General features: G+C 42.1%; 1 protein-coding gene across 2 annotated transcripts; it reads right to left on the reverse strand.

Moving 5' to 3' along the window:
* Positions 1-22,675: 22,675 nt before the first annotated feature.
* On the reverse strand, positions 22,676-50,050 carry LOC139314152 (chemokine-like protein TAFA-5). 2 transcript variants are annotated; one of them, XM_070939695.1, is made up of 4 exons: positions 49,417-50,050; positions 39,116-39,268; positions 36,351-36,478; positions 22,676-23,931 (listed from the first exon to the last, which is right to left on the reverse strand). In XM_070939695.1, exons 1-4 carry the CDS (start codon positions 49,511-49,513, stop codon positions 23,923-23,925), a joined length of 387 nt encoding a protein of 128 aa, XP_070795796.1. In that variant the 5' UTR covers positions 49,514-50,050; the 3' UTR covers positions 22,676-23,922. The 2 variants fall into 2 exon arrangements, with proteins under 2 accessions (XP_070795796.1, XP_070795795.1); XM_070939694.1 differs by lacking the exon at positions 36,351-36,478.
* Between the last annotated feature and the right edge of the window lie 13,965 nt (positions 50,051-64,015).

The following is a 64,015-nucleotide window of genomic DNA, read 5'->3' on the forward strand; positions in this document are numbered from 1 at the left end:
CTTATAAGAATTTCAGCAACTTAAATTATTTCCAGCTTTTAACCAATTTATCTTTAATATGATAGGATGGAGACTTTTTGAGTTTCTTATAGCTTTTCTGTGAATCAGTGAGGGATTGGTTATGTTCATTGAAAATAGAAAAGGTTCAAATGACTCTTTAGAAAGTTGTCTAATGAATTTCTGTCAGTGGAGGAACTGAGCATTAAATCCAATCAGCCATCCTGTCCTAACTTACTTGTTGATTGAATGTGAGATCTTTTCTGAACATGATTTGTGACCCAGCCACATTGTACTTCACATGCTAAAATAGGCTAAAATGGGATTGGGTAGTTGGTGGTTCAGTGTATTGTGGAGATCCAGTCATTTTTCCTCTCCTGCCTTTTGTGAATCAGGTCATCATGCTTGTCTATACAATTTGTATTTGTGGACATGGCTTTAGAACTGAACCTCTTATAATCAAGAGCTATATGTCCTCTCCTAAACTGCAGATTACTTGCTAAAAATCTACTTTATTTGTAGCCTGTTTGTGAGATGTACAAATATCAAGATGACTACTTCTGAAGACATTGATGAATTAGATGCCCTTTGTTACAGTCTCACAATTACATCTAGATATACTTGTGATTAAGGTAAAGGTAACGGTTCCCCTTGCACTTATGTGCTAGTTGTTCCCGACTCTAGGGGATGGTCCTCATCTTTGTTTCAAAGCCGAAGAGCCAGCACTGTCTGAAGACGTCTCCGTGGTCATGTGGCCGGCATGACTAAACGTCAAAGGTGCATAGAATGCTGTTACCTTCCCACCAAAGGTGGTCCCTATTTTTCTACTTGCATTTTTATGTGCTTTCAAACTTGGCAGAAGCTGGGACAAGTAACGGGAGCTCACCCCATTACGTGGCACTAGGGATTCGAACCGCTGAACTGCCGACCTTTCAATTGACAAGCTCAGCGTCTTAAGCCACTGAGCCACCATGTCCCTATACTTGTGATTAGTATTAGGGAATTTCTTTGCATAAAATAAAATGGGGCAGTTTAATTCCCAAGTTTCCAAATTGCTCTTACCTGCCCTGAGACAATAGAGAATGAAAACATTGTTCTTAAAAACTGCAGTCTTCATGAATGAATTAGTATTACCTGCTGACCTAATTTACAGAACATTAATATGAAGATTGTAAACAGAAAAAAGTTTATAGGTTTTACCCATAGAAGATGTATATCAAAAAACTAAGTAGGTCAGAGCCTGAATGAATGACAATTATAGGTATGTCCACTTGAGTTCCATGGAAGAAGAAGAAGATTAGAAATGAACCTCCTCCCACTCCCCCATTCACAAACAAGCTCTGTGCCACACACCAGCTTTCTGTCCTCACTCTGGAGAAACTTGTTTCTTCTGTAATGATTGTATTTCTGCCACCTTCATTTTTGACATCCGTCTAGTCCTGTCACAAAGAGACAAAATAGCTTTCAAGGGATGTGCTTGTAATTATAGAGGATAATAGGTAAAACAAAAGATACATGTACAGAATGGAGAAGATCTGGTGCAAGGGGATCACAAGCTCAACACATCTCAATAGTGTAGTACAGTTGCAAAGAAGACCAATGACGTCTTGAAAAGCACAGAATCTGGATTATCCTGCTCTACTCTGCCTTCGCCAGGCCTTGCTTGGATTTAGATCTGCACAACCCAGTTTAAAAAACACCAATGAACATGACCAAGTCCAGAGAGGGGCTACTAAGATGGTGAAAGGACTATCAAATTAAGTCCTATGAGGAATGTTTAAAAGACTAGTAGATGCGTTTAGATTTGTAGAAGGTTGAAAGGGACGTGATAGCTCTTTTCAAATATCTAAAGGGCTGACACTTTGTAGAGGTTTTGGACTAATTCTCACTTTTATAGAGAATAAGGCTAGACTTAATGGAATGAAACTTCAAGGGTGGAGATGCAGTTTTGATGTTAGAAAAAACTTCTAGTCACTAAGAGGTGTCAATCAGAAGAGCCGAGGTGGCGCAGTGGTTAGGCTGCAGTACTGCAGCTACTTCAGCTGACTGCTAGTTCAGCAGATCAGCGGATCAAATCTCACCGGCTCAAGGTTGACTCAGCCTTCCATCCTTCCGAGGTGGGTAAAATGAGGACCTAGATTGTTGGGGGCAATATGCTATTTAGTATACTGTCTTTGGTGTAAGCCGCCCAGAGTCCTTGGAGAGTGGGTGGCATAGAAATATGAATAATAAATAATAAATAAGTAAATAAATCAGTGGAATTGACTACCATGTAGAATGTTTTTCCCCCCTTCACTAGAGGATTTCCAACAGAGGCTGGATAGTCATCCATCGGGGATAATGTAGCAAAACCTGCGATGTGCAGATGACTGGGCCAGTGATGACCTCTGAGGTCCTTTTAAACTCTATGGTTCTGTGAATTGGCTGAGTTTCAAGTGCATAAAGAGAAGTAGAAAAATGGATACATAAGAAATCCATGGCATCCGGCCTGGAGAATTAACATTTCATGGAAATGCAAGGCTGACAGTGTGCCTTCCCAATCTCAGGGCTAGAGTTTCTGCAGTCCATGGTCAAGAAAGTCAAGATGGTGGCTGTGACAACACAATTGAAGTACTATCTGATTTTATGTGTGACACACACAGGTGATATAGACACACCAAAATGGCACTTCAATCTCACCCTCACAGCTGCCATCTTGCTGTTCTTGGCTATATCCTACTGACATCTTTGCTCAAGTGGGTCACTATTTTTATTTTCTTCAGGATGTACAAGACAATTGGGAGTATAGGAATCGTGTGATGTGTTTCCTTTGCCAAAGAACCTCTGAAATCTTGCTGCTTGCACTGCCTAGTCAGATGCTACTCTTGGCTCTTGATGATTCTAAACATTTTTATATAAATGCCTATTATATTGGAATGTTTTACATTAGTTGTGCCCCCCCCTTCTCACAGAAGGATATTCAAACCAAATACTGCAGTAGATTTAAGAAGAAAATAATTTTTTTTTCAAGGGATCCATTCTTGGGCATGTTTTCTTTTACAGTGAAGCATGGGTATAGTTTCCATCTGTTGGGCTGACTCCAACAGCTCTATGGATAGCCTGAAAGCAGCTCCTTAATCAAAGGGCAGTGAGCAGCTGTCACTCTGCTGCACCAGCATCTGTCAGATGCAATGATCATCTATCATTAGGTACAGTTGGAATAAAGGGATTGTAATACTATATGATAAAATGGGAAATGTGTTGGTTCTGCTTAGAATTTATGCTGCTGAAAAGAAGGTATTAGTATGAGACGCTGTTCTGTTCTCCTGGCATTACCTCTTAATACCTCCCTAATACTCATTATAGTGTGGAGCACCCACATAGCCAACCAGAAATGTCCTCCAATCAGTCAGCTGTCAATATTCATAGATCAAGATTCATGATTAGAAGAGATGCAACACTGTCCATGTAGCAAGCTGCCTTAGAGGAGGGCTCAGCTCGCTCACGTGCAGTGACCCCTGGCACGGGATGATGAAGCTAAAACCAACAATTTCAGAAATAAAAGCGGCTGATGGGAGGTCACTGTACATGACCAGAATTCAAGCAGCCTCTTTATTGTAAATTTGAACAACCTGAGTTCTCCATCTGTAATGGTTTGCTGAAAGGACTCCTGGAATCAGTTTTGGGAAAGTGCTATGGGTAGCTCCTCTGAGTCCATTGGATCCAAGAGCCTCATGTCATTTACTGCCGTTTTTAAGAATTTTGCAATATGGGCAGGCATCACCCTAATGCAATGGTGAAATCCATTTTTTTTACTACTGGTTCTGTGGGCATGGCTTGGTGGGCGTGGTGTGGCTTGGTGGGCATGGCAGGGGAAGGATACTACAAAACCCCCATTCCCACCCTATTCCAGGGGAAGGATATTGCAAAATCTCCATTCCCTCCCACTCCTGGGGCCAGCCAGAGGTGGTATTTGCTGGTTCTCCAAACTGCTCAAAATTTCCGCTACCAGTTCTCCAGAACCTGTCAGAACCCGCTGGATTTCACCCCTGCCCTAATGGTCTGAGGAGAGATCTATGGGCAAAAATGGGGTAAGGCTGGTTGTGAAACATGAAAATGGTTAAGCAGCATATAAGCACCTGCAAAAGAATCTTTTCTAAAGTCAAAGAGGAAGCACTGAGAGAGGCTGGATGGATCATTTATCAGATGCTCCAGTGCAATGTTTCTCAACCTCAGCAACTGGCTGGGGGATTCTGGGAACTGAGGTCTACCTGTTTTAAAGATGTTGAGGTTGAGAAACACTGCTCTAATGGATCTTGCACTGAGCAGGGAAAGCAGCTCAATTGAGCCTTTTGTTCCTTTCCAACTGTATAATTTGGTGATCTTTGTGTGGATTTCAGATTTTGAATTAGTTGGAAAACTCGTTCACCCTTTTTCTTGAAATCCACATCTGGTTTTCAAGCACCTTTAAAAACAAAAGTGTTGGTTTTAGTTCCATATTATTGTGCTGTTTCTATAGCTGTTTCCATAGAAGAAACTCTAGGGTTTCCTTTTCTAAATTGTCGCACAGTCTGAATGTAGCTGTGACAATTAACCTTATTTAAGCTTTAGTAAATGAAAAGCCCAGAAATAATTGTCTGAATTACATATCATGCAGATTCTTTTTATAATGGATACTGATAGTCCATTTTTTTTTTACAATACATTTACTCAGGTAATATGAACTCACTGATAATTGAGGTGAGGACTGATTTATGTTCTTTGCAGGAACTTTATGCAAACCCTATATCTCCCAAAGGATGCATAAAATGGGGAGGAAGAACTGGCTTGTGGGTCTAAAGTTGGTCTGTAGAATCTCAAGCAAGGCTCCACTCTTCCATCAATTGCAGTTTAAACCAAACGAAACCTGTGCAACAGTACTTCTGCATTTCCCAGAGTTTCACACTGATCCTTGAGGGAGACTTATAAAAGGGGGTGGAGGGAATCCAGTGTAAATTCAATAGGTACATCCTCCATTTAAACTGTGTAAAATAAAAAATTAACCCTCAAACTAAGGTGATCTTCCCCAGTATGCCTTCTGATGTTTTGATTCTCAGCCAGCATACATGTCCAATACAATTCGTAGGCATCAGGTTGGAGAAAATTAGTTTAAGGAGATTTAGGAATACAAGGAATAGTACAATAATACATTCAGGGATATCAATTAAGAGTAGCCATTTACTCATCATAGACCAAGGACAAAAGAATATGCAGGTTTGTGTGTCATTTGTATGTACAGATGCAAATACAGCAATTGCTGTGATTTAAATAGTTGTACATCTCATCCCAATGAAGGAAAGTGTGATCAGGTGGCCTATGTGCTAATATGGATTTCTGTCCATAGTGGGTTTTGAAAAGCATCTTTGAGGCCCCAGGATGGTTAAACCGGATGGTTTTGCAAGGAGAAAATAGCAATAGCACTAAGACTTACATACTGCTTCACGGTGCTTTTTCAGTCCTCTCTAAACAGTTTACAGAGTCAGTATATTGCCCCCAACAATTTGGGTTCTCATTTTACCCACCTTGGAAGGATGGAAGGCTGAATCAACCTTGAGACTCAAAGTGCCAAATTGCAGGCAGCCGGCAATCAACAGAAGTAGCCTGCAGTACTGCACTCTAACCACTGTGCCACCATGCTAACTTCAATACAGTAGCTTCAGATACGGGGCTTCTCTTCATTAATTAGAACATGTAGCCATCCTGAGCTGAGTTATGAATAGTGTTTGCTTGGGAGAACATTGCATGAATTTTCAGGGTGGAACAATTATCGTTTTTCAATAAAAAATATATTGCAATTTACGTAGTTTTTCTGGTCTCAGAACTTTTGTATCAAACTTAGAGGGAGGGAACAGAAAGAAGTTATTAATTCAAATGATTAGCATGATTATTTATTAAACATTTTATTCCTTTCAATTAAACTGCCTAGGACTGCATACAACAAGGTAAGCAAAACTGTGAATAACTATAAGGCAAGGAATATGACAGCAAAAGATCAGATAAGTACATATCATAATCAAAATACATAGGAGTTTAAAACATAAAGCACAATTCATAATTGAAAATGAAAAGGCCATGGGGGAATCAGGAAGCAAATGTGTTGTAAATATGATTATCATGTTTGAGCAGCAAAATACTGAATATCTATGTTCTATCCTCTCATGTAGTATAGAAAAAAAATAAAAAAAATTCTTTCTACAGGGTTCTCCATCTTCTTGTCCAAGGAACTAATAAATTCAATGGTCATATCCTGCCAAGTGGTGTTTTAGAGTTTGGAGTAGTAGTATATTAAACAAGAAAAAGGATTCTGAGCAACTCTGGCTAGCCTGGGTTTGAGGTATATGGGGAGGCACTTCCACGGCTATTTCCCAGAGTTATTATTTATTTAAAATATTTATACGGCTGTCTATCTTACAACCATAAAATAAAATAATATTGCACAAAGTATAAAAAACAAGGCACAATAAAACCAGAAAAAACTGGTGCCACAACCAAGCTCTCCTCAGCCTAACCCAGGGGTCGGCAACCTTAAACACTCAAAGAGCCACAAAGGTCCTAACCAGAAGCCCCCCATTCAATTCTGGAGCCGAACGGAAGTCCGGTTCCCTTACCATAGAGTCTCCTCCTAGTGCGGCGTCCTTTTTCCTCTACCTGTCCTAACCGAAAGTCTTATCAATTGTGGAGCCGACCGGTGACAGGGAGTTGCAGAAGAGGGATGAAAGAGCTACATGAGGCTCCAGAGCCACGAGTTGCTGATCCCTGGCCTAGCCCAATGCTTGGGGTAACTTTCTAAAAGGTTATAAGAGTTGGTATTCCCCAGGGCAGGGGCTGGAGTAGTAAAGGTAAACTTCCTATGTCTCACAATATGGCAATGTTTAAGGGAAGGGACCTGGAGTGTGTCTATTACTTCATCTGATTACTAAAGCTCAGTGCCTGATAAACATCACCATCTGGGTCCTCCCTGATAATTTCTGGCTCCCTTTGAAAGCCATCCAAATTGGCTGCCATTACCACATGGACTGGCAGGAAGGTCCAGAATTTGTCCACCCATTGCATGAAAAAGTTTGTCTTTGGTCAGTCCTGATGGTCTCTGGATTTGGTTTCAATGGATGACCTCCCATTTGTATAATGTGAGAGAAAGTGGGGGAAATCCCTTTGACCTGCATGGTATATAAAATGTGTGTGTGTGTGTGTGTGTGTGTGTGTGTGTGTGTTTGTATACACAGACACATACAAGCCAGTTCAGAGTAATGGTTAAGTCATCTAACTAGAAACCAAGAGGCTGCAAATACTAGACATGTCTTAGTCACGAAGATAGTCACTCTCTCTCAGCCCTAGGAAGAAGACATTAGCAAACCAGGATTGACTTGAAGGCATCAGAAAACAAAGTACATTTTAGATAAAGAGAGATTAGGAAGCAATAAGCTTCCTATTACAGTGCAATAAGCCTGCCTCCGTTCCTGAATGTTATGGAGGGCTCCAGATGATGATGATCTAAGTGTAGTCGGTCTGGCCTTTTTGAGCTGTTGAATCCATTTCCCCCACTAAGAATAAAATAGGCCCCTGTGAAAGAACACAACAGAGTAGCAGCATAATTTTTAGCGGGTACAGACAGGACAATTTGCAATTCAGACACAATAGGAAAAGTTGTCCTGTGGGACGCATGAATGGCATGGCAGAAATAACCCTCCTTTGTTGTGTGCCACAGCGTTTGTTCCAGTAACAGAGTTTTGTGCTGCCCTGAGCAACTTCTTCCTTTCTTTCAAGGCTCCTCTGAGCTTCTAAAGCAGAGAGGCTCCCTGGAACACAGAGAGACTCCTTCTGCGAAGGTCTGCATTCTTCTTAATGATTACAACAGTTTTGCAATTCAAAAGAGCAACACAGTTTTATATTTTAAAAATAGCAAGGGAGAGGTGCTTGAAGCAGATTGGTGGAAGGGTGGGGGGAGAGAGTAAGATAGATCCCAGAGTTGCTGTAGTCCAGTCCAGCTGGAAGCGACCAACTGCAAATACAGCAGTTGCCATAATTTAAAGGGTGGTTCAGAGGGGCACTCTTGAAATGGATGAAAGTAAGAGCAGTGAGATTTCTATCCAGACTGAGAAGATGACGGGAACTAAAGGTGATTTTAGGCATGTTGCAGAAGCACAGCAAATCACTGGCTGTCTGCTTCAGCTGCCTCCTTTTTCAAAAACAAAAATGGAATAGAAAACGGGGTGAGAATACTGGCTTCAAATGATGCTGAGAAGGAACATGTTGGGACCATGAGTGTTCAGGAAACTAAGAGTCCAGCAATGTCCGTTTGGCTCAGAGGTGGGTTTCAGCAGGTTTTGACCAGTTCTTGAGAACCGATAGCGGAAATTTTGAGTAGTTTGGAGAACCAGTAGTAAAAATTCTGACTGGCCCCACCCCCATCTATTCTCTGCCTCCCGAGTCCCAGCTGATCGGGAGGAAATGGAGATTTTGCAGTAACCTTCCCCTGGATTGAGGAGGTAATGGAGATTTTACAGTATCCTTCCCCAGCCACACCCACTAAGCCACGCCCACCAAGCCATGCCATGCGCACCAAGCCACGCCCATAGAACCGGTAGTAAAAAAATTTGAAACCCACTGCTGTTTTGGCTGTATCATGCCATTCTGTGGACGGTGCTTACTGAGAAGTGTCCAGGGGAAGCTCTGCTTGTATGGCATTTATATTTTAATCGTCCTGTGAAACCTCACAGTGGTCTTTCACCTAGTTTTATCTCCACTGAAACCGGGTGAAGCAGGGGTGGGTTCTACTTACCTTTACTACTGGTTCGCACCAGGATCGCTTGCGCACACGCAGATCGCTGATGACGACATCTGGGGCGGTGGGTGGGGTCTCCCACCGGTTTTACTACCAGTTCTTGCGAACCGGTCCAAACCGAGGACAACCCACCACTGCTGTGAAGTAAGTTTTGCTGAGAGATACTAACTAAGCTCAAGTGAGCGTTGGTGAGCATTATGATCAATGGGATTTGAGTCTGGCTTTGCTCAGCCCAAGGCCAACATTATCGCTACATATTAGATTAGGCTTAGTTAGACTCCTGATGTGTGGATAGCAAATGGGAATTTTGATTTTTAGTTTCCGGGTAAAGATCAAGCATTATCAATACTAGGACCTTTTTTCTGGAGAGACCCAAGGACCACCTTATGAGATGCATAGCAGTAACAGTAATAAGCTCGTTCCCTCTTGACATTCTTAAGGTATTTTGAAGGTTGTTTCACAGCTTAAGGGTTTAAATTTGTCTGTTTACTTTGTAACTGATCAGAAAAGAAATGAAATTGTCATGCTAATATATTTTAATTGACCCATTAGAATTGCTAAATAAAATAAATTTTCACAGGCAGATGCATCTAGCGAAGCGTGAACTTTCATTTCTCATTTTTGGTTAGCACAAAGCAAATTATTATTATTATTATTTGTGTCTTCCAAGAAGATTTAAATTACAACTTATTGCCCGACACCCATCCCTTCCTTTCCATTTGCTTCTACTCCATGTTCCCACGTTCTAAGCATATGCTGGAAATGGAGGGGGATCAGGGTACCCTTTAGTGCAGGAGTAAGAAAACTGTAGCCTAGAGCTGCGATTGGACTCCAACTCTCGTGGTATTCATTCTTATTAACTATTTGATACATTTATATCCAGTCTTTTCTCCAGGAGCTTAAGGTGGCAGACACAGAACTCCCTGCTCCAAATTTTCTCCCCAATAGCAACCTTGTTGTCCTTGTGAGGTAGGTTGAGCTGTGAGAGTGAGTAGCCCAGAGTCATTCAGTGAGCTTCCAGGCTAAGGCTGGAGTTGAACTTGGCTTTTCCCAGTCCAAATACAACCCCTTGATTGCTAACTACACCTCACTGAACTCTCAATTGCTTAGTTTTTAATATCCTGGCTGGCTGAGGTTGGTGAAGAATGAATTCCATGACTCAATGGAAGACCATAAATTACTGTCTGAGGTTTTCTTTTGGAGGGTAAAAATTAAGAACATTAAAAATTAAGGGAAAAAAAATCTGCACAACAGAACAAAAAATCTGTCTGGTCCAGCCTTCTTCAGTTTATGTCCACCACACATTACTGATCCCATCATACCAAGCCAGAATGGAAAGCATCTGGGGAAGAATGCTTTAGATTCCAATTCCATTTTGCATTGATTACCATGTCTCTGTCATAGTACACAGATCACTTCAAGATTCGAAGAAGTCCTCTCTGCTGAATTTTTTGGTGAGAGCCAGTGTGGGCAGGACCACATGCAGGTAATGATGAATTGTGAGCAGAATAGTTTAATTCTGGGCAAAAGAGTTGAACACACCCACACCTCACCAATTTCCAAACAACAACAACAACAACAAAAGTTAGGCTTAAATTGGCTTTCCAGCTATTGAACAGTGGTTCGCCATCTAATTTCACTGGAAAACTTGAAGTAGTTTGGGAATAACGAGAGGCACAACCAAGCAAGTGACAACAGCTCTTTAATTTACAGTGAGACTTCAGCGAAAACTCAGAGGCTGCAGCCCTCCTTATATACAATCCTGGAGGGACTGTCAGCCAATCAGAAACATAGGCAGGTTTGAAACTCCCGCTTAAAAGTATCAATACATAACACCCCTCCCTTCCCAGAAGGCACTAACATTCAAATATTTACATAAGTACACACAAAATCTCGCAGGTGCCCAGGCCGAGTTCTCGTCCTAGTTGACCAGCGCAGTTCAGTGTTTGGTGGGGCGTCGAGCTGGTCGGAGGGACTTTCTGTCTCTCCCGGCTCTGCCAATGGAACCTCCTGGATTTTGTCCGGGGCGTGGTTATCCCCGGTTGGGAGTGGCGACTCGCTGGGGCAGCGCTGGAACCAGGGCTTGTCAGCTAAGTATTCTCGCGAACCCGGGCTTGAGTTAGCTGTTTTGGGAAAGTTGTTATAGTTAGGCTCGGAGATGTCTAAATTTATGTTTGCTTCGCCGACTACCCTTTTTCTCAGCTGGTCTATGTGGCGCTTCCAGAGTCTGTCTACCCCTACGTCTACTGTATAAGATTTCGGGCCCGTTATGCCCACTATGGTTCCTGCAACCCATAGAGGTCCGTTGGCATAGTTGCGAGCAAACACCGGGGACCCAACCTGAAACTGTCTTAGTCCAGAGGCCTCTCCCTTGAAATTTTCGTGCGAGTAGTTAGGATGAAGCCTATCTAACACGCACCGAAGCTTCCTGCCCATGAGGAGCTCTGCTGGGCTTCTCCCTGTGGCTGTGCATGGTGTGGCATGCTGGACAGCTAAGAATTGATCTATCCTGGCCTGCCAGTCCCCGTTATCTAGTCTGGATAGGGCCTCTTTGGCCGTTCTTACAAAACGTTCAGCCAATCCGTTAGAAGCCGGGTGGAACGGGGCCGATAGGGCATGGCGGATGCCCAGTCCGGCCAAGTAACCCTCGAACAGGGTTGCTGTGAATTGAGGGCCGTTGTCAGATACTAGAGTATCCGGTAGGCCATGTGTGGCAAATAGCTTGCGAAGGGCTTTAATGACTGCCTCGGCTGTGGTAGAGGGCATTAGAATTATTTCGAGCCATTTCGAAAAGGCATCAACTACAATTAAAAATGTTTGCCCATGGAAGGGGCCAGCGAAATCAATATGGATCCTCCCCCATGGCCCTTTTGGTTTCTCCCACTCTCGGATGGGCGCTACCGGGGGATCGGGGCGAGACTCCTGGCAGGGTCTGCACTTCCCCACCCACTCAGAGATAACTTGGTCCATGTTGGGCCACCATACATAACTGCGGGCTAAACTTTTCATTCTGACAATGCCCGGATGCCCGTCGTGCAGCAATTCTAAGACCCTCGTTCGTAGTTTCGTTGGCACTACCGCCCTGTCACCCCATAACAAACAACCACCTTGCGTAAACAGTTCATTTCGTTTGTTTACAAAACCTTGGTAGTCCCCCCCATCCACCTTGACCGGCCACCCTTTCAGCACCCACCCCATCACAGTGCGAATGATCGGGTCCCTGGCTGAGGCTTTTGCCACTTCGGCAGAGGAAATAGGTCCCAAAGTTAATGTGTCCAGTAGAAGGACGGAGGTCTCTGGTGTTGGGTTGGTCAGTAAGTCAGGTAGGGGGCAGCGGCTGAGGGCATCCGCGTGACCCAGGGTCCGTCCGGGTCGATGTACAAGCTGATATGAATAGGCCGAAAGAAAAATAGCCCATCTAGTCAAACGTGGGGAGAGAGCAGCGGGGGTGGGCCTGTCGCCTGCCAGAAGTCCTAGCAAGGGCCGGTGATCAGTCACAAGTTCGAATTGCCGGCCATAAAGGTATTCGTGGAACTTTTTAACCCCCGCAATTGCAGCCAGAGCCTCTCTGTCCAATTGGCTATAGTTCCGCTCTGCGCTTGACAGTGTGCGAGAGTAAAACGCAATGGGCGCCTCTAGGCCATTCGGCAGTCTATGGCCTAGGACGGCACCAACTCCTACGGGGGAGGCGTCACAAACCAATACAAGCGGTAGCGCCGCGTTGTATTGGATTAGGAAACTGTCTTCCGATAGAAGTCTCTTTACAGCCTCAAATGCGGCTGCTTGTGGTTTCCCCCAGACCCATGGTACATTCTTCCCCAATAGCTTGTGTAGGGGATCTGCGACGGTAGCCTTGTCTTTCAGGAACATTGAGTAAAAATTAAGCAGTCCAAGGAAGGCTTGGAGCTCTGCTTTGGTCTTGGGGGCAGGTGCGCTTTTAATAGCTCTCACCTTGCTTTCGGTAGGGTGGATGCCTGTGCCGTCCACCCTGTACCCCAAAAATTCAACGGAGGGGACTGCTATCATACACTTGTTTTTTTTTAATTTGAGTCCCGCTTCCCTGAATCTGAACAGGACGCTTCTAACTCTGTCCCCTAGTTGTTGTTCGTCCTGAGCGCTGACTAGGACGTCATCGAAATATGGCACCACCCCGGGAAGCCCTTGCAACAGGCGTTCCATGGTGCTTTGAAATAGGCCGGGTGCTACGCTCACCCCGAACTGGAGCCTGGTGCAATTAAATGCACCCCTATGGGTCACTATTGTCTGTGCCTCAGCCGTGGCATCGTCGACAGGAAGTTGTTGATAGGCCTGGGCCAGGTCTAGTTTGGCGAAAATTTTTCCTGGCCCCAGGGAGTGTAGTAGATGATGCACGATCGGCACCGGATAGGCGCTCGGCTGCAAAGCCTTGTTGATCGTGCACTTGTAGTCGGCGCAAATTCTAATTGAGCCGTCCGACTTGACTGGGGTCACTATGGGGGTTTCCCATTTTGCGTGGTCAACGGGAACCAAGATCCCTTGTTTAATTAATTGTCCAGTTCCGCATCGATCTTTGGTTTCAATGCAAAGGGCACCCGTCTCACCTTGAGTCTTATTTGGGCTACATTGGGGTCTAGATTAAGAGAGATAGGGGTCCCCACATACTTGCCCAACGTGTCCCCGAAAACGTCCTGGAACTCGGTCAGGAGGCTGTCTTTTAACGATGACTTGAGCATCTGGTGGACGCCGGTGAAACCCATGCCGAGGGCTCGGAACCACCCCATGCCGAGAAGGCTGGGAAGCTGCTTCGTGATGATGGTCAGTGGCAGGTCTCTTTCATAGTCTCCCTAGGTGACTCGGAACGTGCCCACGCCCTCGAGGGGGACTCGGTTCCCCTGGTAGTCTAGGATGCGCAGTCTCTGTTTGGAGAGCTGGTCCTTCCGGAACGACGGCAGGAGGGTCTTTAGAGTCGCCCATGACATTATGGAGAGAGCTGATCCGGTGTCGATCTCCATCGAGCATGGCTTGCCATTGATTTTGACCACCGTGCTGACTTTGTCCTCGATTTCTGCGCTGGCCTGGTCTTTGTGAATGCTGCGGCCATCTCGAGGTTCAAATTCGCGCCGTTTTTTCACGCCGCCTTCTCTCGTTGGCTGTTTCTGGTTGGCTGCGACGCTCACGTGGTTGGTGTTTTCTGGGCAGAATGGCTCTACAGACTCGCGCCAAGTGCCCTTTTTTCTCGCAACGCCTGCAAATCGCCTCCCTGTACTTGCAGGACAGTCTGTCATGGTGCCCTCCGCAGCTGGGGCAGCTTCGCCGCGGGCTGCCCGTGTCTTTTCTCTGATGCTCTGTTCGGAAAACGTCCTCATCCGACTCGGACTCCGAGCTGGATCCGGCGTCTTCTCTGTGCACCGGGGCAGATTTGGGGTTATCTTTGCTGGTCAGTGGACGCTGCAGCGTTTCTGCGGCTTTTGTGGAGGCTTCATAAGCCCTGGCCTCGTCCAGGGCTCCAGCAAGCGTCAAATCAGGTTTAGCGAGCAGGCGCCGTTGCAGCCTAATGTCCTGAACACCACAGATAAGTTGCTCAAGCAACGCATCGTCCAAGTCTCTATAGTCGCAATGGGTTGCGGCTTTTCTCAGGCTGGCCATGTATGCACTGACCGGTTCTCCCTCTCGCTGAACGCGCTGTCTGAGTTGGTATCGTTGTACGAACTTGGAGGGCACGGGAGCATAGTGAGCCCGGAGCGTGGCCGTCAGGGTGTCCCAGGAGATGGTCTGGACCGGAGTTGGCTCACACAGTGACTCTGCCATCTCGAACACGTCGGGTCCGCAGTGGCTTAGGAAGAGGGCCCTCTTCCGATTAGCGGAGAGCCCTTGCATGTCGCTGGCTTCGAGCGAGCATTCGAACCTTGTTAGGTACGAGACCCATTTTTCGTGGGTCGGATCAAAAGGCTTGGGCGGAACGTAGGCAGACATGTTCGGTATGTCTCCTGTAGTTCGCCTCGTCGCCTAGCTGAAGCTCGTGTCTCACTGGTTCGCTTCTTGTGCTCTCTATCCCACCTTCGTCGCCAATGAAGTAGTTTGGGAATAACGAGAGGCACAACCAAGCAAGTGACAACAGCTCTTTAATTTACAGTGAGACTTCAGCGAAAACTCAGAGGCTGCAGCCCTCCTTATATACAATCCTGGAGGGACTGTCAGCCAATCAGAAACATAGGCAGGTTTGAAACTCCCGCTTAAAAGTATCAATACATAACAAAACTAATGCCACATTTTGGCAACCAATGTGCCAAATTGTAGCAATAAGAATCTCATTGGTGAAATCAGAGAAAGCTTGGGTGTGTGGGTGTGGGTGTCACAAAATAGCAATCCACTTTCAGGCAAAGAAGAGAAAATGTGGTATATGAAAATAACCCTCAGAACCACAGTAAGAACATTAAAAAAAAGGAAGGCAAGTAGAAAATGTGGCTGAAAGCCAAAGTACAAAGGTGAAGATAGAAACCCAAGTGGAAGACTTTCAAGAACCAGGCTTGTCCACAGGAAGAGGATTCCTCAACGTGAAGTCTTTCTCTCCCAAGAATCCTGTTTGTAACCACTTGGCACTACCAAAGACATTCAAGTGCTACTAGGGAGAGAACATAAAATTATAAAGACTGACTCTGGAGCAACAAAGCTAGCATCACAGCTATTTAAACCTTCAGGCTACACTGACCTTGGGAGGAGTTATATATTTGAGTGGCAATTAGATGGTAATGTAATAGTAGGTATGTGCTGCATGAATATTTTTATTGGGACCATCACAGCACATAAGGAGAGCAGTTTAACTCTCCCCAGCTCTGTCTAAAAAATTCTTCCTCTAGGTCTTAGGTATTGCATTAAGTACAGGTCTTTGCTAAATGTTAAGAGTTGAATGTGACAACCTGGCAAATGTCTTTCCATTTTAATATGCTGATTCGTCACCTTAATAAATATTTGATTTGACCATTTTGATTTCACTGAGAAAGAGGATGCCTACTACTGTATGTTAATGTTATGCTGGTGTTGCAAACTCTGGGTGACCACTAGATGGCAGTAAAGAGATGCAGAAAACTCCATTTTTTTCCCTGCCATCTAAGGGTGACCCAGGGCTTTGCAGCCAGGACTGGTAATGATAGTTGTGCAGCTATTAATGTTGTCACAGAAGAGTCTGTCTTTTCAGTATTTCTTTATGCGTGAAAGTAAGTAATTCCTTATTATTTCAACAAATTTACAACTAGAAAGTTGCTCCCTCTTTTCCTTGGTTTACATATTCAAGAGGAGAACGCTCGGAGGAACCAATTTGAGAAATAAGGGTCAGTGGAAACCATGGTTCTCATAGCTAACTTCACAGGTGCTTATGTAGCATTTCCCTTGCTAACATATCCACCACTTTACAGCTGTAGAAAAGGGTAGCACTGTTGATTGACAAACTAAGGCAAAATACACTTTAGTAATAGATCGCCAATCCATGTTGACAATATGTTAAAAACCTGCACACGTGTCTTATTTACTTAGAAGAACATTTGTTTTTGAAATCCTAGCTTCATCTTAAAAAGAAGAGCTCTGATAGACCATGAACTCAGTACCAAGATGTAAGATTTTGTGCAAATTCATTTTTACAGCATTTTTACTTGCATGACTTTCATCATTCTGGAAATAACACCTTGGAGTTTTCATTGCAGCTGGTAAATAAAATGATGGCTTCTTACAAGCAATTATTTCACCTTTCATGTGGATGTCATATGATGCACACTTTGGAATAGAATAGTATAGTTCTATAAAAAGCCAAATGTTTTCTCAGAGAAAATAACATTGCCATTACATCCTTATAAAGGCTTACATAAAGATTGGATGATGGACTTTATGATTGGCAGATATGTGTAGCAAGCTTCTCCATTCACATAGTAATTTTTTGGAACTCTATTCCAAATTGCAGCTATCAGGCTAGAAAAAGTTGATTAATTAAAACAAAATTTAAAAGCAAAGATTGTTCAGAGATAGCCAAAGTCATGGAAAGTTAAAAACCATTCTGTTGGCTTCATATATTGAATCAGGTCTCACCTGAACATACAGACAGCAGAATGGCCAGTTATTTAACTATTGTTCATATGTATTACTGCACATTTCTTTGGACCTTTGTCCAGGTTAATATATTGTGTTAGAATTTTTTGTTTCAGTATTAACAAAAGCAGGTTGCTTCTACCCTTGTTATTTAACTGCTTTTCCATTCTGAAATGTTGATGCTTGCTGGTGTTATTGCAAGTCATTACTCTCCATAACCTGTAACTTACTGTAATTTGAGGAAGTCCTTGTTAGGAAATGGTTATTTGTCTAACTAGTTGGTCAGGCAATATATAAACCAACAATGTATGTTTGCAGTCAGAAAGGTATTTTATTGATTTAAGACTGTATTGCATCATCCTGTATCCTGATTGGCTAAGCTCTGTAGCCAATGTACTTAAGGGAAGTCAGGAACATGGCTTGTGTGGATACTACACCATTTTTACCTGCTTATATGCTGTAACTCTCTACCTGATCTCTCTGCATGATCATTGTTTGATCATAGCTACATGTTGCTTTCTACTATTTATTGAATATTTTATATTGAACTTGTTCCTGTTTTGAAACTCAAGAAGAACTGTTTTATTGTGTATGACTACAACTGGTAAGAAGACTTTGTACTTGAAATATCCCTGGATTGATCTTTTACCTCTCGTCTTATCTGTGTATGATTTGGATTGTTTTTGGACTTTGCTTTACTTTTTCTAAAAGTAAATGACTACCACAACTCAGTGTGTTTGTTTGTTAACTGTGATTGTTCACAACCACTCCCAGTCGCTTTTCACGCATTTACTCAAAGGGGACTCTGCTCAATAACCCACAACATTGGTTATGAGCCAAGAATATCCTTAACAATCCTCACCTCTGATTTTAGCACACCATGTTGAGACTGCACAAGTGTAAGTCCAGGGCATTAGAAAAAAGACATAGAAGGCCTGTCTTATTTTGTGGTCAGTAGTGAACAGATTGCTGGATACTTCTATAAATAATCTTATTTTTTTTCTAGAAACCTTTCATGTAAACAAGTAGCTTGAGGTCTCATCTTTGCTTCAATAGCAGTTGGGATATCTCTCTCTATTCTTATATTATGTTGCTAGCATTCCTGATGCTTTTAGAAGTCAGAAGTAAACACTACATAAGAAACTATGGAGCAATACCTTTATCATGACTTAAATGTGCATGTGCTGAATCCTATTAAAAGTGTTATTTGATTGACATGTGTTTTTCTCATAGAAAAAAGTTGCTTGTAATGTTCACAATTGGTGCAGAAGCAAAGGCTCGCCTAGTACAAATGGTGGGATACCTTTTGACATTTGACATGCCTCAACAGGGTGAGCATTAAATTGCTTCTTCACATTCTCTACTGCAGTGTTTCTCAACTTCACTCATGTTAAAATGGGCTTGTTGTCCCAGAATTCCCCAGCCAGCATACCCTGAGACCTGAGATCCATATATGTTAAAGTGACTAAGGTGAAAAAAACACTGTTGGGTTCAATGCCTTTCTTCACATCACAGAACCATACAAAGAGTTATCTGACACTGACTCTTCTATTTTTAAAAATTAGTATGCTCTCAGTCTGGATAAATACCAGAATCTGTCAATAATTTACCTGTTGCACATAGGAGTGAATGCTGCTCAAAATGATAAATTGTCTAGATTTTGTCTCCTCTGGTTAGATGCCATATATTCACCAGAGCCTGGTGGCGCAATGGACTAAGTGCTGTTAAAGTAGCACTTAGTTGCCAGCTGCCTGCAATTACTGCAAGTTCAAATCTCACCAGGCTCAAGGTTGACTCAGCCTTCCATCCTTTCGAGGTAGGTAAAATGAGGACCCGGATTGTGGGGGCAATAAACTGACTTTGTATAAAAAAGAACACCGCCTAGGGGTGGCCGAAAGCCCTACTAAGCAGGTATATACAAAAGTATGAAGGCTATTGCTTAACCCATTGTAAGCCGCCCTGAGTCTCCGGAGAAGGGCGGCATATAAATCGAACCAATAAATAAATAAATAAATAAATTTGTTATCTTATACATGTTTGACAAATATAGTAAGTATAATCACCCTGGGCTGCTGGTAGTTGGGAAGAATAAAAAATTAAATAAATGACAACATTAAATTATCCACAGTATAGTTAAAAACAATAAATAATAACTGTTTAACAACTCCTGTATTTTAACTCCTGATGGAAACACACACAAACAATTGAAAAATAGAGAAGGGGTAAAACGAAGGCACCATGCTTAAATTACAAGAATATCCTCTGAAATAGCTTTGTTCTCAGTATTTTCCCAAAACAAGCAGTGAGGACTCAAATAGCAGCTCCCTTTGGGAACAGGAGCCCTTTCCCCTTGTCCTCACTTGAATACGATTACATTTGTTAAAGGAAAAGAGAACATTTCCTCCATTGTGAGCCCATTCTTAAGCTGTAACTGCCAACTTTTTAAGAAAGCACAAAATGTTCAGCTCCTCTCTCAAGCTTTCCCCTGAATGCATCTGAAACGGTCTGTCTGGGGTTTTGTTTGTAAATGAGATTTTAGCATTTTGGAGAAGCGTTTTAACTTTGCAATGTTTGGGTTTATCAATGTTTTATGCCTTTTATGGGAACTGCCTTGGATGGTGTTGCCCTTTTATGACAGTCTCTTCTGAGTCAGAGGCTGAGAGACAGGCCAGACGGACTGTGAGCCTGAGGTTCTGGCAGGCGCACAGACACCTGAGGCAGCTCAAGAAGCAATGAGCCTGAGCAGGTGGGGGATGACTCAGAGGGGTCAGATTCTGGCAGGGTGCCTCACCCAAGAACAAGCCAACAGCTATGGAGGGCAGAGCAGAAGCAGTCAGCTTTTCTCCTTGAGAAAAAAATAGCTTCTGACTGAAGCTATGCTCGTAACTGGGGCTGCACATGAGCAGCATCTAGCCCTCTGCCCATCCATTCTAAACAACTGAATAACAGAATAAGAACAAAATAACAGAGTTGGAAGGGACTTTGGAGGTCTTCTAGTCCAATTCCCTGCTCAGGCAACCCTATACCATTTCAGACAAATGGTTGTCCAATCTCTTCTTAAAAACTTCCATTGTTGGAGCACACATAACTTTTGGAGATAAGTCGTTCTATTGATTCTTCTGTCAGGAAATTTCTCCTTAGTTTTAGGTTGCTTCTCTCCTTGATTAATTTCCATCCATTGCTTCTTGTCCTGCTTTCTGGTGCTTTGGAGAATAGGTTGAAGAATAGCTCTTCTTTATGGCAACCCCTTAGATATTGGAACACTGCTATCATGTCACTCCTAGTCCTTCTTTTCATTAAACTAGACGTACCCAATTCCAACAACCGTCCTTTATATGTTTTAGTCTCCAGTCCCCTAATCATCTTTGATGATCTTCTCTGTATTCTTTCTAGACTCTCAACATCTTTTTTACATTCATCATTGGCAACCTTCAGTCTCAAGAGACTATGGTATCGTGCTCTGGAAAGAGGTCCTAAAACAGCATCTGGTGTGACTAAAAAGGCCAATTCGAGAGTGGCAATCCCATCCACACTGAGGGCAGATACATTCTGTCCCCTGCCCAGCCCCCAGATTTCATTGTTCTGGGACTGCCTCTTTGCCTCAGCCTGCCGAACAAGTGTCTCTTCGAATTGGAGAAGGCCATGCTGCGTCTTTAGCCTCCAAGCTGAACGATCAGAGATCAAGGTTTCCCAGTTGTTAATGTCCATTCCCAAGGCCTTTAGATCCCTCTTGCAAATATCCTTATATCACAGCTGTAGTCTCCCTCTAAGGCGCTTTCCCTGCACTAATTCTCGATACAGGAGATCTTTCAGAATCCAACCATCAGCCATTCTCACGACATGCCCAAGCCTGTTTCAATAGTGTATTGAATAGTGTATACATGCTAGAAATTCCAGCACGTTCCAAGACTACGCTATTTGGAACTTTGTTATGCTAGGTAATGCCAAGAATACATCGGAGACAGCGCATATGAAAGGTGTTCAACTTTCTCTCATGCCGTGCATAAAGGGTCTAAGACTCACTGCAGTACAAGAGTGTGCTCAGGACACAGGCTCTATAGACCTGGATCTTTGTATGTTCCCAGGTTTTTTACATTGTGGCAACCAAAATTGGATGCAGTATTCCAATTTTGGTTTTACCACACTATCCTGCTTCGGACCCATGTTCTTGTGGCAGCCTTTTTCAAGTCCCCTTTGCTCCATTGCCTGCTTGTTCAGACCTTCAATTTGACTCTTAGACTGGTTTGTAGAACTGACTCATTCTAGATCTTTGGACTGCTTTGAACTACTTTCATGTTTCTGCCTCTGAATAGTTCCTGCTATCAGCTTGATAACTACTCATGTTAAGAGAGCTAAAAACTCTCTGCACTTCCCAGGCCTTAATGGCTCTCTGTCTAAAGACATACCTTGTCAAAATATTTACAACAGAGCAATAAAGGTTCCCAAACTTGTCATTATCTTGCTTTGCATCCACTTACATAGGACACCTTAGGCTAGTCTAGAAATACATTAAAAGACATAATCTTCATTGACTGATGTGAATTGCAGTGAGATCCATATGGAGGCAGTAGGTTGGAAGCACTTGTAATAAATCAACGGTGTATTTTTAATAAGGTAACTTGACTGGCCCCATTCTTCTTGTTTGAGATCAGGAATCATTTCTCTTTTTTATTTTAGTATGCTGTTGGGGGTGGGGTGGGGTGGGATTTTTCCATTTTACTATCAAGATAGGAATTAGAAGAGTTTTTGCCAATTTGATACCATCCAAGTATTGGGCCACTTTCATCATTCCCAAACACATTTCAGATAGAGAGGATCATGGTTTGAAAGAGGGTTAAAAGTCAATTATGTTAATGCTGAGCAGCCCTCAGCATAGACTATATCCAGTCTATACTCCTTGCAGTAGTTCCAAGATTTCACTTCCATTTGCACTGACACTGGTGACCCTGAAGGCAAGACTGTACTAACGACCAGATGAATGCAAAGAAATACAATCCTTCCATCTCCCCCTCCCCACCACCATCTAATCAAAGCCTATCTTCCATTCCCCCAACATCCAGTCTCAACTGTCAGTATCTATCCTTCCATTCCCTCCTTCCCTCCCCCCCCCCAATAACTGATGAAGTTTCTTGGATGAGAAATGAAATGTTTTGTTCTTTTTCCTCAAGGAAAAGAAAAACAGGCCAGTTGCTTTTGAGGGAGGGGAAAAGCACCCCCAGACTAGGTTCATCTCAGCACAGACCCATCCCGGAGAAGGTTGCCTGTCTAGAAGCAGAACAGATTTGAACCCATTCCTCATACTGGTGACCAGGAATCTATGAATACCACATTGGAGAATCCACTTTTTCAAAGGTCTGCATAGTTATCACAAAGATGTCCATTGAATTATCCTAAACAATTGTATTTTGCTGCTAGCGTATTATATCCAAAACCTTTTAGGCAATTCCTTGAAATATAATCCTGGAATCTTGTTGTGTTCCATTTTATTTTTATGTTTGTGTCTCAGAACAAATCTTTGCATATTTCCATACATATGGGATTCCTCCTCCAGGAATTGCATATTTTGCTTTGATAATTTTTGAAGATCTGCTGAATGTTCGCACCTCCTTAAACCTCCTACTAAATAGATCTCCGGGTATAGTAGTTATTGCCACTCAGCATCTTTGCAAAAGAAGCTGTGCAACTGTGAAAACAGGAAGGTTAGAGACCACTTTGATTAATAAAGTTAGAATTTTATTTCCTTACATTTTTTTTGACATCACAAATTGTGGAAATTTATTACACAGGAAAAAGTTCTTGAAACAAAAGATTCAATTTACACTGTAACGAAAAATAAGATTGGCATGAGAATGAATCCAAGACTTTTCATATTTACATATGGGCGTGCACAAGCAATGCGGAGTTGTTTTTATAGAACTAATTTTCAAGTCATTGATCACTATGATCTAGTAGTCTCCAGAGTCTTTTAATTATTTTTAGGACCCAGGGGTTGAGGGATGGGGCTGAGCCTGGAAGAAAAAGTTCTACTTGGATCTGTGTATTTTTCTCTGAACTGTCAATCACAACTGGGCTTTACCAATATCCATGCTGATAATGGTAGATTATGACAGCCATTAATCTATAGTTCTTGTTCATAATGATACTAAATTTATAGTGGGAGAAATTGCTACTTGGGTACAATTTTGATTTTGATCCCTATATACAGTAATATGTCTTTAAGGGATCAATGTTCCATGAAATACCATAATCAAGAAGAAATCTACTTTAGGTGCCTTTTTTCAGTCTATGACTTACAAAAACAAGTGGCTCAGAAATTCTCAATCGGTGATGGGGCTGATACCATGAGAAAGGGGACTTAATTAAGATGTTAAGACACAAATGGGGGAAGATTGCGATTCGATACATTTTTGTCCAGGCTTTTTTAACCTGGTTATTTCATTTTACTCCTTTATGAAGAGTGCCTTGTATGGAATATGGCCAGTCCTTTTAATGAATACTTCCCTCTATACCCACAGCAGTGAAGATCCAATTGTAAATCGTTTAGCACCATCTCATCTTCTTGGGATCAGAGGAGGAGAAACAACGGAAAGGAAGAGGTCCAAGAGAATGTTTTTTTTATATAGCGTAGCATCCCAGACATTTAGCAAGTATCTCAGTCTGTTACACCCATATGTCTCAAAGAGGCCATCATTCCTCCAGAGCTGAAAGGCCTGTTGATTCCTGGGTACCAAGATGCAAATCTTCTGTTGACATGGGAGGAAATAAAGTCTACCGAAAAGTGCATTTCAAGTCAAAAATACACAACATAAACTATAAATAGATATATTTGCTTTGGGGAGAGGGAAGAAAAGTTAATTTCATACATACAACACAAAGATGCTTGTTTCAGTAGCCTCTGCATCCAATGTGCCGGCACAAGAGGAAATACAGATGAGATGGGCCCTGATTTGTAGGGATGAACCCATACTGAGAAAGTGGATTGTCCCATTTTTCATGATGAGGTGACCTCTGAACTTTGCCCATCAGCACACAGGAAGTGGAGGAGGTGCTCTTACAGTATTCTGTTGATGTCAAGAAACCTGGGGAAAGAAACCATACAGAGGATGGATAGTTATATATCGTAATTGGAACTGAGGAAAAGATACCAAAACTGAGAATGACAATGATTTTCAAACCTGAAAATGTTTTCAGCACTTTAAATTGAAAAAAAGATATCTTGATCTACATGGATATTTTCTGCTAAGTAAGCACATCACATACATGGTTTTGTAAAAGATTAGTCTTTCAACCCAGGGCAGTGTCCAATTTTAGCTCAAAGGTTTATTTGGTAGACCAAGGTTCTGTTATCCCAGGATCAGCAAGATATGCAGGAATGGACTGTACCAAAATGACGCTGGCAATAAATGTGTTACAACAGAAACCTACTTCTGACTTCCTATGGCATTCCTTGCTGGTTTTTACTCCTCTGGCACCTTGCAAAGTCTAACAGGTCCATCAGAAACATAAAACATCTTTTGCTTATGAATCCCAGTAGTGCAGCATTACACTGAACTTAGACAGATAAATGTTGCTTAGACCTACTCTGCCTTTAAAAAATTATTAGGTTTTTCTTCCTTGTCCACTTTCATCCACGGTCAAAGTTTTACCAAACTTTTTCTTCAAAGACTTATCTGATCCATCTTTATGTTTTTTGCATCTCAAGCTTTCTTAAGGGAATTGTGAGGCTTCCTAACATGGAAGTGAAAGACAAATAGGGAGATTTACAACAAGCAAAATCTCCTATGCCAGTAAATCTCAAATGTTATGAATGGGGTGATATGAAGTACCTTTCACTGTATGATTACTTAGCGCACTTAAAATGTGTTCTATGTGATAATAAGCAGTGAAAAAAATAGGGCATATTAGTTACACGTATGCGGTCACTGTCCCTGTCATCTAAATATGTTCTTATTCTGACCCTCTCGCTGTTAGAAATAACGATAAAAATAAGGCACCTTAATTTGAATATGTAAGCAAAAATGCCATGCAGAATGCCATGGTGTAAAACAGAAAATTTCCTCACTTTCTAAGGGGGGGAAATTCATACCCGAGGGCATGACATATATAATATCCATGTCTATGATGTGACAGCTTGTGAAAGGTATACTATTTATACCACTGTTTCTTAACCGTGGCAACTTGAAGTCCAGACATCTTCAAGTTGCCAAGTTTGAGAAACACTGATTTACACAATTCTGAAGCTGGACTCTTGGTGTATTAAGTTTCTTCTGGGTTTAATATGCCTACTTCGCACTGAGCCCCCATCTCTCCAAGGTCCCAATCACCCTGTCCCCATTTCAGTGTGTCTAATGGAGCCTGGTTCTGCCCCTACACACCTGGGAGGGCAGCAAAAGAAAAAAAATGTTTAAGAGTGAAAATATAGGTTCTCCCCGGGAGGAAAAAGCATTATTTGGCCATGATATAGAATAGATGCATACAGAAGTGGAACGGTGTAATAGCAATAGCACTTAGACTTATACACCGCTTCACAGTGCTTTATAGCCCTCTCTAAGTGGTTTACAGAGTTAAGCAGAGCATATTGCCCCAACAATCTGGGTCCTCATTTTACCAACCTCGGAAGGATGGAAGGCTGAATCAACCGTGAGCCTAGTGAGATTCGAACTACCAAATTGCAGGCAGCCGGCAGTCAGCAGAAGTAGCCTGCAGTACTGCCTTCTAACCACTGCGCCACCGAGGTTCATTTATAATTATAGGCACATTGCCCCACAATAGATGCTGAAGCTTGATAGCCACTCTGTCAACCCTACTTCAAAAATGGACAAAAGGAGAGAATTCAGATTCCCATCCATAAATTTGAGAAAATATTGTTTATGAAAGAATTGGAATTTCCCCTTTATAAAGCTAAAGGTTCCCCTCCCCTATGTGCTAGTTGTTCCCGACTCTAGGGGGTGATGCTCATCTCCATTTCAAAGCCGAAGAGTCAGTGCTGTCCGAAGATGTCTCTGTGGTCGTGTGGCCGGCATGACTAAATGCCAAAGGCGCATGGAACGCTGTTACCTTCCCATCAAATGTGGTCCCTATTTTTCTACTTGCATTTTTTACGTGCTTTCGAACTGCTAGGTTGGCAGAAACTGGGACAAGTAATGGGAGCTCATCTGGTTACGTGGCACTAGGGATTTGAACCGCTGAACTGCCGACCTTTCGATCGACAAGCTCAGCGTCTTAGCCACTGAGCCACCGCGTCCCTTTATACTTTTTGCCCTTTATACTCAGAAAGAAAAGGTGCAGAATGGGAATACACTTATTCCATCTTTACCTAATTAGCTTGCAGTTCTCTGTCTAAGGCTCGCCAACAGGCACTCCCCTGTCAAGGGATGGATTATTCAAATTGGAATTATAATCCTTTAAAATTTGTCTGTCTACGTTCTCTTTGGGACTGGAGAACATATGAGCTGGGAGGTCTACAATGGGAATGATAATAGTTCTATTCCTGTAGCAGGTAGTTCTTAAAATAAGTACAGCTAGTCCTTGACTTATAACAGTTCATTTAGCAACCATTCAAAGTTACAACTGCACTGAAAAAAGTGACTTATGACTATTTTTCATACTTATGACCATTGCAGCATCTCCATGGTCACATAATCAAAATTGAGATACTTGGCAACTGACTCATATTTATGACGGTTGCAGAGACTCGGGGTCATGTGGCCTCCTTTTGCAACCTTCTGACAAATAAAGTCAATGGAGAAGCCAGATTCATTTACTAACTGTGTTACTAATTTAACAACTGCAGTGATTCACTTTACAACTGGGGGAAGAAAAGTCGTAAAATGGGACAAAACTCAACAAATGAGCAATAGAAATTTTGGGCTCAATTGTGGTCATAAGTCGAGGACCAGCTGTATGAAAAAGAAAGGAGGGAGGGAGGGAGGGAGGGAGGGAGGGAGGAAGGAAGGAAGGAAGGAAGGTAGGTAGGTTGGTTGGTTCATTTTAGAGTTTACCAGAAAATTCTCCACTACTGAAAGGTTCTTCAGCCTTTCAACAGTTCCATTTTGAAAACTTTTCAAAGCCATTCTCTATTAAATGTTCTGCTTTACAAATTCAGTTAATAACAATGATGGTGTCCAAAGATTGCATTGTTACCATGATACTGGGTGGGAGAGAAGAGATGCTAAGGAAAAATGCTGCCCCTGCCTCTGCTGATTGTACATAAATGATTCAGGAGCAAAAAATGTACAAACTCCACACTGTCAACTAGCTTGTATGAATATTTAATAATGCAAAATATAGCTGGGGTGATCAGGCAGATTTGCCAAATCTGTGATGGAGTTTGATAAATATGGATGAATCTTCTTTCTTTCCCATCAACCCGTTCCCCACCCCCACCTCCAATGCCCAAAGTGGATTTATCTTCCAGAAACAGTCAGAAAATTGCATGCAGAGAAGTCTCAATGCGTGGATGTGACAGTGGTATTGGGAAGAAAGGCTTAGATTTGTTAGGCACTAGGGAACCTTGGAATAAGCTGAGCCAGCACAAATGGGACAAGTGCCACTTGAACTACAGTGAGACAAGAAAATAGTAGCGTGGTTTTCAAACCGATTTTGGAGAGAGAGAGAGAGAGCAGAGGACAAAACAGTATGACAGTAAATCCATCATGTGCAGCTGCCCTTCCATTTGTTTATGTTAGTATGAAGTGTCCAGGGGCTCAATTCTGTTTGAGATTTGCACAAATAGAAAGAGATTTCAGCCTTCCCATTTTACAACTGCAATCCCTCTATTAAAATACATATTAAAAACCCAGCTCCAATTGATGCCAATGGAGAAAGAATGGTTTATTTTTTAAAAAAAACTAGCTCCAGGGAGGAACTACAAAACAAATGGGTGGATGGACAGACTGCAGCTCCCACTCCATATGCTATTAGGACTGAGCCCCCAAATTCTTGCAGCATTATAAACAAGCAAACAGATGGGCAGCTACATGTTACATATTTGATTTATGTAAGAATTCAGCAGAACCTCATTTAGGGTGTGATTTTTCTGAAGACTAATACTGGGGATATTTCAAGGCTTGAATTGCAAACAAACAGAACTTGACAATGAGTATACAGGCGGAATAAAAGAGCAACCATTTAAAGGGACATTAAAATTGTAGTGCAACATTTCTAAAGAATTCTAGATCTGGAAAAATATCTATTTTTATGAAGGATAAAGTCAGATCTCTCCTGAGTTGTAATCAATTCTTGATGACATCGCAGACACAACCACACAATAATCTTGGCAATAATATGAAGATGACTTGACACTGGATTCTTCTTGGATTTATTTGGATTTCCCAGGCCAGCATTGTCATAATGATACAAAATGAGACCTATATAATAAATAGTCTTAGAATATAAATACTGCCATTATGTATTTGCATCCCTTTGCATGTCACAAAAGTCACTGCTTTGGGATGGATTGTCATCTAAATAGTGTAAACCAAATATATAAGTTATGGGGTTATATGATAACCTGATTACATTTCATGTTCTTCCCCTCCTCTGGATACCTACTGGCCTAGAGGCCTAAGATTTCCTGCTTATTTCTCATCCAGGTACTATTTGGGTCCAAGCCTACTTTACTTTTCAAAACCTACCAAGCTAAGAGCTGTCTTCTTCATCCTGATGCCCTGCAGATGTGTTGGTATTGCAAAAAATCTCGAGAAGTTTTATTTATTTATTTATTGGTTCAATTTATATGCCGCCCTTCTCTGGAGATTCAGGGTGGTTTACATTGCATTAAGGAATAGCCTTCATACTTTTGTATATACCTGCTTAGCAGGGCTTTCGCCCCCCCCCCCCCCCAAGCGGTGTTCTTTTTTATACAAAGTCAGCTTATTGCCCCCACAATCCGGGTCCTCATTTTACCTACCTCGAAAGGATGGGAGGCTGAGTCAACCTTGAGCCTGGTGAGATTTGAACTTGCAGTAATTGCAGGCAGCTGGTGTTACTTAACAGCACTTTAGTCTGCTGCGCCACCAAGGTTCTTTTGGTTGGGAAATGTTTCTTCATGAGGTGCTCCTTGAGTTTGGTTGTTTTCTTGCAGATGTTTCATTACCCAAACTAGTAATATCATCAGTACTAATGATGTTACCTAGTTTGGGTAATGAAACAACTGCAAGACAAACAAACAAACAACCTTGCTCACTGAGCAAGGACCCCTCATTTCAACCTTGAGCTACAAATATTCTCCTTTATTGGTAAAACATATGGGCATCAAATGCTTCACAAAGTTTCCTAAATTGTTCTACATAATCTCAACTGATAGAAATGTTCTGTTTAAAAAGTATACTTGTATATTATTACTGTAATTTCCCTGATTAAAAATCGAAGGGGGGCATGAAATGATAAAACCAAACAAAAGAAAATGAAGTTAGGTAAAAGATAAAAATGTAATGTTAAACCTGACTCAAAAGGTATAGGTATTCATTCAAACTGTGACATTCCTAGACAGAATAAGTAACTATGCCTTAGAAGAGTTACCCATGGAAGTGCCTGAGGTCAGGTAACTGAATTTGACACACAGCTTAAAAATAAGAGGACTAAAATTAAGTTGAAGAAGAGAGGTAATTTCAACAAGAAGTTGCTTAAAACTGTGATAATACAAACTATTTCCACAAAAGGGAAAGGTGGCTAATAGAAAAAGTGACAGGGATTAACAAGTCCATGACAATGCCAACATAATTGATGAGCACAGTCAAGTCAACTCTGAAGGACGATACCGTTTCCTTTAAAAATAAACCTTATCCAATTAAAGAAAGGGAAAAAAAACACCAGGAAAAACAAATTTAAGTTGGGTATAAAACCAGTAAAACAACACAAAATTATTCAACAACAAGGGAGACTCTAAGAAGGATTGGGAGGCCAGACGAGTCATTAGATAAGGCTGTCTGGGAAGGTTTACTGGAGGATGGAGAGATTGCAGAGAAGCTAAATGGCTTTGCTATTAAGGCTTCATGACAGGTGTTGGATAGAGATTTTTTGAGCCATTTTTGAGGCAGAGTTTTTAAAGAACTAAGTCAAAAAGAAGTGACTACAGCTGATGGTCAGAACTAGAGCCAACTGTTAAAAACCAGGTATGTGCATCCAAATTACATTTTTCAAATCATTTTAACAGCAATAATATGTTCACAAAGATTGGTCAAGTCCCAAATTCAAGGAACCTACCATCTAAGTAGTAACACAAAGAAACAAATGAGGAGGAGGGGAAGAGAAACAGAAGTTATTCTGTATATAATAATGTAATACTGTGTAAGAAAATATCAGAGTTGGAAGGGACTTTGGAGGTCTTCTATTCCAATGCCCCACTCAAGCAGGAAACCGTATACCAGCGATGGCTAACCTTTTCCGGACCAAGTGCCCAAAGCGCGCACCCGAACCCCCAAAATGCAATGCATGCACGCCCAAGTGCATATGCCCTGCCCCCTGCCCATGTGTGTGCCAGGGGTGGGTTCTGTGGTTCTACCGGTTCTGTGGGCGTGGCTTATTTTGTGGGCATGGCTTGATGGTCATGTGACAATTATTTAGGATTTAGCAGAGGTACTGGTCTACCAGGCTTTTAACTGCCTGCAGAGCTGTACCGATCTACCCATTTATTTTTTGCAGGCACTGATCTACTCATGTATTTTTGCAGGCACTGATCTACTCATGTATTTTTGCAGGCACCGGTCTACTCATTTGTTTTCTTTTAACACTGATCAGCTGTAGGGTGGCCCTTTGAAGCCCCGCGCAAGAGTTTAAACAGTTTTTTTCCCTCTAGCCATCAGCTGGGACTCAGGAGGTAGCAATAGATTGGGGGCGGGGCCAAATAAAAGGTAAGAATAATGCGAGAGGTGGGGGGCATGGGGGGTGGGCACAGGGGGCGCAGAACCGGTTCGGTAACGTCATATCGTCACCGCTACCAGCTCGGGAGAACCGGGCCGAACCAGGAGGAACCCACCATTGGTGTGTGCCCCCCCCATGCACCCCCCCCATGAATGCGTGGCAGAGACCTGAAGAGTAGCTGGCCGGTCAGCGCATGTGCAGTAGAGCTGAACTGGGGTGATGGCTCACATGCTGTCAGAGAGGGCACTGTGTGCCAAATCTGGCACATGCGCCATAGGTTTGCCATCACGGCCCTAAACCATTTCAGACAAATGGTTGCCTAATGTCTTCTTACAAAATCTCCAGTGTTGGAGTAACCACACATCTGGAAGCAAGCTATTGCACTGATTAATTGTTCTGTCAGGAAATTTCTCCTTAGTTCTAGGTTATGTGTTATGTGTTGTTATGTCAATTTAAAATCAATAATGTGTTGTTATTTCAATTACATACATTTAGGCTTTAGCAAAAAATATAGCACTGGAGATCCCCAAATGTTTCCTATACACCAAAGCATTCAGCAATGCCATTCAGTTGTGCATCTTTCCATTTTTCCACCCATGCCATTGTATGCAACCATATAATACATATGGAAGGAGAAAATCTATTTCAGCAGGGGCTTCCATGTTCATTGGCAGTTCTGTGTCAAATGAGATCCCCAAAATACTTTGAACAAGTTGCACAGTAGCAGAATATGACAATGTTGAGAAAATTTGCACCTGGTGGAATGTATTTCAGTGCAGCTATTACAGGCACAGGAGCTCTTTGGCAACTAGTCTTGGCAGCCCAATGTCTAATGCAATGCATGAGTGAGCAGCACGAGCCTGTTGGACTTAATGATAGTCGTCAACACTCCCCCACCCCCGAAACATCATTTATTCTCCTCTAGTTATAGCTCTTAGTACATCTTTCTTTCAGAAGATAATTTCTGGAACTCCAGCGCCCCACAAGTCTCACTCACTCTATAGTCTACCAGCTGTTCCTGGTCTGAGCAATCAGATGGGGAGATGTTCAGCTTCAGGGCTTCTAACTGGCACTTCCTTCCTCTCCTTTTCTTCTTCCTTGGTTCACTCCTGATTGTAATGGCTAATTTCAGTTTAGGTTTATTTTAAAACAGTCTTTGTCAATCTGGCATTCTCCAAAAAAGGACTGAATTACAAATCCCATTTCCCACAGGTTTCTAACCCTGCTAGCTGGAGGTGATAGAACCTGTAGTCCAATGCACCTAGAACAAATATTGCTGCTCTGGAAATAGCCCCACCCAACGTTTACTTGAAAAGAAAATGAGCCCAACTTTTCTTCTTTATCACACTTATGGTGTACCATAATATAAAAGTAACATAACATATAACATAACATAATGTAACATCGCACCATATCACACCACATCATACCACACCACACATCACAACATGTCACAACTATAAATGAAATTGTGTGAAGGTGCGGCTGTCAGCACACACTGAACCATAGAGAATAATGAAAGTATTGGACAAGATTTCCAGGGATCTAAGACCTCATTCAGACGTTAAGCTTGCTAGGGGATTTTGGGCTACTCACTGTCATTCAGTTTAATATTTCATAGAAGGAGGTAGAAACTGCTTATATAAGCTTCATCTCCTTGGAGGGTAGGCAGGATATGAATAGTGATAATAATCTTAGTTTGTATTAAAACGGTAATAGTGCCACTACCCTAATTCCCCAGATTTCTAAGGATTTGGTTTTCTGCAGCCTTTCCATATTATATTTCCCATTCAGCTCTAAATTTCAACAGTGCTTCTAGCTACTTAAATAGGATACAAAGGTAAGTTGCCTTCAAGCCAAGCTCAACACTGGGCGATTTCATGGACACATCATCCATGTACCGGTAATTTTGTTGGCAGTGACAGAGAAAGCAATCTCTTGCCTTCTTCTGGAGTGCTCTTCGTATTCCCAGGCTATTGCATGGTCCTTGTATTTCTTGGGAGTACCCCATCCATTTATTAACCAAGCTTGACCCTGCTTCACTTCTAATCCTACAAAAGGTTGACCAGATGCTTACACCTGCTGAGGAAAATACAAGACGCACCTCTTAAGAAATTTCCTAGGTAGAGTCAGCCTGTTTTTAAAAGCTGTGAATTTGAGGCAGATAGACAATTTTCATTTTAGGAATGGAAAGCCTCCCCAGTCCCCACCATCTGTAAGATCAGACAGGGTAGCTGAACCTAAAAGTGCATGGAGATAAAGACATATCCACAAACTCGGTTGTTAGGGAACCACTGTATGGGGGTGGGCGATTGCTGTAGTCCTCCTTCAGTGGGCTTCCCACAGATAATAGATTCATTTCTATGGAACAGTCTAAATGTGACTTTTTTTATTGGACTATCCATCCATTCCCTTCCCTTCTCTCCACCTATGGCTTCCTTCCTTCCTTTCTCTTTCAGTTGCTTCTTCTTTTCCTCCCTCCTGTTCCTACACTTTGTTTGCCCCCATCTGTGTCCCCTCCCTCCCTTTCCCCAGCAACTCAAGCAACCATTTGGCTTTTTATCTTGGGGCTGATGGTCAGCTTCCTGATGAGTCACTCTATTTTAGGCCAAACAAATGTCCTGAGGTGGTTGGGATTGTAAAATGCCTTGAGAAGAGCTTGGCAGGAAAGAGTAACAGCACAGTGTAGAGGAAAGTGCTTTAAAACATTTGCAAACATGGATACAACAGTGCCAGACTGTGAGGAAGACATTTTCCTTAGGACTTCAAAAAAAGTGCTGTTATTTGCTCCAGATAAAGCCATCACTACTTGCACTGAAGGTGACTGGAGTCAATAATGAGGCATCCTTATTTATGCCAACACTGGGCTGCAGCATTCTCAGTGCTGCTTAGCAGAGACCCAAGGCAATAATCCAGGACATTCAATTGCACTATTTTCCTCTCATGTTGCAAAGACAGGCCCAGTGCCAGGGTGGGCGAGCTTTCTCATTCCCTCTGCACCACAGAGCTCTGCTTAAGATTCATCCAAATCCCGTTCTACCTGTCTCAGCACCAGCCCCTTTTAGGAGGGCCCTTGGAGGGTGCAGTCCCTGATGTGCTTGCAGCGAACTCCACAAAATGTAGGTCTCTGCATGGGTGTGAGATTAATAGCTGGCAAAGTCCTGGATGGTTCATGTGCAAACTCTATTAACAAGGCTAATTCCCCTCAGGCAGCAGGGGGTAGGCCAATGCCTCCCTGCATGCCCAGATAAACTGGAGAAAATACCTGCTGAAATTTCGTGTCAGGCTTGCTTTGCTTTGTGGCATGCCTCTTCCCCTCCCCAACTCTGAGGGGACAGGAAGCAACCCCTCCCAAATGTTCTGCATGCTGAATGCATGCTGATAATATTCAGTCACATTTCCATCCAAGTCTATCTCCATTTGCATTCTTTCCGGCATTCTCCTGTGAATTATATGAATCTTAAAAACCGAACTGGGAAGAAAAAGAGAGAGAGACAGAGACAGAGACACATGGCCAAACAGAATCCGTTGCTGATATTTTGCTTTTGGACTGTGGAATCTGAACTTGCACTGTTCAATACAAAGGCATGCAGATATCTGCCCTAGGGCATCTAAAATACAGGTGGCCCTTGCTTAATGACCACTCATCCAATTTAGCCACTAGCAAGGTTCAGACTTGCCAGTATGCTGAACAAATGGTACTTATGAGTAGTCTTTGGAGTTCCGGCTGCTACAGTATTCCTGTGGCCACGCGATTATGGCCTGGGGGCTTGGCACCCGACTCATAATTACGATGTTGCAGTGTCTCGTAGTCATGTAGTTGCCATTTGTGACCTTCTTTGCCAGCTTCCAACAAGCAAAATCAATGGAGAAGCTGGCAGGAGGCTACAAATGGCGACCATATGACACCCTCACTTAGTGACCTTCAGTGATTCACTTAATGATGGCAACTAGGACTTCTGGAATTTCCAGTGCTAAGTAGTTCAGTCATGTGGCATCACATTTTACAATCATGTTGCTCAGTGAAAGCAATTCTGATCCTCTTTGCCCTTTTTAACTGAAGACTACTTATAGAAGAAAAAACTCTTTCAAGTCAAAAAACCCTTCCTCCTTGGTATCTATTTGGGCATGTCCAAGTTGTTTTCTTGACAATATTACTAGCCAATTGGGCAACTATTTACACAATAATCCATTTCTGGATTCCCACCAAGCACTCTTTTTCAATGGCTTCAGCGGGAGAAGGAATGTATTTAATTGTTAAGCAACTGGTGGAATAAAAAGATCTTTAGAGCGCGGCGGAAGGTGCGCAGATCCGGGATCCTCCATATCTCCGGGGGGAGCTCGTTCCAGATAGTAGGTGCCCCCACAGAGAAGGCTCTCCCCCTGGGGGCCGCCAGTCGACATTGTTTGGCCGGCGGCACCCGGAGGAGCCCCTCTCTATGAGAGCGTACCGGCCGGTGGGAGGCTATTGGTGGTAGTAGGCAGTCCCGCAAGTACCCAGGTCCTGAGCCATGGAGCGCTTTAAAGGTGGTAACCAAAACCTTGAAGCGCACTTTGCTTAGTTTTTGGAAGATCAACAAAAGCCAGCAACCAGCTTTTATTTCTAGCTTCACTAATCAGGAATAGGAGCAAATAGTGACACAAATTTTTTTAAAAAATCTGCATAGAGAATTAAGAAAAAGGGGACCTCTGAGGATAGCATTTTGTGATTACTAACAGCCAATTGGGCAACTATTTACACAATAATCCATTTCTGGATTCCCACCAAGCACTCTTTTTCAATGGCTTCAGTGGGAGAAGGAATGTATTTAATTGTTAAGCAACTGAGAAAATGGAATCTCTTCTTATTCACAATGTACCTCAAACTATGCTGAGGAATAACTCCAAGTCGAGATAGGCACCCCCTTCCCAGAGAAATGGATCATTCATTTCTAGGCCAGAGAACATCTGTGAAAGCTTGACCTCCCCTCTCCCTCACTCTACATAGAAAGGGCTAAAGAGTCATCTCTGTCTTCCCCCCAGACTTTCTGAGATTTGCCTTTGAGGTTTCTAAGATCTGCACATAATGCAGATCCAGTTCCTAGTAGTACAAATGCAGATTCTTGCATGAATTTATTTATTTATTAGATTTTTTATCCCACCTTTTTAATTGATAAGTAACTTAAGGTGTCAAACATACTGTATCCCCTCCTCCCCCTATTTTCCCCACAATAGCAATCGTATAAGGTGGGTTGAGAGAGAGTGATTGTCCCAAAGTCACCCAGGCAGCTCTCAGGTCTAAGGTGGTACTAGAACTCACCGTCTCCTGGTTTCTAGCCTGGTGCCTTAGGTGCGATTTAGACTTCTGTGCCAATGCGTGTCAGGGAATGTATTCTTCTGATATTTGTCCACTGCTAGTATTACACTTACACTGTCATGGGCCTGGATAACCTCTTACTCTTTGTCATCTAGTAGCTGCCCAAAATTTTGTAGCACGTATCTGGGAGCCTTAGCCTAAAACAATCCCTAAACAAATTTGTTTCTTCACTCTATAAGGCACACACAACATATTTCCATCTACCTGCAGTACACAATTTTCTGCCCTTCTTTGGCTATTTGCTGGCTGGGATGAAGGAAGTCAGGGCAGGTTACTTACCGTGACTGTTTTTATTCGTCCCAGTTGCCTAGTACAACTCCAGCCAGAACGATTGATTAATAAAGTGCATTGCTCCCCTTCAGCACAGGGCTCCATCCCACACCACTGTTTATTAACAATGATCTGGGCTGCCGGACACCAGCAGGGAAGTCAAAGAAGAAGGAAACATTGAAGGTGAGGAAGGGAAAGAAAAGAGAGGAAAGAAAATTAGGCACACATTTAACAGAATTATCAATAAAAACATGAGACTTAAAGCCTTGGCATTCATTTTACAGTGCAAACTTCCAGTTAAGCCAAACTGAGATGTCTAGGAATTGTAGTCTGAAAACATTTGGATGACCTCAAATTTGGGGAAGCTCTCATCCTTCCAAATGAGACTCTCTGGTCCCTGCAATAAGCTGCCCTCCCCCGCTCCACTTCTGAGAAGGGATCTCCTAGGATGGAGCTAGAATGAACAGAGAGTTAAGACTGCAGGGCTCTGAGCACCAACTCTCCAGAACAGAATGGATTCGTGTTAGATCACTTGGAATTCTGCTGTGGATTTATTTATTTTTTTGCCATTGAGAAAAATGTTTCAAAAGAGAGGCCAACCGTACTGAGAAAAAACAGAAGCTGTGAAATGGGAAAAAAGCAGTGTGGAGGAGCACTGTAAGGGGTTAAATGCAGAGCTGCAGAACAGGGATTACATCTATGGTGCTTTCTGCTGCAACTCCTTCAAAAATGAAATAACCACCACCTGTAGGCTCAGAATAGCCTCACGTTCACCATACATATTCACCCACTCACAGGCCCCGTATATTTCTCCCCCCCCCCTGCTCCCCACATAGCAACACTAGGGAGCATGTTACTGTTGCACAACCACAGCACGTAGCAACACAAGATAACAGATGCCTGTATTCCAAAACCTCAGGAAAGCATCCTGCAAGGCCTGGAAAAGAGCTTTTTGCCATCACACATTCAAGTCAGTAATGCTGGCTAACCACCAGCAGAGAGCAACTTTTGATCTCTCCAGGGCTACATCTTCCAGGAATAAAAAGTTGGGGAGAGGGGCGGTGTGCCAATGGCCGAGGAAGCCAAAGCAAGCAGATTTAAGAGTGAGACTGGCTAATTCTTTCACTGCTTCTTTTATCTCTGATGAGTGGAAGAAGGCAGAGTAGATGTTTTTGGTCCAAAGTCAGGGTGGGCCAAAGGCTTTGGAAATTAAGCTGCAAGGGACTCGATAGTAAGTCAAGAGCCACATGTGGCTTTAGCAGCTCAGGTTGTTGACTTTTGATTTAGGCAGTGGCTGGGTCTTCTGCAATCACATGTATTTCTTTAATGCTCCACAACACATTGATTCAGAAGAAGCAGAGTTCTGCTTGTTCAGGAAGGAAGGAGGGAGAAAGTGCTCTACAACCATCTGAAAAATATTCCCTGGAAATTCTCCAGATTAGTAAGAGGGGAAATGGAGGGGACCTCAGGGGAAAGGGGACCAAACCGAGGTTGCCTTTCTATCAGAAACAGGACCCCTTCCACTCATGGAAAAGCTACTGGAAATCACAATCCAGCTGCTCCGTTCAGCTATTATGGTCATAGTCATAGCACAGAATCTATACTCTCTCACATATCCACATTCACACCCACACATATTCCAGTCTTGTTTGTGCATCCAAAAATAGAGAGAAGAGCTGCCCCCTTTGACCTCACTCAGAGGAGGTTGACCTGCTGAAGATTTTCACAGATAAAACAGACAGGATCTGCAGGGGGAAACCTTTATGGGTCTGCTTGCAAATACACTGCTGTCCACACCCAGAAGCCCTAATTCTTGCTCACATGGGACACACAGAGATTTCCCAGTGCCCACCAACTCCAGATATCATGAGGCTGGAGGTCCCTATTCTGAACACATTGGTAGTGTTTCAAAAATCAGGAATCCCCCTTCAGATGAACACCAACCCCTAAACAGGCATTAGTGAACTACCTACAGTGATGGACTGATCAAAAATAAGTTCTGATGGATCTCCTCAGTGGGAGAGAGAGGTGTTGCAACAAGAATGTAAAGTAACTCTGCATCAGGCAAAAATCTCATAAATGAACAGTGTTACATGCCAGTTGATTTTCTTGAATTGTAATGTAATTCCAGAGGGGAAAAATCTGTATTTTTTTTTTTTTTTGCATGCACTTAGTCTGGGAGTTTGCTGTTAAATCTCGTTAAACACTGCCTGATTTCTTTTTTTAATAGAATGATCTAATAACACAAACAGAAATCTGTCTCTGCCAACATCAATTTGTCTATTGTTGGACAAATAGTAACAGTGTTATAAATGATTAAGGGCAATCGTTTGGTTCCAAACATGTCCAAACACTGGCAAAGGAGGAGTTTTTATGGGTCCATTTTAGTAAGTGCCTTGATCAAATCCAAAGGCAGGGTACCAATTCCTTCAAAAGGTCACAGAAGACAAATGCCTCATCTCTTGTGTTGATTAATGATGACAAAACAACCCCCCACCCGGATTTGTTGTTGTTGTTGTTGTTGTTGTTGTTGTTGTTGTTGTTTTTCCCTTGAGTTACACTAACAAAACTCAATAATTTTCTAAACTTTTAATTTCTGGGAACGCCCCTTTAGCTTTAGCTCACAATGCAGCCTCTGGAATGGAAAAGCCATCACCCTCATGGGTCCCTGCAATGTTTCTCAGCCATTTGTATGAAACCGCTGGTCGTCATGGGCCAGTTTGATGGATCTTTGGTGCAATCAAACAAGAGTGAAGGCAGCCTTGCTTTCTTACCATCTACACAGGCAGGTTTCGCTTTCGTTGTTCCAGCAACTTGTCCTCTTCGACAGGCACACCGTGCTGTCTGTCGGGCAATCATCCTTTTGGGATGGCTCATATCTCTATCCAGGGCTGTGATCTCACATGTCCCAACCTCCAGCTCCTTTCCTATTGGAATAAAAGACACACACAAAAAAGCAAGAAAATAATGCAGCCTATTTATCAGAAAAGGAAATCAGGAGCTTGGACCCTGGGTCCTAAGCTAAAGAGAGTCCCTGTGGTGGCAACAGCTCTAATTTGTACAGGTGCCTCAGAAAAAGATGGCAGGCAATCAATTCAATTGAGTAGAAGCAAATAGTTTTTGAATCTAACAGATGGGAGTCCAACAAAATCAGTTTTGCAGACATGATGAGCAAGTACGCTAATTGACTATGCAAAACTGTATCAACATCTTCTATGTAACTTCTGCTAAAGGATAATGTTGTGTACATTCATACAAATTCACAGACCACATATGGGCGTACAAATTCAGCCCTTTCTCCTGTAACACATTGGCATCCAGATATGCCTACGGATAACTCTTGCAATATCACCAACAGAACTGCTGTGTTGTATTTCTTTTATTGGCTGGGAGGATATGATTATTTCTAAGGTGCTGGGAGTTTCGTATGCTCCCACATTGGAAAACGTGAACCCATTCAAGCTTGGCTTGCTGGCTAACCTAATAAACTCTCCTAGCCAAACAAGAGGAAATTCCAAAGCCTTTAATCTGCACTACAGTGTTATGATTCATGCTGCAAGCTTTATTTATTTATATATTAAGATCATGTCTTTGGTCTTCCTTTGCAAGGTCAAGGCAACATAGATACTTCTCTTCCAATTTTATCCTCATTTTAAAAAGTCTAGGTGATAGTTGCCATATAAGAATTGAAGCATTTCAATCTTAGTTTAATACCCTAGCTGTATCATCATCTTTGGATATGACAGAGAATACTGAAGCATTTTCCACTTCTTGTCTTAGAGCCACAGAGACTGAATTTTAAAGAAATATTAGTTTACCATCATTGCACAGCCCACATTCTGTTTAAGCATTCATAAATCCAAGTTATGGTTTGCTTGCCAAATAACCCAAAAAAGGTTGTATTCACACAACCAATTAAATCATAAGCTACGTTATGCTTTGCACACCATAATAGTGGAATCACACCATTCGTTATACCAAAACTAAAGAAACATTTTGCAACTTAAGTGTGTGATATGAGAAACGGACTAGAATCCAGATCTTCAGTTAGAAAACCACTTTCAGCATAATGACCTTTTATCTTTCTTTCCTTTCTCCACCCAAGGAAGTCCATGATAGAACTGAGCAATGACAAAGCTACCTTGTGTTAATATTCATATTTTTCCATATTGATTTCTTCCTTGTATAACAGGTTGGCCAGATATTGCTTCTTAAATTATTGACTCCCTAGACTCGCCTTCTGGATTAAAAAAAGAAGAAAAAAATCACATGGATTTGTTCCACAACTATAGGCATTCTTGCTAATGGGCTGCTATTAACTGCTGTTTAGGCACAAACACGGAGTTTTCCTTCCTGCAAACGTTACCCAATTTGACTAATAATCTATTCTGGACTATTTTGGTAATCTGTCTGAATTCCTGCCATATTTTGGCATAAGTGATGGGTTTCCAATATTCTTACTACCAATTCGCGGGCCATCCGCACATGCGCCCGGCCTTACGCGCATGTGCTTTGCTCACACGTGCATGCGCCTGGCCTCAAAAACATGGCTAAATAGAACGGTATTACATCCGGGCAGGTGGGCGGGCCTGGGTGTGTGCTCGCAGTTGGCGCTACTGGTTCACCTGAATCTGTCCGAACCAGCTGAATACCACCTCTCTTTAGCATGCTCTAAATATAAAATATTTGAAGTATATGCATACTGTATTTATAATCCTACCATTTTAAATAGGTTCAACCCCTTATCTGTTTCCTTGCTTCCCTTATTTAGGTGAGTAGCAACAGTTTCTCATTTCTTCAGTTCTTCTTCTTCTTCTTCAATGGCATTTTTATAAAGGAAACATACGAGATCACTTCTATTTATACAGGCATATACGGCAGCCTTTCCATATTTTTTTGAATTGTAATATACACGTTCAATCTCTGGCTTGCTCACTCTCCTAGAGCGAGTTATTTGTTATCTGAATAAGTAGATCAGAGAGGCTAAGGCATTTCTATTAGAACTACATTTGCTGGATGTGATTTACCGTGCTACCCGTTCTTTTATTATTTTTGCTACATGTGATGACTTAGGTCCTGATCCTCTCCGACTGTTTTGCGCTACTGGTGTCATAAAGGCATATATTCATCATCTCTTGGGCTTTCCCATGCAACAAGGATCCATACCCTCCAGCATCAGCCTGTTGAACTGCCTGCCTGGGTTGTTCTTGTGAGGGAATTCCTGTAATCCAGCCTTGCGAAGAGAATGAGGGGATGGATATGGGGTGAACCACGGTTGCATGTAATTGTCCAATGGAGCCTGTGCTCAGGGACTTTAGCCCATCAAACCCCAGTGCTCTTCTTGCAGAATCCTTCAAAAACCTGGTTTTAAAGGGCTATATGTGAAGGGTGAATCAGATTTGGGTGCTATCTACTAACTTGCAGGCAATTTGAATATGGTGCAGGCACACACAGCTTTCTCTATATCTTTCTGGTTTTGTATCTGAAGTCAGACACATGGCCATTTAGAATAGAGTAGGGTAGGGTAGGGTAGGGTAGGGTAGGGTAGGGTAGGGTAGGATAGGATAGGATAGTTGGAAGGGACCTTGGAGGTCTTCTAGTCCAAACCCATGCTTAGGTAGGAAACCCTATAGCTATGATGGTGAACCTATGGCATGCATGCCTGAAGTGGCATGTGGAGCTATGTCGCCTGGCATGTGCAGTGTTGCCCATTCTTCTTTGGGGTTTCTGGCGTGCATGTACATGTGACGATCACCTGGCCTTTGTGCTTGCATCAATGCCGGAAACCGGAAGAGCTGGTCTTCCATTTTCCAGTGTAAGCATGTGTGCTGGCCAGCTGATCAGCGCATGTGCAGCAGTAATCTGAAGACTTGAGAGCCGGTGCACATGTGTGCATCAGAAACAGGAAGTAAATTTTCCAGTGTGTGCTCACCAGCTAATCGGCATGCACATGCGCAGCAATAACCTGAAGACTTGCCGGCAGTAACCTGAAGAAACCGCAAGTACATTCTCCAGTGCATGCACGCCCCTGGGCAACTCCTATTCCTGGTCTCGGCCCTGACGAGCGTGTGCGCACTCCCTTTTCGGCACTTGGCACCAAAAAGGTTCACCATCACTGCCCTATAGCATTTCAGACACATGGTTATCCAATCTCTTCTTTAAAACATCCAGTCTTGAAGCATTTACAACTTCTAGAGGCAAGTTGTTCAACTGATTAATTGTTCTAACTTAGGTCAGGGGAGAGGAATCTTTTAAGGGCAAAGCAATGTATTGGGGGCTATACAGGTAGAGAGGAATGTTCAGTTTGGGACAATAACAGCGTGTGGGGCTAACAACTTCACCCTCAACCCTCCTCCCTCAACCATCCTCATGCATTTTGTCTCTTGTGTAATTTCTTTCCCATGCTGTGCGCAACAGGCAAAGGCCATCCTCCGTGCAATGCTGACTGGAGAAGTTTTAATTCTGCTCTTCATCATATTCTCCTTCTTCCAGCTGATAACTGATTAGCTGGATTATGGGCAAAAACAGGTGGGGCTGCTTCCTGGGGCTTTACAGTCCATTTCAAGAGCCACTTTGACCTCTGTACAGCTTGCCAACTTCAAGTTTCCAAATTATGATTTAACTTATGACTACCAGATCTTTAATGACCTTCACAACAATAACCTTACTAGCAAGAATTCCTCCAGATGTTTTAGACGGACAGGAATGCTGAAAAATATTGTATCCATACATAGCAGTTGTTCACTCTGACAGCTTTTTAAGGAATGCTATAAAATGCCCAATTCATGGATCAAATATCATTCAACAAATGGAAAATAAGCCCCTAACTCTTCATGATCTGCCCATGTTCTAAGGGCCTGAGATATATTTGTATAGCGCAGTAGACTAAAAAGAGCTACTCTGCAAAAGCTTAGCAAGAAAACGTATCTATATGGACTAGTTTCTTCAACAAGAACACTGTTGAAACCAAAGTTGGGAGAAAACTGCAAACATTCTATTTCAGTGGTGGAGGTGTGCAGGCTAAGTTGAGAAAAAACTGCTATCCCAAAGCCTTAAAGAACCATAGCCAGCCAACACCAAAAATCGTGGGCTCTGTTTTCAATATTCTTAAAAATACTGAACAGAAAAAGTATGAACTGCTCTTCTCAATATTTTTATTTTTTTTAAAAAAGAATGTATCAAGCAGTTTATTTCTGGGCTGCGTACAAACACTCAGTTGAGTGGTTTTTCCCCTAATACCGTTTTCTACAATACTTGTGCAGACACTTCAAGGAACACTACTTCATTCTAGTTCACTAAAGGCCATGTAAAGTACCTGAAGAAAAATGCATTTGTGATTACACCTTTCTACCTACTCCTTGCCTATAAGTAGATATTATAGAAGAGTTGTACCCTTTGAAGCAATTCAGAAAGCAGAGAGGGATGAGGCTAAATCAAAATGAACACAGAATGAAGAACTGAGAACAAAGAAATTTTTGAAAAATATTGATTAAAAAAGGTAAATGCTTCCATTACTTTAATTGACTATCTAAAGAATGAACAAAGTACAGTATATTAAGGGATAACTACATTCATGCACAATTTTTAACCGATGACCACCAGATTTGGGCTGTAACAATCAGGATGACCTCTAGAAGGCAGCAAAGAGATACATTGAGCTGTAACTCTTTCCTGCCATCAACTGGATATTTGCAACCAAGATACAGTAGTCCCAAACCACACCAAGCAAACCCATTTAGAAAGATCTTCCACCACCTGATATCCTTCAGAAGTGTTGGTCTACAAAGTCTACCATCCTTATACAATATTTTTTTTAATGATGGGCGCTATAGCTCAATATTGTTACAAGGACTGCTTCTGAGTGGAACAGGCAGGCAGACTTAAAAGATTAACAGTTCTTGTAAACATGAGATGGGCTGAAGTTTAAGTAAAGTCAAATTAATGGATAATTTGCAATGATGTTTTTGATTTACAATTATTTAATTAACAGAAACCCAAACAGAGCCAGTTTGGAGTAGTGGTTAAGACACTGGGCTAGAGATTGGGAGTTCTACTCCCACTTTAGGCACAAAGCCAACTGGGTGACTTTGGGCCACTTTTTCTCAACCACAGGTAGGAGGCAATAGAAATCAATTTCCAAAAACTTTGCAAGGAAACTGCAATAACTTTTCCAGATAGTCACCAGGAGTCAACACTGATTTAAAGGCACACACGTATACCCAAACCTGTTACTCCTAAATTAGATTACAAGCATCTATAATTATAGCCTTTCAGATGCTGACTTGTATATAAACATCATCCCAATGTGAGCCAGAAGATATCAGGCTCCGCCTGCCTGCTGAACGATCATTTTGCAATTTGCTTGGCCTTGCCAATATTATGCTCCTGGCTCTGGTTGGTCTATGCCCCAAGATACTAGTAAAAAGATAAAGCATACCCTACAAAACTGAAGCCTTTCCTCTGCTGCATCTGATCTAATCAAGCCAGAGCATTGGAAGAGACTAGACACTTCAAGTGAGCCCAACTTGTATAATTCCAAGGATAATTTGTTTCTCATTTAGAACAGACATTAAAATTTTGCATGTCTGCAGTTCATGTCTCATACCTGCAGAGTCATAAAGTGTTCCCAAAAGTAGTTAGCTGTTTTGGTCTCGGAACGCCCCACAAATCTAATAAAGGAGTAACAACAGTGCTCCACTTTGCAAAGGCTAAAGAAAGGAGGGATATGTTTTCTGACAAATATCATTTTTTGAATTCTATCATTTTTCTGTTCTCTGCTAGGATTTAGTTTTCTTTTTGTAAGTGATCTATCTCTTCCTCTACCATACCACTCTCTCCATTTTTCAAATTATCAAGGTAATCAACAGCTTCCAATACTTTCACCTGCTGAATTTTGTACTAACATGGCAAATTCTCATCCTATTAACTCTGGAACAATTATAATACCTTTTAAATATTTTGACAAAAGCAGACAGTCAAATACAGTTTTGGACTTGTATATATTTCAGATTTAATTCAAATATTTCTCCTCATGTTATCATAATTTCTACTTTTGCTTAATATTGAAGGCTTAATATATATTATTATATTATATATGATTATATTACATTAACATGAAATATCTACGTAGGTTGTTATGTAGAACAAAAGTACCAGCCATTTTTTTTTGCATGTACAAATTTATGTACATTTCACATGTTACTAAAATCTGAATCTGAAGTCAATGTACATTTTGTAGTGCAATTAACGCAAACTTAAACGTTTTATTTAAAAATCTGACAGATTTCAAACTCTGAACTTATTCAAATTGATAAAAATGAGGGGTGAGGTGATTATAGTACAGGTGAAATACAAAAAGGTGTTGTACTTAACTGGACAAAATATTATCGTTTTAAGAGAAAGCTGATCAGAACTCCTGCAGAAGAAGAGAAACAATTAGAAGCAAGGTAGAGAATTTCTGTGGAATCTTTATGGCTAAATTAGCTTTTAATTAAGCAAATGTAGAGGCCAAACCGTAACAAAGTTACTCATTAAGGTGCTGCAGTATTATAATAAATGTGTTGTGCTCTTTAGAATGCCACAAGGCTGTCTGTGGTTAAAATTTCATCTCTATTGGTTTTTTTAAAAAAAGGCTATTAGTAAGTTTTTTAAAAATCACAGCATCATACCTACTATGCTCAAATTGTTAGGCTTTTCTTAGCAACCAGCATAGTATACTCACATATTCATTATCTATATATCCATGAGACAGTAAATGTCACAGATTTAAAATGTTTGGCTTTGCAGAGTGTTGGAGCTATGTTGTTATTGAACAATATAGCATTGACTTTTCCCTGCCACAAAACTATAACAATGAAGTGCAAGTAATTTGCACCTTGGCTGCTTTGCAGATTGCCCAGTGAAGGAAGCTATACAGCAAACAACCTTGTGACTTATAAGTGATTTAGGGGTTCTGGCAAAGTGGCAAGCAAGTTGGCACTGCCTTGAATCTTGCATGCCCGAGGCTAGCTTTGAACTCATAACTATGGTTTGATTGGATAAGCTCTCATCTTTTGAATCATTGCATAAATATTTAGCTACAGTTGTTAAACTGTGACATAATTAATGGATCAACACAGATTTGCAAATCTCCCACATCCTTGTTTGCAAGAGGCCCCCGTTTCTGGGCTCTCAATGGGACATTTATGCTGACTGCAATCTTTATAGGTTTCTGCGGAAGTAAACATCAGCTCAAGATTTCTTCTGCAGTTGCTGAGGCTGGCAGGACTGTTACACAGTGTAGAGCTGGGAGAAAGAAAGAAGGAAGCCCAGAAACAAATCAATTGCTTAACAGGGCTTGTGCTTGCTACCCAATAGGGTTTTTCTTCTTCTCTCTGCCCCTCATACATACATATAAGAAATAAAAAATAGAAAAGCTGGTTACTATCATATTCCTGACTTGTTCTGATTATCTGCTCCTTTCCCCATAACGTCATATGCTAGAAATTCTCTGCAGCCAGTCACTAGACAAAGGATAGATCAGAGGACTGAATGCATTATACTGGCTTTCTCCAACTCAATGACCTCCAATTTTGGCCATTTGTAGTTGGAGTGGATGAATCTTACTGTTCAAGAGCAACTGGAGGACACCACATTAGGGTGAAGTATGTCAGTATGTTTGTGAAAAAAGAGTAAACACTGAAAGATGAAGACTTTGTCGGAGAACAAAAAATCCCTTCTCCACATATTAATGAGATACGTGCATATGGGTATTTTAAACTAGACACTTTAAACTTAAATGTAAAGTCAACCCTTTGTTTATTGCACCCTTCCCAATCTGCCTCTCCTGGATGGGTTGAGACTTCAAGGGTCAAGAATTCCAGCCAGATTGTGCTGGCTAAGTATTCTGGGAAGTGTAGTCTCAAGGCATCCAAGGGCCAGGTTACAAAAGAGCGGACTACCCTATTGTGAAACAGAATTCAAATTTATAACATTGAGTCTCATATTAAATCTCATAGTGACTTGGAGGGAGTTACATATGCACTGTAGTAACAAATAGAGATACTGATAAAATGATAATTTCAAACTTAAAATCTCAAACTAGTAAACAGAATTAGACCCTTACCTTGGAATGTAAGAAACTACCTTATACTACCTTAGACCATTATTCATCACATGAAACATTGCTGATATTAATTAACAGCAGCTTATCAGGCAGAGATGTTTCCCCATCCATTTTCCATTATTTGAGCCAAGCCTACTTTGACCCTACAATCGAAATATCAATGGAGGTGGGATTCATGGCTTAACATGTAGCAGGACCTGGGGGTCACAGAACCTTACATCACAATTTTCAACTGCACAGAGATGTTTCCTGGCAAAATAAATGAATAAATAAAAAATACCATGGTTCAAGGCATGCTAAATTTGAAGCAGAAAGAAAGTAGGAGTCAGGAAGAGAAATTGGCAACTCTCAAAGCCAAAACAATGAGAAAACCATTTTGGCTAGACAGAGATGGGGTTTTTTTTTACTCATGGCTGCCTGTCTGCTATGATAGTAAAGCCTGGTCTAATTTTTAAGATTTCTAATTTGCAGATTCCCAAACTCAACTAGTCACATGGTCCTTAGATATATAGTCCTGGCCACATCATCCATAAACCAACACTTTGGGAGTAAAACCCTTCCATAGACACTAAACCTTGATCAAGCACAAGCAAGGTCTCTGAGGATAACCTTTATTTCTGTGAGAGCCTAAGCATCAAGCGATTCAAACTGTAAAGTTTGTCTAAATGTCAAGGGATTCAAAAGAGCCTAAAGAGAAACCCACTTTTTATATTTCTACAGCATCATACACATAAATATGCCTGAAATGTTGTAAGCAATAAAAGCACCATGAATTTACTGCAAAAATGGTGGCAGGAAATTTAGTCTGATTCAGGGAAAACACAAATCCACAAATTTAGATTAGACATGCCTCATCTTTGGCCTTCAATCATAGGAGCTTCCCTTTCTGTGCTCCTTGAAAGTTTCCCTTTTTATGATTGTGTATCTGATTGAGCTATTTTTGGTTTTTCGAAGCTAGAACAGTTATTTTCACCTCTCCCTTGCTTATTGCTCCTTCAAGTTCAAAGCCTTTCTAGATCTAAAATCTATGTTCCTTAGATCTTCTGCCAGGCCACAGATAAACTGAGTCCATGAGTATTTAGTTGGAAGCCCCAATATCCATATATCTACTGCCATCATTCTCTTTATCCCAATACCAATAGGAAAAACCTGTGGGAAATAAAATAATTGATTTTCCTTTGAAATTTAAATAGTAAAATGGCCCAGTAAAAGGTCTGGGATCACTGGAAGGTGATGTCACCAGACTGTTGCTCCTTGACTCCCTAAAACAAACTTTGAATGCAATGGAATGTCATTGGCCAAAACAACCCAGGCAGTTTTCTGAAGCTGGGCAGGTTGATTTGGCTCATCTTAGAATCTGTATTTTTGTTTTGATTTGGTGAAATGGGGTCTTAATGGTTGCCCAAGCTGTTTACCTTAAGATAGTCCTAATGTCATTGTGCCAAAGTGTTAATATTGTAGCTAGTTTGTATTAGCTGAATTTTATTTTCTATCCTTCTTTACTTCTGCTGCCTTGGTAAAAATATCATATCCCTGACATTTTGCCTGGGGTGGGAGCTAAATACGACTTCTGTCTTCCCAGAGTCAAGTACTATTGATATTAAATATACACAGTGCCTTTGTAAAACTAAAGGAATGGGATGATATTTTGCCCCAAGAAAGAGAACAGATCCATAAAATCTATAGCCACATATGATTTTTTGGGTCTCACTCTTGATTTTTAAATATAAAAGGCCTCAATATATAGATTCTTTAGTTATACTTTAAGAGTGCCTGTCCTCTGGTAGGCGAACCGTGACTCAGGGGAGAGGGAGAGAGTTTGCTCCATGATAAGATCCTGGCCTCATCCTGGGCAGTTCCAAGTAAAGCTCTCTGTGCAGGCCTTGGAGGGAAAACAGGTGGAAAGCTCATTTCTGCAAATGCACAAGACAGGATCACAACAGTTGCTGTACCAAACAGCTCTGAACTTACCTTCCTTGGGCAGATGGCAGTACAAGAGCCAGAAGAAAAGGAGACAGCCAAGTATAGCACTTATCCTGGTAGACAGCTCTCTCCAACCGGCCAGCATTCTTATAGAGGTTTCCCCAGATGGGCCACCACCAGGGGCCAAAGGAGGATGCCCCCCACTACCAAGTTCAGGCTTTTTCTAAATCCAGCTATAAGGGGGTGTCTGCCTGGCACAGAGGAGATTCTGCTGTGACTGGAGCACAGCTGCATTCCCTTTCTGGCAGAGCAAAGCTGTAGGTAGCAGCATTAGGCTTTCAAGAGAATGTGCAGGTCCAACTGCAACTTCCCAGAGTAGCCCGGCTGGGTTGTTTAGGATCGGGCGCTTCTCGATCTAGAGTCCAGGGGTACCAGAAGTCTTATTTCTTAACGAGGAAGAGGATCCCTCCCTTTTACATCTTATCCTGAACATCAAGCTCCGCCCTCGCTGTAGCCGAGAAGGATGTTCTTGAAATCCCGATTTGCACCAGTTAATTGCTTGAAAAGTAACCGTGGGGGTTGCAGCTTTGCGGGACCCCGCCCCTTTCCTTGGGACCAGCCAAAGTCCCGGCCGTGCGCAGTTCGATTCTTGACTTATCTATAGCTTTTCAACAACCGCAGATGCCGTTTCTGCTGCTTTTTCCCTTCGCCGTCTGACGCGGTTTGCCAGGCGCAATCTTCGACACCACGATCTCCCCCGCCAGAGCCCACCCGAGAGCTCGACTCCCCGCCTGCTGCACTACTGCCTGCTCGGCCGGCCTTCCTCGGCCGCAGGGGAAAGCTTTCATCCTCGGCTGCGGGGGAAGCCTGGGGAGGAGGGGGGAGGGCAGAGGAGCGGAGCCTGCCAGCAACAAGCTCCCACCCTGCGCACCCTTTGGGCCACACACGATCTCTCCAGCGCCTCCCGGCCGCGCGTGTCGCGTCGCGCCTCTGACTTTGGCTACCTGTGGCAAGCGCTTCTCTTCTTGGATCCGATCGGGCGCCCAGCAACAAACAGCGATCTGCCGGGGCGGCGAGAGGATTTCTTCGATCCCGGTTTTATCAGGGAGGAAGGCGAAGTATGGGGGGGGGGGGTGCTAAATAGAGAGGCTGGGAAGTGTCAGAAGCTCAAGCGGGGGGCTCACGGCCCCCTTTCCCCTCAGAAACAGAGTCTCGCCCCTCCCTCCCATACTTTCGGGCTCTCCGCAGCGGGAGAAGCTTGGCCCGTTCTCCGCGACCGAGAAACCCCCAAGCAAAGCCGCTGCGGTGACCGCCGCTCTGTTGGCGATTCCGGATTGTAAAGAAAAGCCACGGAAGGAGCAGGGAGCAATTCCAGCCGAAGCGTCGCCAGCTTCCTTAGTTCAGCGCTCCCCTCGGAGACGTCTGGCCAGCTTCGCGCCTCTGCAAGGGGGGCAGCGGCATCCCTGCTCCAAGCGGCCCCGCGCTAGCCCTGCAGCTTCCCCCCCCTCCGCCCCCAACCCGGCGGGTGCAGGGTATCTTCTCCTCCAGGTCGCGCCGACGAAAGATCCGGGGAAAGTTTCTCGCTTGCTTGCTCGCTCGCTCTTTGCCCGCGAGCGGCTCTTTCTCCCCACTCGACGCTCCCGTTCTCCGCCGGTCGGTCGCCTCCCCAGACTGAGACCCCCCCACCTGCTCTGAATTCTCCTTGGCGGAATGTCTCCCTCCGCTTAACTCTTTCCGCGCTGCAGCCACTGCCGGCTGCTGCCCGATCCGCTCCGAGCTTCTGGTCTGCTGCCGCATTCCCTGCCCGCCGCTGCTTTTCCTTCAGGCTGCAAGAGTCCTGCTAGGAGTGGGCTTCGCGTCCTCCTCCCCTAGCAAAGGTGAAAGCCGCAGGGCATGGGTGGGCCGAGGAATGCAGCATTCCAGGCTTGTTGGTTCAGCCTGGCAGCGGAAACCCCGGAAGGAGCAGCACGCCTCTTGCTGGGGGTTGGCTGAGGATTCAGTTTTTCACGCCGGACCTGCTTGGTGGCTGAAGGACGGCGTCAACTGCGGGGTTTGCGAGCGGGAGAGGGAGGGGGGGCGTGGAGGGGATGCTCGGCTGGATACGGCACAAGGCTCCCCCCCCTTCCTTCTGTGGGACAGGGACGGCGGCCTCGGTGGGGCGGCTTTGCAAGCCGAGGCTACCGGGAGCGAGGAGTAAAGCTGTGGCGCGCAAGGGGAGCGGGTAGAACAGGGGGTCGTCTGGGGTGGGTGATGGGGACGATGTTTCCTGCTGGAGCCGGGGTGCGATCAATGGCTTGTACGCCCCGATCTAGGGACCTCCCCCGAAGGAGGGTGCTTTCCTACGCCAAAGGGTTCTTCTCCTCTCCATTCATTTCTCAGATCGCCTGGGACGCCCTTCCAGTCTTCCCCAACCTGGTGCCCTCCAGACGCGACCCCGGTCGATCGAGCCAGCCAGCAGGGACTCTGCGCCGTAGAGACTGGGGACGGTGGGGAGCTGCGGTTCCACGCACCGCTGCTTGTTAGCTCAGAATCTTTCGGCCAACTCTTATTGCAGTACAGATTGTAGCTGTCTGCTTTGCCAAAGAAGGTCCTGTTTCCATAGATTGAACAATGGAATAAGGACAGTTTTAGAGGGTTTTGCCCTGGAGGGGGGGAGGGGCGGGCAAACAATATATCCTAAGAGAAAAAGAGAAGGGATTTTTACTTATGACCTCCAAGGAGTTCTTGAGTTACAGGTAAATTTTAGATCTGGATTATGTATGTCAATTCAGTGAATTGAGTGGGTCCTTTTTTTAAGTATAAGAAATTGGAATCTGCTCCCCATTGAATTGTGTTTCCTCTGAAGTTTCACAGCCCTACCCTAAAACTCAGTTTGTCACTAGGAGATAAGGTGGCATTAACAGTCTAGAGTGCCTTTACCTGCTTTGGATGCCTCATCTATTCCAGCCTTGGACCAGACATTTGGCCATGTCTGTTGCACTGGCCTTGACTGCTGCAGTATTTCTATGTGGACTTTCTCCCAGCTCCTTTGGAAACTCAAATCTTCAATGGGCAGAATAAACTCATGCAACCATTTTCATCACAGCATCCTGTTGCTGGCTGGTAGTCAAAGAGCAAACATATTTTGAATTCAAGATGTTCCAAGTTGTAATTTTTGATTTGCATTTGAAATGAGTTTTGAAATGTTTGAACTCAACACAGTTCTAAGCAGAGTTTAAAACACTTTGTTTTGAGTTGGAAATGCTTTCAGAATTTTTAAAACAGCCCATTTTGTACGCAAAGGAAATATTTGGAACTCAAAATGGGGCATTTTGAATTTAAAACAGAGTAGATGGAAAATTAGCATGCCTGTGCTGGTGGATAATTCTTGAAGTCCCAACGTATCTGGAGGGTGTATAATATTATACATTTGATTAGATGAAGAGCAGTTTATATATTCCTGAATAAAGAGACAATACGCTATTCAGCTGCATACATAATACAGATACATATAAATATAACACACTTGTGCCCTATAAATTACACAGATTAACAAACAACTAGGTTATTATGTGTATGACCTAGTTTCATTTACATCTTTTTCATACCAAGACAACAACACAAAATATTTTCTCATCCTTTGAAATGCTCCTCAGATCCTTGTGTTTTTTGGAAAATCTGCCTATCTGTAATCTGTCAGATGCTGCATTATTTTCAAACTTACATACAGATTTGTAACAGTTACATTTATATCCTGCTTTTCTTTGAAAGGAGAAGAAAGGGGCAGCATAGTGGCTCAGCAGTTTAAGATGCTTGGCTTGTTGGCTGGAAGTTCCCAGCTCCTGCCAACCTAGCAGTTTGAAAGCATGCAAATATGAGTAGATTAATAGGTACCACTTCGGTGGGAAGGTGACATCATGCTGGCCACATGACCATGGAAATGTCTTTGGACAGTGCTGTCTCAATGGCCTTGAAACGAAAATGAGCACCACCCCTCTATGGTCAGCAATGACTAGCGAAGTAAAATCCGTAGGGACTCCTTTATCTTTTTACCTTTCTTCTAAAGAGATTTTTGATCGTGATAAGAGAATTTTCCCAAACTCTGTTTGAGCTGAATACTAGGATGCATTATGTTGAAGCACAAATTTATTGAAAGCTCTGGGGGGAAAGACTTACTTTTTTTTATAGATTTATGCAAATTAGATTATAGATGTAATTGGATACCGCAGCAAGGAGTGTGGCTGGATGTGAACAAAAGCAAGTATTTGATTGGCTATAATGCATCATGTGCCTAGTGAGGCAATCAGATGTAAAGCTGTGGTAATGAGACAGGACTACAAAGACAAGGAGGCTTTGAAAGAACAAAGAGGCAGTTTCCCATTAGCACAGTTTCTTTTGAGGGATTCACTTGCTTGGTTTTCCAAAGTTTTGCTTCTTTCCCTGTACCTTTTCTTAGCTTATCAGCATTCCTTGGCCTTCTATATGTTTTATGGCTGAGCTGACAGTTTTAGTTTCCCTGGGAATGTTTTATTGAGTTAGGGGCTTTTAGCTTGAGCCCCCATTCCAAAATTCTTTTTCAATAATTTCCATAAAACCCTATGCCATATTATCCTCCCAACAATCCTCTGAAGTAAGTTAAGCTGAGAGATGGTGTCTTGTTTCAGATCATCCAGTAAACTTTATAACTCAGCTGTATTTGAATCTAAATTTCTGGAGTCCGAATGAGACATTCATACTCCTAATTTTATTCAGGATGCTGATGAATCCTGAGTTGTTTGTAAATATCAGTATCTGGTGAATGGAGATTCTAATTCATTCAGGTCATGGTTGTCCCAAAGATGCTTTTTCAAGAGGCAACTGGACTTTCTGGTTTTTCTTTGAAAACGTTTCATCTTCTCATCCAAGAAGTTTCTTCAGCTTTCAACAGTTCCAAGAAGGCTCCACACCCATTTACATTACTCGGGTGACCCTGATGTCACAGATAAATCTCTAGGTGGTCTCAGTGACTCTCTAAAAGAATACAAATGACTAGCTATCTGCAAGAAGTATAAACCCTTCCATTCTCCATCATCCAGTCAGAGCGGAAGAAGCTTCTTGGATGAGAAGCAAAACATCTTCAAAGAAAAACCAGAAAGTCCAGTTGCCTCTGGGACATCTGGTGAATGTGTTCAGCAATAGTCACTTTTGTGCAGTTCAGTGGCAGAATTGGAAGGTGCAAAATGGGATATATTGGTTCAGCTGCAGGACGGTGATAGTCTCTTGGGACACTGGCCTCCCCTTCTTAGCCTGTCTTGCTCCGATATTAAGTAAGTTTGCTTTGGAGTTCACACTCTTTTTGGTTTTGCATCCTTCCTAGGCGGGAAGACATTCCTCCAAGGTCTTTTGCACTAGATTGACTTTCCTTCATTCAAATGCAGCAAAAAGAGCCTCTCCTTCTCCTATTGTCTGCTTCTCCTATAATGACAAGCCCATACCTTCACTCCTGACCCTCTCCTTTGATTTGGGGGAAATCAATACACATGTTCCACTACAGGAGTGCCTGTGACTGGTTTGTTAACTATGAGAGACCCTGAATGAATAGCACTCAGGTGGGTAATTTACCATCAGATCTGTGGGGATAAAGGGAAACCAATATAAATAGTCAGTAATAAAATTGTTTACTGACACTAGGCGTTCTTTAAAGAAGATTTGTATGCAGAGAAGTTCACCTCTGATAAGCTCTCCAGCTTACAATTATTGACTCTCTTGTCCAGTAGTGCTGGGGCTATTATTAGCATCAGAAAGCTGGGAGTCTCTGTCTTCATAAAGCACCTGATAATACTGTATTAATAAGGCAGGCAACCATATCAGAGTTGAAAAGAAGCCGGAGCAGAAGTCAGCATTATTAGTCCTGCTTAAAGAGTAATTGCTGAATGCTGTCAGGGCCAACATTTTTTTTCCAGGGGGCAATGCACCAAGATCCATTAGATTTCTATTGATTTTTTCATCAAGTGAGAAGAATGGCAGAACTTCACAGGACTGGGCTTAAAATGCAGACACGGGAGCGTTGCAGACATTTATGAGAGTGGGTAATCGTCTCATAGTTTCCTCATATAGTATCTACATATATAATCTGAGTAAATTGCATGGGTTTATCTCAGATTAATGTGTTGAAAAAAATACTGATCCCTCTCCCCCCACTATATTATCTAACAACATGCTTGCTTTATAAGATGGGAATGTTCCGAAGTTGGTAGAGTGTTGCGGTGTATTTTTGTGGTAAGGGCCAAATTTATTTATACATTAAACTGTTCTGCCTTGGGAACCTTTTCATGTGTGAATGGCTGGTTGCCACTTAACTGCACCAGAGGGAAAACAAGTCTGTAGCAGTCTTTATTTCACTTGGCATATTTTACACCAAATTTAAGAGATGAAGTCTCTTAAGCGATACTAGCTAGACTTGTGCAAGACGTAAGATGCGATTGACAAGAACAGATATAATCTTGCAGCAGTGAAATAATATAAAGATCTCTTAAATTCCCAAGATGTTGGCAGTGGTCATTTGACATTTTTTTTGTTACAATGCATTTTCCAGGGAAATGCAGCATTTGAGAAAACAAGATTTTTCAGTACCCTTTTTATTTATTTATTTATTTATATGCCACCCTTCTCGGGAGACTCAGGACGGCTTACAAGGCGTTAAGCAATAGCCTTCATACTTTTGTATATTTTATACAAAGCCAGCTTATTGCCCCCACAACCGGGTACTCATTTTACCTACCTTAGAAAGGATGGAAGGCTGAGTCAACCTTGAGCCTGGTGAGAATTGAACTCGCAGTAATTGCAGGCAGCTGGAAGCTAAATACTACCTTTTAACAGTAGCATTAGTCTGCTGCGCCACTCAGGCTCTTCTTCCCATCCCTTTGTCGCTTTCTGAGGTGTCTGCTGAAAGAAACAGAATCTGGGCCTTCCAAAATGGAAAAGTGAATATGCTGGACACTAAAACTAGCAAGGGCCACTTTTTAAAGCACTATCATAACTTCAATCAGTCACTAAATGAATGGTCATTAAGCGAGGACAACCTGTAATAAAAAGTAGAAGTATTTTTCCTACATTTTCCTTTATATCCTTCATGTATCTAGTATCTTGTTTTAACAAGAAAGTGAATACAAAGCTACCAGAATAGGAAACATAAATAAAACAGCTAAATCAGTTGGCCCAGATAATTCGGCTCTAGCTGTCCCTGTTGTCCATAAACAATATTTTTACATTTCTTTTTGCTACAAGTCCCATTAGAATCTTGACGATATTGCCAATAGTCAGAAGTGATAGGAATTATTCTAAACATTTGGAGATCTATCCAGATTTCGAAAGACTGATCTACAATTACTAGCAGTTTTCCAGAGTTTCGGACAGATTTTTTTCCCATCCTTATATAAAGATGACAACTGGTGCTGCATTGAACCATAGCCCATCTCTAGCAAGAGTATGTGGGGTATAGAGAAACTCCCATTTTTGTTTGCAGCCTTAGAACAATAAAAAGGAAGGCAGTACAAAATAGTAAGGAAAGAAAATTAAGGACAGATATCAAAAGATGGAAAATGTAATTAAAAGTAGCCTGCTTCAAACAGTGCTCTATAAATCTTTTTACAACAGTTTTTACAGGTCATATATTTTAATATTTTATTAATATTACTTAATTTAATAGCAATAGCACTTAGACTTATATACTGCTTTACAGCCCTCTCTAAGCGGTTTTACAGAGTCAGCATATTGCCCTCAACAATCTGGGTCCTCATTTTACCCACCTCGGAAGGATAGAAGGCTGAGTCAACCTTGAGCCTAGTAGGATTTGAACTTCCAAATTGCAGGCAGCTGGCAGGCAGCAGACGTAGCCTGCAGTACTGCACTCTAACTACTGTGCCACTGTGGCTCATAATAATTATATAATAATAATAATATTACTTAATATATTTTAGTTTTTTAATATTGTGGGTTATAAGTCCATTTATGTTGATCTGATTAAAATGAGTAATTTTGATGTTATCTTTTGTACACTAAATTGCACATTCTTGCACTGTTATTTGAAACAGATAATTGCATGTCATATTGACGTCATGATAGCAATAGCACTTAGACTTATATACCATTTCACAGTGCTTTATAGACCTCTAAGCGGTTTACAGAGTCAGCTTCTTGCCCCCAAAAATTTGGGTCCTCGTTTTACCCACCTCGGAAGGATGGAAGGCTGAGTCAACCTTGAGCCTGGTGAGATTCAAACTGGCAAATTGCAGAAGTAGCCTGCAGTACTGCACTCTAACCACTGTGCCACCACTGCTCATAATACTGGCTTGATAGTCAATGTATTAACATTGAGTGGTCACTGGAGCCATTTGTGGCTTTGTTAGCCAAACTCAGCATAATATGTGAGCATGAATTCATTTTACCATGGCATCACCCTCTAAACTTTCTTTCCCAGGAAACAAAGCCAGACTCTCACATCTACATGTTAAACTACGTTTAGCAAAGCATGTCAATGATGGCTTGCCTGCTCACATCTGCTGCAGTTTGTGGTACATTCAGTAATAAACCAGCTTTATGGCTTAACATACTGTAGCCTGTACATTGCTTCTCGGTTCCTTTATTTTTGCAATTTCCATGGATTTTCAATTAAGCCACATAATTCCTTTGGAAATTAATGATGTGTGTTGAATCCAAGATATGGTTGCTGGTGGGGGTTTTTTCATGTTCTCCTTTCCAAACTTATGCAATGTCACGTATAAAGTATGGTAACCCCCAGTGAAGGAAGCTTCACTGAAAAATAGGAGACATTAAATAACACACACGTTTGTCAGATACCTCCAAGTGATTTATAGTCAAATCACAAGTATATTAATAATATAATAAATAAATGTACCATGGTGGCACAGTGGTTAGAATAAGTACTGCAGGCTATTTCTGCTGACTGCCAGCTGCCTGCAATTTAGCAGTTCAAATCTCACCAGGCTCAAGGTTGACTCAGCCTTCCATCCTTCCGAGGTGGGTAAAATGAGGACCCAAATTGTTGGGGGCAAGAAGCTGACTCTGTAAACTGCTTAGAGAGGGCCGTAAAGCACTGTGAAGCAGTATATAAGTCTAAGTGCTATTGCTATTATGACGTCAATATGACATGCAATCATTGTTTCAAATAACAGTGTAAGTATGTGCAATTTAGTGAACAAAAGATAATATCAAAATTACTCATTTTAATCAGATCAACATAAATGGACTTATAACCCATTTTGTAATTTAAAAAAACTAAAAAAGCAAGGACCAAAATGGAAGATTTCTTCCTATATTCCTACTGACCCAGCGTCACCAGGCTAAGGCACGATCAAGACATCTGCTGAATTCAAAGCCCAAAGGATTCATAGGCATCCCTCTGGGAACTTGATCCTTCTGTAAGGTCTTAGAAATCAGCCTAAGAAATTGAGGGGGGCTTGATAATCAATCGATAAATGAGGGTAGATTAGCTTTGATCCCATTCAAATTGTTGATTTAGTTCAGATGATCAAATCGAAGGGTTGATTTGGGTCAATCTAATTAGGGAACCTAATTTGTTTCCAAGATCAGATAGAATTGTCTCGTGAATCTTGTCTCCAAATTTGCTTCACATAGCAATTAATTAAGCACTCAGCACCATATTAGCAAGAATTGTCTGGGCAGATATCTCTGTGTTAGTCAGTGCAGTCCTCAAAGAGCAGCACAAGCTCCTTTCCTACCCATCTATAACATAAAATTCAGTTTAATTCATGTCTTGGTATCTCTGCATGTTTCCTTACTATCCTTCTATTATTAGTTGCAACTGGCACAAATGATGAAGCGATTATCATAACAAAATACGTTTTATGCAATGCTACGTGGAGAAGAAATTTGGTGTAGTAAAGTATCTATGGAGATGCTCAATCATCCAAAAACACCCAAAAGTGCTTTTTCCAAAAGACAAAAGGTTCTGAACTGAAGAAACTTCTTGCATGAGAAGTGAAAGGTTTTCAAAGAAATAAAACCAAGGAACTCCAGTTGCCTTTTGGAAAAAAGCACTTTTGGGTGTAGTAATTAAGGTATCAGGCTAGAAGCCAGGTGACCATGAGCTCTAGTCCTGCCTTAGAGACATAGACAGCTGGGTGATTTTGGATCTTTCAGACCTGGGAAGAAGAAGGCAAGGCCAAAGTACTTCTGAAAACCTAGCTAAGAAAAATGCAAGGAGTAGTCCAGGCAGTAATCAGTAATCAAGACTGACTTGAAGGCACTACATAACAACACTGAACTTTGATTTGGTGCTATTGTATTCAACAAATAGAACCCAAAGTCCATGTAAGTCTAATCCACTTTCAGACGCCCTTTTTTCCCCCCCTGAACTTAAAAGCATCCTGGCAAACATTTGTATATAAATTATACCTGTTTCCTTTCATTATAATCATGTATTGGACCATATTTAGAAAAGGCTGATTGCCGGTCTTTCCCAGTTGAACATATTGAGACCTATAACTCTTAGAACTGGCTCAGTCAGAATTCTGGGGTAACCAGGTGGAGATTTCTCTCATAATAGAAGGCAGTTAAGCCTTCCTTGTACTAAGACAAAGAAGGAGATTTAGATATAAATTTGAATAGGAATTTGCAGTTAAAAATATTAAGAAATGGAAGCATATTATGCACATTTGAACTGCGAGCAAATACAAAATAGAAGTATTAACATCTACTTAACAGAACAAGTGAGCTAAATTTATTAGGATGTTTTCAGTGTTTAATATTTTAATACATTTGAGCTTGGTATTTGGTATATGTGTCTGTGTATGATTTACAATCAATTGTAGATATTCCAATCCCTCTTAAAAAGGGATTATCAACTTCAGTTGATAAGGTGTAGAATAGCCTTGTGCTGATATCTGAAGAAGTAAAAAAATAGAAGAGATGAATTATATAAAGTACCAAGTTCTACCTGGGGATGAGTTGAGTTGTCTAGCTGACAATAAGCATGCTAAAATGACATGAGTGACAATTTTGGGGCAATGAAATGGCTTATTAAAGAGCACCTATGGAGTGTTTTTAACTAGGATTTTATTGCACGGAATACTAGCTGAGCAATCAAATCTCCATCAAACATAGAAGCATGATCTCTCAACACTCTTGTAGTTATATAATTTAAAACCTGGTTCCTAATTTTGTGTTGGTGAGGGAGAACTTGTTAGATGGAAATATCTATTATGCTTTTGCTGAGCAGGGCCTGAGACTTCTTCTTCTGTCCTAAACATATTCCTGCCTTTGAAAAATATTGTTCCTAGGAGAATGGTGTTTCAGACTACTATTTATTTAATTCACAGTTGCGAGCTGCCTCCCTCCTCTTCGTCAGTATGTATTAAAACCTGAACTGCAATATCCTTCAAGTGATATTCTATAGTAGTTAGGAATATGAGCCTTGATTCCATCATTATCTGAGCTACAAATTCCCCAGCTATTAATTTTGTTCTTCATTCAGTCATTTGTTCATTCCTGTTTTCCCTCTAAAAAAATAACTGAAAGCAGTTTATTGTGATAAAATATGTATTCCACAAAACTTTACCTGCAGAGTGGAAAAACAAAAACAACAACAACCAACTTCAGAAAGTAAATAAAAAACTGAAGATTACTATAAACAATAGCCCATAGTCCACCTCTAACATATATAGAGGCACAGATCAAGGAATACAGCTGTAATGCACATATAATGAGACAAATGTGAATCAATGGAAGGCATTCTTCACAAGCAGATCTTGATCCTAAGTCTAAATATGAAACTTGATAGAGTATAGTGCAGGGTATAGTGGGGTGGCAGTCATAGGGCTATATTAGGTACAGAAAGTGGATTCAAGTCCACCATCAACCAGGGAATCTCACTAGGTGACTTTGTCTCTTAATTCAACCTACTACATGAGATTTATGAATATGCAAAAATAATACTAGATGTACACTGTTTTGAGATCCTGAAGGAAAAGTAAAAACTAATCTAACAATTTGGCAAACAACTCTTTCCTCAGCCTTAGTTGAGTGCATAGTTAGGCATGCTACATCTGGACTGCAAATGTCTACATGGGTATTAAGGTGGCAGGATGCATAAGATTCTGGCTCATTGCTGCTATTAATAGACCTCAGATTTGCAGCACCCTAGCAATAGCATCTGCCTACAAAGAATGCTTTGTATACAGAGGCTTCTCAGTTAGAAAAAGAAGAAGGTAGTTGTTGCTGCTGTTATGGAACAGAGGCTAAACTAAGCAGCATATTGTTTTATGTGGCATAGCTAGCAATTTGGCTCATCTGGAAAAGTAACATTAGAAAGCAGGTACAGTAAATGTAGCTGTATGTCTCAGCATATGGAAGCAGCTGGCTGATCTTTGTGGCTGAGCAGAATTGAGCTTGGGTGGTCTTGGCTGGGAGAGTCCTACAAAATGGCAGTAGAATGCATTTCTGTATTGTTGCCCAGAAAAGCTGTAAACATGGCCATGAAATCATGAAAATCTAAGTTCAACCTGAAAGAGACTTTGCTTTAAATCAGTGTTTTTCAAATTTAACAACTTTAATATGTGTGGACTTCAACTCCCAGAATTCTCCAGTCACACATCTAAAAGTTGCCAACTTTGAAAAACACTGATTTAAATATAACTGGAGCTTCCCTTGATCTCTCCTAAACCCTGAAAACTATTGCACATTTCTCTAAGATTTATTAGAAATCTTGAACTTGGGTGAATAATGTTCAGGTCCTTGATGTGATCTCATTTGAAACTTGCCTTAGCTGCAAAATGACAATATTAAGGAGATGCCTCATAAAATTGTTGTAAAAAAGACCAATGTTACATTTTGAGTCAAAATGAGTAGTAACTGCAGTTCAAATCATGTATATCACTGCCCTCTGCTGTGAAAAAACCAGAACTGCTTTGTTGATCATTGGAAGATGTGCTTGCCTTTTTAGCTTTGTCATAACCTGAAAGAAGAAACTGGTTAAGATAGGTGGCATGCAGTATGCATATGATTTATCCTTTGGTTTAGCAAAACAAACACCACCAATCTCCCAATCATTCTGTTTGCCTAGAGCAGGGGTCAGCAACCCGCGGCTCTGGAGCCGCATGTGGCTTTTTCATCCCTCGGCTCCCTGATGCCGTTTGGCTCCACAATTTATAGAGCTTTCAGTTAGGACAGGTAGAGGAAAAAGGATGCCGCACTAGGAGGAGACTATGGTGGGGGAACTGGACTTCCGGTTGGCTCCAGAATTGAATGGGGGGCTTCCGGTTAGGACCTTTGTGGCTCTTTGAATGTTTAAGGTTGCCGACCCCTGGCCTAGAGTGGCAACTGTTAGCAAGTGCCTAGTTCCCCTGCCAATGTAGCAATTCGAAAGTATGCAAAGGAGAGTAAATAAATAGGTACCGCTTTGTGGGAAGGCAACAGCGTTCCGTATGCCTTGGTGTGTAGTCATGCTGGCCACATGACAACGGAAGCATCTTTGGACAACACTGACTCCCTTGGCTAAGAAATGGAGATGAGCACCACCCCTAGAGTTAGAGATGACTGGACAGGGGAAACTTTTACCTTTAATTCCCCTACAGAAGGACCCACGCATAGAAAGTAGAACAAAGAAGAGGACACTTGATTTCAGTTTTACGAAATCTTACTTCCTTGTTGGGAAGGAGTCCCAACAAGTCCCATGGGACTCCTATGTGGGAGTCCATGTCTTAAGATTTATTAAAATAAACCAGAAGCAACAGCACCCCGAACACTGGGTTGGGAGAGAAAGAAAGAAAGTGATTTGACCCTTTATGACAATCCTGTCTGCTAGGTTTGACATGTCCTTTTCCTGAACCTTTTGGAAGTGTCTAACTAGCTGTTCCCAGAGGCAGATTTTATTTTATTTATGAAAGGTTTCCTTCAAGAAGGAATCAAAAGTTATAGCAAGTGTAAAAGTTACTGGTCTGGTAGGGACTCGTACTGCATATATTTAAGAGAAGAGTTGAAGGCTTTCCATGCCTATCTTTCAAGCCATGTTACAGAAATTTCTTTAGGTTTATAAGACAGAAATAACAGGCACCAGTTCAGGACCTGAGAAGCTGTCTGCTCAACTGGTGTTCTACTGAGGATGTCTTGCTGACTTTTCAATGGCTTCCTGATGCTCCATATCCTTCATGGAGAAGGTTAGTCTAAGTCAAGGGTCGGCAACCCACAGCTCCGGAGCCACATGTGGTTCTTTCATCCCTCTGCTGTGGCTCCCTGTTGCTGGTTGGCTCCACAATTGATAGGGCTTTCGGTTAGGACAGGTAGAGGAAAATGGACGCCGTGCTAGGAGGAGACTCTATGGTGGAGGAACGGGACTTCCAGTCAGCTCCAGAATTGAATAGGGGGCTTCCAGATAGGATCTTTGTGGTTCTTTGAGTGTTTAAGGTTGCTGACCCCTGGTCTAAGTAGTTTCACCTACTCTAAGAAATGAACTTTTTGGTAAGACATGAGATTTCATCATGAAGAGTTTCACCATCAACTGCACATTTACCCATTATCCTTGACTAACGAATTGCCTCATGGAGTATAGTACAGGTAATCCTCGACTTATAAAAATTCATTTAATGACCGTTCAAAGTTACAACGGCACTGAAAAACATGACTTACGACCACTTTTTTCACTTACAACCAT

Source organism: Pituophis catenifer, unplaced genomic scaffold (genome assembly GCF_029215685.1).
Source record: "Pituophis catenifer annectens isolate HBS135680 unplaced genomic scaffold, rPitCat1.0.hap2 SCAF_3, whole genome shotgun sequence".
In the NCBI taxonomy this organism is placed as follows: domain Eukaryota; kingdom Metazoa; phylum Chordata; class Lepidosauria; order Squamata; family Colubridae; genus Pituophis; species Pituophis catenifer.

What these genes read in the sequence shown, in the direction of transcription:
- LOC139314152 (XM_070939694.1), bottom strand. Translation starts at nt 49,513, where the DNA reads ATGCTGGCCGGTTGGAGAGAGCTGTCTACCAGGATAAGTGCTATACTT. An exon ending in CTGCCATCTGCCCAAGGAAG is followed by an intron (nt 39,269 to 49,416) that starts GTAAGTTCAGAG and finishes TTATTCCAATAG; the next exon opens with GAAAGGAGCTGGAGGTTGGG. An exon ending in GAAACCTGCCTGTGTAGATG is followed by an intron (nt 23,932 to 39,115) that starts GTAAGAAAGCAA and finishes TTCTTTCCCCAG; the next exon opens with GTTTCTTGACATCAACAGAA.